Consider the following 71,188-nt stretch of genomic DNA (forward strand, 5'->3'; position numbering starts at 1 on the left):
AGGAACCAAGAGACTCAGAGAAGCTGACCCAGAGTCTGACATTACTAGCTGCTCAATTAAACAATCTAGTAGCACCACCTTCCTCTAAGTTTCTTGTGATGGGAGATAAATCCCTCGTGTTCAAACCACATTCATTTGGGTACTCTGGTACCTGCTGCTGAAGGCACCATATGGGACTTGGGCAAGTTACCTAACCTCTCTGGGCCTCAGTTTCTCTTTGCAGAGTGAGGATGATCATACCTGCCGCATAGGATCGTGGTGAGTATTGAATTAGCTGATGGATATAAAGTATTTAGCGCAGTGCCTTAACTATTACTACCTGCATCAAAACCATGGAGCAGATGCATTTGTCTCGGGAGAGGGTAGAGAGAGGAGAAGGGGAATGAAGCCTAAATAAGGGGACCCAGAACTTAAGGGGAAAGAGGTAGCCAGCAAAAGAATCGGGGAATGATTAGAGAGTTAAGAGGAAAACTTGAAATTTCATTCTACCCACCATAAGTTTTTTCATCTGGAAAACTCCTACTTTTCCTTTAAAGCCCAGTTTACTTATCCCCTTCTCTGTGAAGTCTTCCTGGGCACCTGACCCACAGCCTCACACTCTGAGTTAGTTGTCCTGATGCTCTGGCTCCCAGAGCACACCCTCCTTTTCTTGCACTTGTCATGATTTATTGTAATTTTCTGCTTTTATTGTGATTCCTGCCTCAGACTGCAAATAAACTCCCTGAGAGCAGGGGTGCCCTGACTGGAAATTTTGCTCCTAGTGTGGGGCCTCGTGGCCAGGGGTAATAATACAAGCTAACATTTAATGATTGATTACCCTGTGCCAGGCACTGTGCTAAGTGCTTTGCAAATATTTAATAATTTAATCCTCATGACAACTTTATAAGGTAGGTGCTAATATTAGTCCCATTCTTCAGATGAAGAAATGGAAGGACTAAGAGGTTAAGTAATTTACCCAAGTCATGACTAGTCTATGGCAGAGCTGAGCTGGACGACAAACTCAGGTGGCCTGGCTCCCTAGCCTGTACTGTTAACCGTATGCCACATTGTCTCCCATATGCCATGGGCACTGATAAATGTTTGTTGATTGAAATGATAAGAAGGAGTGTTACCAAAGCCAAAGAAAGAGTTTCAGGGAGTGCATTAGTCAGCTTCAGCTCAGTCATGCTGCAGTGACAAGTAACCCCAAAATATTAACTTACAGAAAAGGGTACATGTCAGTTGCAGGTCAGCTGTGGTTTTGTTATACGTCGGGGATGGTGGCTGAGCAGTCCCTATCGAGAACAATGCTGTTCTCAGGGGAGGGACAAAAGGTATACAGCTGTGTTAGAGATGGCTTGTACTAGTGACAGCTGATAGCGTGAATATCTTCCCAAGTCCATGCTCAGTGATGTCACATCAGTAGCTTGAAATCAGTCATAGTGGGAGCATTTATACTATAGAAATTGGCAAATATTTTTTCCCCTTAGAGAGCCTGTTGTTAAACATTTACCAGCCCAGCACTAAAAAAGGACAATGATGTTGGGTCTTAAAGCTTCTGCCCAGAAATGGCACAGGTCACATGCACTCACATTCTACTTGCCAAAGCAAGTCTCATGGCCATACTGCAGGCAATGAGGACAGGAATATACTTCTCCCACTGGGAGGACCCCAGTAGAAGGAGCAGTGACTATTCATGAACAATAATATAATCTGCCTCGTGAAGGAGTCAGAATGAGGACTGAGAAAAGCTCCTTGGAACTGGCCTCAGAGAGTTTGTCCATTGCCTTTAACAAGGGAGCAGTTTCAGTTAGAGTTTGGGGTGGAGGGTAGATTGAGGTGGGGGAGGTGTGAGTCAAGATTCCACATCCTTGAGGCTGGGCAGGGAAAGGACAGAGGCAGTGGGGAGCTGATAACCTGAGGAGTAGCCAAGTGTAAGGCAAGGTGTCTTCTAGAAAGAGGCAGGCTCTTTATCAGCCTGTCATTTTTAGTATCAACCAATCTCTTTCTGCAACTATGGTTTTTCTACCTTTATGCTTCATGCCGGGGATGACACTAGGTAAGGCAAAGAATGAAAGAAAGAGTGTCATTTGAGGATGCTAAAAGTTGAGGTCCTGGCCTAAGGAAAAAGAAAAACAGAAGAAACAGAATCCGTTCCCCACTGCCAGGACGAAGCATTTTCATAAATATGGGGGACCCTGGGGGTAGGTTGTGTGGGGAGTGGCAATGATAGGATTCCCAGACAGGTACGGGAAATCCTAGAGCAGATGAGGATCTATCACTTTTCTGGGGGCAGGATTGTGGGGTGAGAGGAGGGCAAAGAAAGCATAGGATCTCAGAGTCCCACCCCTGCCCCCAATTCAGGGCAAGACCAGGGACCTGAGACACCCTCATCGGCCCCCTCCTGACCCAGTGTGCTGCAGGGCATCAGAATGTGTAGTTGCCCATTGTGGGTTGGGGAGCGGTGGGCATGGGTGACCAGTGGACTAGAAAAGGCCTTGAGGGGGTTACAAGGAGCTCGCAGTAGGGACCTCTGTGGACTGATGACTGGAAAGCAAATGGGGACAAGGACAGCCCTGCATGCCCTCTTAGGAGGAGCCTAGTGTGGTGGTGAGCTGCCGCCACTGCTATTTTAACAGGCTCACAGTCCCTTATCTAAAACCAGATGTGATTCAGAACTTGGAGTTCTTTGGGACTTTAGACAAAGGTGACACGGGGCACAGCAGTGCGTGATGTAACACTGTTAGTGTGGTCCGGGCAGCCCCATGTAATGAAATACATTAATATTTCTTCAGTAAAATGTATGGGATGCCTAAAGATTACAGAGTCTCATATCCTTCAAACCAGACTGTCTTTCAGGTCAGATTTTGCTGTCAAGTTACTTTTGGTGCCAAATTTTCAAAGTCTTTCCTAGAGCAGTCCTGGAAGTCGGCCTGACTCCTTCCTTTCCCTCCTCCCCCTCCCCCAGATCCAAGTGGTCGGCAAGTTGCATCTGTCCTATCTCCTTAACACCTCTTGTGTCTGTCTCCTTCCTTTCATCTCTCCTTCTACCTCCTGGCTCAGGCCACCTTCCCCTCTCACCAGGATTATTGCAGCTACCCCCCTGGCTGACCTCCTACAACCTCCAGTTTCTCTCCCATATTGCCCTCAGAGGAGCTGCTCTAGAATGCAAACTTTTGGCCTGGCTGGGGTGTTCCATCAGAAGAGTGAAATGATTAATGAAAAATACCAGCAGAACTAAAGAATGTCAACTTTTCTTTAATGGCCCTGGGTATGGAAACATCTGTTTTTTGTTTTAAGTCTTTACTGAATTTGTTACAATATTGCCTCCGTTTTTTGTTTTTGGTTTTTTTGGCGGAGAGGCATGTGGGATTCCAGCTCCCCGACCAGGGATTGAACCCGAACCCCCTGCATTGGAAGGTGAAGTCTTAACCACTGGACTGCCAGGGAAGTCCCTGGAAATATCTGTTTGGAGTCCACTAAGCAGGAGACGACTTGCATGTTCCCAGACAGAGGTACAGGTAGCTCAGGACTCCCAAAGTTCCACATTAAGATGTAAGCTGCAGTTGCTGCACAGAAAGAGGGTTCTTCTAGGTGTGAGAAGCTCCCATCTCCCATTCTCAGGAGTCTGGTTCCCTCCTGGCTCCTCCTGACTGCTCAGGCAGGAGCTGGTTATGTGCCTACCTGGTATAAGCAACTGGTACAAAACACACATCTCCCACCTGCCAGACTGCACCCCTTCTTCTGTGCCCTTCTGGGTCTCCATAACCTCTCCTGACCTGGCACCACTTCCCAATCTCTGCAGCATGCTTGCTGTCCCTTTGCCACCCAAACCACAATGCTGAGATGTGGTTGTCTAAAGAACTGGCTAAGCCCAAGAGACCTAAACAAGCAAAGCCTTTCAGCTCACAGTGTTTTGAGGTCACTGTGGCCAAATGCTAATTTCCATAAACGCTGCAAGCCTCCCAAGAAAAGGCTTATGTTGTTAACAGCAACAAATACATGCTTTGGGGGGAATGCTGCACATTGGACACTGCCTGTGAGGAAACCCTTGTGGAATTAGCCAGAAGTTCTATTGGAAAATGATGACACAGAGCAGAGGGCACTGGGTGAGAAGTACTCCTAGAACAACAATTATTGAGCACCTATTATTTCTGGCGGTCAGAACTCTGTGGTCCCTGTGTCAGGGGCCTCAGGTGATGGTGGACACAGACAAGAGAGCGAGCACAGGATGGTAGTACAGTGTGATAAATGAGGTGGCTTGGCTAATTTAGTCATTCATTCATCTGATGCGTACTTATTGCGCTCTCCTGATATGCTAAGGACTGGGCATTTAGTGTAGACCAGGCAGGGATTCTCACTGCCCTGCTGAAGTTTATAGTCTACCAGACATGAGAGATATACACAATGTACTAAGGAAGCATTTAGTAGAGGTGAATAAACTAATCTGGGATGGGGATGGGGGTTCTGGGATAACTTTACAAAGGACATGACTCCAGAACTGAGTCCTGAAGGATGAGCAGGAAGGAGGCAGCAAAGAAGAAGCAGGAAGGGTGTTCCAGGCAGAGGGAACTGTTTAAGCAAAGGCCTCGAAGCATGAATCAGCTTAGTGCATTTGGTAAGTGCAAGTAGTTTGGTATGACTAAAACACAGAGTTTAAACTAAAGAGGGGCAAGAGGTAAGGTGAGAAGCTAGTCTGACAGGCACTATTTAATCTCAAAGGGTCCTGAGTTCTGGGTTCACTTGCTTGGACTTAGCCTGAAGATAGTAGGAGATACTGGAAGAGTTTTGAGTTGGAGTGTTTATTAGTTAGGAAACAGGCTCAGCTACTATAACAAAGACTCCAAAATAACAATGGCTTAAACAAGATAGAAGTTTGCTTGTCACTTATGTAAAAACCCGGGTAGGTAAGCCAGAGTGGGCGTGGTGGCTCCACAATCCTCATGGACCCTGGCTCCTTCCCGCCCATTGCCCGGGCATCCTTTAATGTACAGCTTCCTTCTAGTGGTCCAAGAGGGCGGCTCCAGCTCCTACCATCACATCTGCATTTCAGCCAGCAGGGAAGAGTAAAGGGGCTGTGGAAGACACACCCCTTCCCTTGAAAGGCATAACCTAGAACTTTCACACATCACTGTCATTCACATTGCTCCATCCAGAATGTAGTCACATGGCCACCACTGGCAGCCAGGGTGCTGGGAAACATAGTTTTTATTCTGGACAGACATGTGCTTATCTAAAATGTAGAGGCTCTGTTACTAAAGGAAGGATGGATGCTGGGGAAAAACTAGCTGTCTTCAACAGGGAGTGTTAATCCTATTTGCCATTTGGAAAGGTGTCTCATGGGTGGAGAATGGACTAGATGGTAAGAGGTCAGAGCCAAGTGTATAATCCAAATGGTAGCTACTGAGGCTTGAACCAAGGCAGACATCTGGGGTGTGGGAGGTGGACAAAAAAGGCCTAGGGGATATTTGGAAGTTGAATGGACAGGATCTGGTGACCAGTTGACTATACTTTTAATTTACTGTACTTAAGATAGTACTGTGCCTAGCACAGTGCCTGGCACACAGTAAGTGCTTATGAGTGAATGAATATATGAGGTGAAAGGGGAGTGAATGAGTGAGTGAATGAATGAGGTGAAATAGGAGGAGTCAAGAACAACAGTAATAATAATGGCTTCAGGAACTAGTTTGAGGAATATCAATACTTAAAGGTAAATATCAAACAGTTTAAAAAATAACATACCAGTTGTAATCTGTCACTCCCCCTTTCCTGATGGGCACTCCGCCCCCCCACCGTGATGTCTCCAGCTGGCTCCAAAACTTTCAGTCATTTTTAGTTTTTAGTGCAGTTTCTCTCTCTCTCTCTCTTTTTTCCCTCTTTTTTTTGGCTGCCCCTCATGGCATGCGGGATCCCAGTCCTCCAACCAGGGATCGAACCCGCGCCCCCTGCAGTGGAAGCGTGCAGTCCTAACCACTGGAGCGCCAGGGAATTTCCTAGTTTTTAGTGCAGTCTCTTGTTTGGGGGCATTAACTTGGTTTTTCCTTTTTCAAAGGTCAATCTCTGTTGGATTCAAAGTCGCAGCAGGCAGGACTGGTGGCGGGAGAGGAGATGGGCGTGCTGTGTTCTCTCTTCCTCCCTGCCCTCCGGTGGAGGAACAAGAAGGAAAAAAAGACTTGTTTCCTTTGGTGCCCCCAGCTGGCCCTGGCTGACCCCTCCGTGACTGCTTATAGCCAAGCCATGCTGCTAAAGGGCTCTGTGTCAAACAGCTTTCTCTGCCGGCAGCCTCGGGCTTCCGCCTCACGGCTCACCTCGTAGCCCCCGCCGGCCTGCTGCCCGCGGAGCTTCTACCCTCTGCAGCCCCAATCCCGGGGCCCGTGGACATGCGCAGAATCAGTCTTTCTTCCTCTTCTTGCCCAGTTGCCACCCGGTCACCTCCTTGGCCTTGTCTCTCCAGTGCCCTTTCCCTTATCTCGGTAGCACCAGGGCGGGTCGGCAGGTGCGGGGCTGAGCTGACAACTACGGGGAATGAGCGGTGAGACGCCCTCTGGTGGCACTCCGAAACGGATGAATAATTCCCTTGGCTCTGTTCTCATTATCTACCACTGTGTAATAAAGCACCCCAAACTTCACGGCATAAGCAATCAGCCCTTGATCATGCTCATGGATTCTGTGGGTCAGGAATTTAACAGGGCACCTGGGGTGCGGGGGGAAATGCTTGGGCTCTGCTTGCTATAGGCAGCCTCCAAGATGATTCCCAATGACCCCTGCCTCTGGGTCCGCAGACCCTTGTGTAGTCCCCTCCCACTTTGCATCAGGTTGGTCTGTGTGCCCAATAGCATATGGCAGAAGTGATATATGTCACTTTGGAATCTAGGTTATAAAAGATACTGTGGTTTCTGCCTCTCTCTCTTTTAAATTAATTAATTAAATTTATTTTTTATTTTTAGCCGCGTTGGGTCTTCGTTGCTGTGCGCCGGCTTTCTCTAGTTGCGTCGAGCGGGGGCTACTCTTCGTTGCGGTGCGCGGACTTCTCATTGCGGTGGCTTCTCTTGTTGCGGAGCACAGGCTCCAGGTGCACAGGCTTCAGTAGCTGTGGCTTGCCGGCTCTAGAGCTCAGGATCAATAGTTGTGCCACATGGGCTTAGTTGCTCCGCGGCATGTGGAATCTTCCCGGACCAGGGCTCGAATCCGTGTCCCCCGCATTGGCAGGCAGATTCTTAACCACTGCGCCACCGCCAGGGAAGTCTCTCCCTCTCTCCCTCTCTCCCTCTCTCCCTCTCTCCCTCTCTCCCTCTCTCCCTCTCTCCCTCTCTCCCTCTCTCCCTCTCTCCCTCTCTCCCTCCCCCCTCTCTCTCCCTCCCCCCCCTCTCTCCCTCCCTCCTCCCCTCCCTCCCTCCCTTTCTCTCTCTTTTTAAAAAATTTTGATTGACCTTTTCCCAGATTTAAAAATCTCAAGTGAAAATCATACTATTTCCCCCAATGAATTATAATACAGAGCATTTCCCAGCACATCCCAATAAGGCCAACAGAAATTACTTTGAACTTGGCACACTCTTCTCCCTGGGGAAACCTGGTAATAGTGTTGAAAACACTCTGAGGCTCGGCCTCTCTTTTGGATCACTCACTCTGGGGGAAGCCAGCTGCCACGTTATGACGACACTCATATATGGAGAGGCCCATCTGGAGAGGAACTGAGGCCTCCGGCTAGCCCCAGAGGAAGACTTAGATGACTGCAGTCCTAGGCAGACCGCTTGACTGCAACTTCATGAGAGACCCTGAGTCAGAGCCGCCCAGAGGGGCTGCTCTCGGATTCCTAACTGTCAGAAACTGTGTGAGATGATAAATGTTTGTTGTTTTAAGCTGTTACACTTTGGGGGTAATTTGTTATACAGTGATAGATAACTAATACATTGCTCCATGATGTCTGGGCCCTTAGCTGGGAAGACTCAAATAGCTGTGGGCTGGAATCACGTGAAGGCTGCTTCATTCACGGGCTGGTGCCTGAGCTGGGATGACTTGAAGGCTCAGCTGGCATTGTCACCTGGAGGGCCGACCTGTGGTCTGTCCAAATGGCTTGGCTTCTCACAACAAAGTAGCTGGGCTCCGAGAGGGAATGTCTCAAGAGGGAGAGTCTACAGAGTGAGTTTTCCAAGAGACTATGGAAGAAGTTGCAAGGTTCTTTTTGGCCTCGTCTCAGAAGTCACATGGGTCACCTTCTGCTGCATTCTGTTGTTACAAGTGAGTCACCAAGACCAGCCCACATTCAAGGGGAGGGGATGTGGCTGGCCCTCCTGATGGAGGAGTGATCAGATTACACTGCAGAAGACCAAGTGGGACAACGGATACTATGGTGGCCATAGTTGGACATAGCAGCCCGAGAGGAAACAATCCATCGATCCCTGCTCTGCCCCTCAGGGAGAGAGAGACACAGCCTGTGTCCTGTGAATAGTGCTGGCTCTGCTTAAAAGGCGCTTCCTACCGAGCCCTGAGGGGAGCCAGCAATCCTCTGAGCTTGGAAGGTGGAGTACTTCCAGCCTTTTGTTCTCATCTCTGGATTCTGGTGTTAATTCTATCTTTCTGGATAAACAGAGAAGGTCCCACCTGGCACCTTGTCCCACCAAGTTGCACTACCCTTTCTTTGCCAGCCACTGCAATTAGCATTTTTAAAAAATATTCATTTATTTGTTTATTTGGCTGCACAGGGTCTTAGTTGCGGCATGCAGGATCTTTTTTTTTTTTTTTTACTTGAGTCATGTGGGATCTAGTTCCTTGACCAGGGATCGAACCCCGGCCCGCTGCATTGGGAGCATGGAGTCTTAGCCCCTGGACCACCAGGGAAGTCCCTGCACTTAGCATTTTGCCTCAGTCTACCCCACACTCATCCTACTAGCTATGACCGCATTTTACAGAGGAGGGATTCATCTGGCCAAGGTCATGTAGCTGGAGGGTGGTAAGCAGGGACTTAGTACCCTGACCCCTAAGTCCCTGCTCTAGGGACCCTGGGATTCCAAAAAGCTTACTGGGTGTTGGAGCCTTAGCCCTGGTCTCCTCAGGGCCCTGCCAAGGATGAGGCAGGTGTGCGCAGTGTGAGACGGAAGGGTTGCCGGGAGGTGTTCAGAGAGACTTGGCTTCAAACCCCTGCCTGAGGGTGGGGGCTAGTTGTCAGGTGCACTGTTTGGATGAAAAGGGAGGAAAAGAGAGAAGGAGAATCGGCTTTTACTTTCTTCTTGGGCCTGTCCTCAGCCAGTGAGCTTTTTAGTGGCCAGAGGTGACAGCCCTGGCCTAAGACCCCTCTGTGTTTGTTGGACAAGAAGCCCCTCTCTGTCCTGGAACCTCTGGGTGGAGATCCTTCTGAGCTCATGGGGCCTGTGGATTCTGGGTCTTGGAGTGATTTCTGGCCTCGGTGAACAGGTCTCCCGCCAGTGTCCAGCCTGCCCTACCCCGCCACTTTGCTCCCTGCCAACCCCTACTTCCCATTATGCCCCACTTCCAAGTCCCCGGATGTGACAGTTCCCCGCACTTACTGCCTGCCAGGCTCATGTTGGGGACCCAAAGATAAATGAGATACAGCTTCTGTCCTTGGGCAGGTCAGAGTCCAGTAGAAGGAGAAACATGCAGAGTTAACTGGCAGATGTCAGGTGTCAACTGAAAAACAAAGCACACCCTAAAAATTGAGAATTATGTTTTATTCAGTGGACATACTGAGGACTAAAGCCCAGGAGACAGCCTCTCAGACAGCCCTGAGGGACTGTTTTGAAGAGGTAAGGGAGGAGACAAGATATATAGGAGTTTTGAAAAAAAAAAAACCCAGGTAGTCAGAATGTCAAAAGATTACTATTCTTTTTTTTTTTTTTTTAATATCTATTTATTTATTTGGCTGTGCCGGGTCTTAGTTGCAGCATGCGGGATCTAGTTACCTGACCGGGGATCGAACCCCGGCACGCTGCATTGGGAGCATGGAGTCTTAGCCCCTGGACCACCAGGGAAGTCCCAAGATTACTGTTAATTAAAGAAAAACCAGACATCTCAAGTTAATGAATTTAACACTTTTCTCTGCATGGGAAGAGGCAAGAGTCTGGGCTTATTGGCATCATCCTCGTGATATGCCTCTTAGCTATCTAGGGCCAGGATCCTGTTTTTCTCCATCCTGAATCCCCTCAGGGTACGTGGTTGGGGCAGTTGTAGTGGCCGATGGCTTGATGGCCACAACATCCTTTGTTTATTGGAATGGCAGGTGACATTCTTTGTCCACACAGTTTGCAGGGCACACTGAAAAAGGGTAAGACTCATACCGAGGTGAGAGTGCTTCACTCAGCAATAAAAAGGAACGAAATATTGATACACACAACAGGGATGCGTCGCACAATCATGTGGAACACAAGAAGCCAGACACAGAGTACAGACTGCCCGATTCCATGTCATGAAGTTCTAGACCAGACACAACTGTGGATTATGTGTTGATAGAAATAAGATCAGCAGTTGCTTGCGAGGAGGAGGGATCGACTGGGAAGAGGCATGGGGTGATGGCTGTTCTGAGGAATGTTCTGAGGACGAGGAATGAGGGTGAGGGGCAATGTGCGGTGATGGAAATGTTTTACACCTTGATAGGAGTGTGAGTTTCATGAGAATATTCGATTGTTAAAACTGATCAAACCTAAGACCTGTGAGTTTCATTATATGGAAATTATACCTGTGAGGAGCAGCCTTCAAAATAGCTCTTAGTGACCCCCACCTTGGGTATGCACACAACCTGCCACATTGTAGCAGGTTGGTCTGTGTGGCGAATAGAATATGGCAGAAATGATGGCGTGCCACTTTTGAGATTAGATTACAAAGTATGCTAAGATTCTGTTTGGGGCTCTGTCCCTATAATCACTTCATCTGCCAAGTGTTGAGCTTCCCTGTGGAGAAATGCACAAGGCAAGGAACCAGAGCTTCCTGGCTCTGTGAGTGGATCTTTCAGCCTTGGTTAAAGCCTTCAGATATCCGCAGCCTTGGCTGACCACAAACTCATGAAAGACCCTGAGCCAGGCCACCTAGCTAGGCTGCCTCCTGATTCCTGACCCTCAGAAACTGTGTGAAATAATAAATGCTTGTTGTTTGAAACCATTATGTTTTGGGAGTTTTTTGTTTTGCAGCTGTAAATGACAAATACGATATTTTGATACACTAAGCGTGGGGAAAACATCTTCTAAGGGCGCCTGACCCAGATGGCTTTCCCAGAGACCTTCAAGTGCTTGCTGTGACTCAGACTTCTGGGCTCCATCTCCACGATGGGGAAATGAGAGGGCTGAGCTCTGTCTAGACGTCAGGAACTGGCGTCTCCGAAATAGCCACAGCCTCCACCCATGCCCACAGCAGGAGCCAGCTGCACACAGCGCCCAGACCCACACATGCAGAGCAGAGAGGACTCCAGAAATGCTCCCCCCACCCCGCCGATGTGCACCTACCTGCAGGAATCCACTCGGGGCTCAGAAGCTAATAACAGCTACAATTTTTAGAACACTTCCTATGTGTCAGGTGATGTGCAAAGCATTTTGTGTGCATCTTTTAACTTACTCTTCCCAACAACCATCTGAAGAAGATATTACTAAACCTATTTTACAGTGGAGAAAACGTCATATTGTCAGGGTCATAGAGCTACTAGGGTGTGGCAGCTTTAGATTTAACTCCAGATCTGTCTAGTTCCCAAACTGGGAGGCGGGAAAGCAGCAGCCCCCGACCTGAAAATATTTTTCTCATCTATTGCCTGTAAGAACAAGCCGCACATTCTTCCATCAGACAAAAGGGCACAATCTCAACCCAGATTCCCCAGGGCAATGATGTCAAGAGACTGCGGAGGATATCTGAGTCACCAAGAGTCTCAGAGGTCATGGGAGTCACAGAGGAGGGAATGGAGACCCAGAGAGGAAAGTGACTTTTCCAAGGGCTCCTGCCCAGTGCTCTTTTTTTAAAAAAAATAAATTTATTTTATTTATTTATTTTGGCTGCGATGGGTCTTTGTTGCTGCCCTCAGGCTTTCTCTAGTTGTGGCGAGCGGGAGCTAGTCTTCGTTGCGGTGCCCGGGCTTCTCACTGAGGTGGCTTCTCTTGTTGTGGAGCACGGGCTCTAGGCGCGTGGGCTTCAGTAGTTGTAGCACGTGGGCTCAGTAGTTGTGGCACACAGGCCCTAGAGCACAGGCTCAGTAGTTGTGGTGCACAGGCTTAGTCGCTCTGCGGCATGTGGGATCTTCCCGGACCAGGGCTTGAACCCGTGTCCCCTGCATTGGCAGGCAGATTCTTAACCACTGCACCACCAGGGAAACCCGCTGCCCAGTGCTCTTTGCACCAAACTGCCCTGTCCCTGCCACACAGGAGGGGAATGGTTGCCACATGGGGGAAGCACATTGGGGTAAAGGGTAGCTTTGGGGTGGGGGAAGGAGAGAAAAAGAGAAGCCAAGGTAACAACAACAAAATGGAGATGTCATAATTTTGTCTTGGATCATCCCCACCGTGGCTAGGGTCTACATTAACCAGCATCACAGATGGACTCATTGAAAGCCTAGGCAGCCCCTGAGGACATCACAGAAAAGCTCCAAGAACAGGGCCTGGCCCGTGGCAGCACCTGATGAAAAGCACTGCGCCATCATTTGCTGTGACCCTGAGTCGCCTCATTCACTCATTCAATAAATATTTATCGACTATCTGCTTTGGGCTAAGTTCTGTTTTAGGAGCTTGGGATATTTCAGTGAACACGAGATCCTTGCCATTATGAAGCTTGAAGTACACAGATTTAATATATAAATTCTAAAGTATATTCTAGAAAGTGAAAGGTGTGTAAAAGAAGAAAAAGTAAGGAGGGGTAAGAGGACCAAGAGTGACAACAGTGTGTGTGGAGGGGGTGGGGTGAAATCTTTAAAAGGGTGATCAGGGAGGCCTCCTTGAGAAGGCTTCATCTGAACTTTCAAAAACGTGAAGAGGGTGAGGGTGTGCCACACCCAGAGTGGACCATCTGGATATCGGGAGGAAACGCGTTCCAGGCGGAATACACCCTGATGTATTTGGAGTGAAGGGGAATCATGTCTGCAACTTAAGACAGTTCCAAGAAAATAAATTATATGGATAGATAGAAATAGATATATAATATGTATGTGTGTATTTACATATGTAAATATAGTTGTATTTAGAGAAAAAGAATGATAAAGCAGTGTTAAAATGTTAACATTTGGGGAATCTGGGTGAAGAGGATATACAATTTTTAGAAATTTTCTGTATGAAATTCCAAAATAAAATATTTTTTTAAAAAGATTTATATTATTTAAAGAGGAAAAAAAAAGCATTCCAGGCAGAGGGAGCAGCTTGTGCAAAGATCCTTAGATGAGGGCTTCCCTGGTGGCGCAGTGGTTGAGAGTCCGCCTGCCGATGCAGGGGACGTGGGTTCGTGCCCCGGTCCAGGAAGATCCCACATGCCGCGGAGTGGCTGGGCCCGTGGGCCATGGCTGCTGAGCCTGCGCGTCCGGAGCCTGTGCTGCGCAACGGGAGAGGCCACAACAGTGAGAGGCCCGTGTACAGCAAGAAAACAAACAAACAAACAAACAAACAAACAAACAAGACCCTTAGATGAGAGGGTGCCCGGTTTGTGAAGGAGACACTCAGGGCACTGGCAAAGGAGATACAGATGGAACCCAGCTTATGATGGTTCGACTTACAGTTTTTCAACTTTACGGTGGTGTGAAAGCGATACACATTCAGTAGCAACGGTACTTTGAATTTTGATCTTTTCCCAGGCTCTCAATGCGCGGTACAATACTCTCTTGTGATGCTGGGCAGTGGCAGCTGCAGCTCCAGGTCAGCCACGCGGTCCCCAGGGTAAACCATACATACACTTACAGCCATTCTGTACCCACACAATCATTCTGTTTTTCACTGTCAGTACAGTGTTCAATAAATTGCATGAGGTATTCAACACTTGTGTTAGATGGTTTTGCCCAACTGTAGGCTAATGTCAGTGTTCTGAGCATGTTAAAGTAGGCTGGGCTAAACTATGATGTTTGGTGGGTTGGGTGTATTAAATGCATTTTCAGCTTATGATATTTTCAACTTATGATGGGTTTATTGGAATGTAACACATCCTAAGTTGAGGAAGAGCTGTAAAGGGAATGCATCGGTGTTTATTACTTGCCTAGAATGCCTCCTCATTCTTCAGGTAACAACACCCACTTTTCCTTTGAGGAACTTCCCCTTCCCCACTCTCCTTCCGTACTCATCCCATCTCCCAGCTTGGCTGGAGATGCAGGTCCGGCCGATCAGAGAAGTGCACATCAAGCAACAGGGCCAAGGAGACAGAGTCCCGGGGTCCAGGGCTGGCGGATGTGGTGAGAGCCAGCCTGAGGAGGAAGCCAACTCCATGGAAGGCCCAGCTGAGACCTGAAGCAAAGTCAGAGTCTGAACTTTTATCCCTTGGTGGCTTAGTTACATGAGGCAACAAATTCCCTTTTTGCTTGAGCCAGTTTGAGTTGGATTTTCTCTTACTCGCAACAAAAAACGTGTTGACTGATCCCAAGTGTTAGGGTCAGCCTCTCTGAGGAATGGACATTTAGGCAGAGACCTGAAGGATGAGCAGCCGTTGGTCGGATGAAGAGGCAGGGAAAGCATTCCAGGAAGAGGGACCGGCAAATGCAAAGACCCCAGGAAAGGAAAGGGCAGTGAAGGTTTGAGGAGCTGCAGAAAGGTCCAGATGGTGGTGGCAGGTAGAGTGAGGAACCTGGAACTTGGTCCCTGATGGAGGGTCTCACAGGTTTTGTTAAGGATCTGGGATGTTCTCCCAAGAGCCATGGGAAGCCATTGCAGAGCTTAAAATGGGGATTGACTTAACTTGCGTTTGGCATTGTTTGCATTTTAATAAGAACACCGGTGGCAGTGTGGGACTAGATTGGCAGGAGGTAAAAGTAATGAAGGGGGATCCCTTAGAAAATTATTGCAGACCTCCAGGCTAGAGATGATGACAATTTAGAGTGGGGCTATGGCTCTACAGAGATTGGTTGGATTTTGTGGTGCTAGGCCCCAAAGATGCCCCCAATGAACCGTGCCTCCCAATAGTCATGCCTTGTGTAGTCTCATCCCACATTGAATCTGGGACAGCTCTGTGACCCACTTTGACCAGTAGAATGCAGAGGAAGTGACACTGTGCCTTTCAAAGGCAGGAGGTCTGGTGTCCATGCTATAGAGGACTCTGCTATGTGGTCTCTGTGAAGGGGTTTAGCCAAAGGACACAGGGCCTCTCACGGACACCAGGCAGGGCAGGAACCCTCAGAGACAGAGGCAAACACTCTCTGCCTCCCTCTGGAGAAGATTCTGCTGACCCTGGCTCTGACCTGTCACCTGACCACAGTCTCTGTGTCTCTGGTCAGTTAACTGGAGGCATATGGACGCTGTGTGGTTCTATTGGCAGTGGGGCAAGGGAGCAGGATCCCTGAGGTACAGACATGGCTGCCTGTCTCTACTCCACCCTAGGGTGAGTGAGCAGTTTTCAAAGGGAGAACATGACACTACAGCAGTTTAGAAAGAGGCCCAGCTTGGGGCAGGCTTCCATGACTCAGTGCTCAGCACACTGGCTCTGCCCCCGTGAAATCCCATGGGGTTGGAATGGAATTCCACCACCCATCCCCTCATACTGCATGGACTCTCTTCCTGAGCCTCTGCCTCCTGCTGGGTGTTCCTCAGCTCAGGTCCCAGAACCTCCCTGTGGGGCTGCTTCTCCCATCCTGTCCCAGCAGTATCACTCTGACACATTTCTGAATTTTCTCCTCTGGGCCCCTGCACCCCCAGCTCAGGGTCATAATACTAGCAGCTACTACTTAGAATACATTTACTAATGTTATGTGCCAGGCACTAGGCAAGAGCTTCTACATGCCCATGAATTCCTTACACCAATTCTAGGAAGTAGGTACTCTTATTATGTCCATTTTACAGATGAATAAAGTGAGGCTCACACAAGATAAGTAACTTTGCCAAGGTCACACAGCCGGTGAGTGTGGCCCCAGAAGATGGAGTAAAGCTTATATACCCATGAAATTTGTTCTCTTGTTATCTAGAAACTGTACAGCCATTCGGCTAGCCCAGGTTGGTTTTTGCCCCGCCCTACTTCCCTGCCAGAGAGGGGATGGGGGTAAGAGGCTGACGCCCTTTTTCAAGGGTACACAGCTTTGACCTCTTTACCTGCTGTGCTTCAAGTTCGTTTAGGGCAAGGGTTCTCAAAGTGGGGTTCCTGGGCCAGAGCATCAGCATCACCTGGGAACTTGTCAGAATGCATATTCTCAGGCCCACCCAGACTTACTGAATCAGAAACTCTAGGGTGGGGTCCAGAAATCTGTCATTTAGCAAGCCTTCCAGGTGCTCCTGATGCACACTCATTTGAGAATCATTGGAGAATGCAGAAGATCAACACGCTTTTCCATTCTATGCCCAGGTGGCTCTGGCGACAGCAGCTGGCCAAGGTGAGAATTTTCATTCGAGTATTTTTTATTTTTTTATTCGATTGTTGTTGTTGTTGTTTTCTCAACACATTTGTCAGAGATGCCTCAGGGTTGGCGAGAGAGAGTGTGTGAATTCCTTAATTGTCGCACCTTATTATTGTTTTTTCACATATGTGTTCCGCCTAAAAGAGAGTGAAAATAAACATAAAGAAATCCCAAGTACCAAATGCAGGATCTTAGCATCCTGTCTGTCTAGGGAAGGGGTGCAACTGTAATTCCACACTCAGTCGACACACTCAAGCTTTGCCTTCTTGGTGCCCGGTCCCGGGCTGGGCTCTGAGGCACAGACTGGGCCTCTGTCCTGCCTGCTTCTGTGTCAGGGGACACAGACACCTCACTAATAACTAGAATTGGGGGGTTCCAAGGGCTGTGGTTCAGGGTCTGCTCCAACACGACTCTGGACTGCAGCATTTCAAGTTCCTCACCAGCGCACAGCCCTGAGTTTGGGTCTAGGCTCTACCACCTACCAGCTGTGTGACCTTGGGCAAATCACTCAGCCTCCCTGGGCCTCAGGTTCTTCCACTGTGAGACGAGAGTAATAATTCCCACCTTGCAGGCTTGCTGTGAGGATGGAGGAAATGTATGTAGCGTAATGGTGCCACTCACTAGCTGTGTAACCTTGAGCAGGTGTGTTAGTCTCTCTACCTTGCTTCCTGCTCTGTAATACCAATAGCACGAACTTCATAGGGTTGTTGTGAGGTTAAAGGTTATATAAATCAAGGCTGCAGAATAGTAAATACTCTGGCAATGTTAGCTGCTCTTGTTATTATTAAGCACACAATACAGTGCCCGGAGCACAGTAGATGCTTAGTAAATGGTGGCTGCTGTTAGTGCTTAGTTTCCATCTTAATGTGAAGACAGGTCTGACCTAACAGTGCCTAATGCTGCTTTCAGCTTCTGGTTTCTGGTTACTTCAGGGTCTCCATCTCACTGATGCCTTCAGGGAGTTTGCAGTGCTGACTTGGGGTTGGTGCCTTTTCTGCCAATCCATCTTGTGTCTGACTCTGAATTCCAGCCTCTCTCAGGTCTTCCTGCTGTTTGCACTTGGCTTGATCTTGAGGTAGGAGGTAGATGGGCTCCAGGCTAGACATTTACAACTGGCCTCCTGTTCACACTACCTGGGATGAGAAGAAGATGGGCTCCAGGCTAGACATTCATTACCAGCCCCCTGTTTACAGTTCCTGAAGCAAGAGACAAACGGGCTCCAGGACTACGTATTTATGACCAGACTCGTGTCCATATTTCAAGATCTGCACCTCGATATAAAACCAGCCACAGAAATAGGGTAAATAACCAGACGGGACATTTTTATGGCAGGGACAGAGTGGGACTAAACCCTGTTAAAAGATCAATAGGTCATACATTTCCCACCCTTGGGCCAAGGGAAACATTGCACATGCGCAGAAAGGCTCCTTGGGGGTCAAAAAGGAGGGGCCACCACCCCATAACATGTGACGCTAAGGCCATCCCATAGGCCTCTGGGCTGTAATCCATCTTGGAAAAAAGCTGTGCACACATGTTAGAGAGGGTCCTAAGGCAGGTCAGGTGTGGAAAACGAAACCAGATAATTGGCCAAAGGTAAACAAAGACCCGGAAGATCTGCCCTATATAAAAGACTTCACTGCCTCCTTACTGCACTCCTCCTCATTAGGGAGGACGCCCACACCCTTGCTCTCCGGGTGTGCATCTCTGCCTTGCTTCTGTCGTAACTAAACAAACTGTGCTCTCCCACTTGTTGTTGCGCTATGTGTCTAATGATAAACTTTGTACCTGTTTTTACAGTTTTTGCCTCCGTGAGAAATGCATTTTTCACTGGGTGCAAGAGCCATGAGGTGTGGTAGCTAGGATTCCTGGTTTCCCTCCAGGCTACCCAGGTTCAATTCCTGGGCAGGGAATTAAGATCTTGCTTCATGCCACCACTCACTGCTGCCTCTCTGAGATCAATCTCAGCATTCTTTGTTCTGGAGTCATGCCCTCTTCCTGGGACCCATCTCACAAGCATAATGTCAGTCAGACGTTAAGTTAAGTCCCAGCTCTGTTACTCACTAGACAAAGGATTTAATCACAATTTTCTCATCTGTAAAATGGGACTAATGATGCCTATCTTGCAGGGTTGTCTAAAGATTAATTGCAATCATGCATTCAGCATGATGCCTGTCATACAGTGGGTGGTCAAAAAATGTTTGTTTACTTCTCTGTCACCTCTCCCTATGGAGTAAATCCCATAATCCTTCTGAACTGGTTTCTTTACTTTCTTCTTTACTATTTTGACTTTATTGGGGGTGGGAGGAAGCAACAATGTACCAGACTAAAGACATCTTCCTGTCTCCTTTGCAGCTAGGTGGCGCCATGTATCTATGTTTTGGCCAATGATATGAAAGGAAGTATTGGGTGCTGGTATGGTGTGAATTGTGTCCCCCCAAAAGATGAGTTGAGTTCTAACCCCCAGTATCACACAATATGACTCTATTTGGAAATAAGGTCTTTATGCCAGTAATCTAGTTAAAATGAGGTCATTCGGGTGGGCCCTAATCCAATACGACTGAAGTCCTTATTAAAAGGGGTAATTTGGTCACAGAGACTGACATGTATACATAGAAGATGATGTGAAGACACAGGGAGAAGAAGATGGCCCTGTGACCGGAATGATACAAGCTAAGGAATGTCAAGGATTGCCAGTGGACACCAGAAGCTAGAAGGGGCAAGGAAGGATTCTCCCCTAGAATTATCAGAGAGAGCATGGCACTGCCAACACCTTGATTTTGGAATTCTAGCCTCCAGCACTGTGAGACAATATATTATTTTAAGCCACCCAGTGTTTGGTACTTTGTTATGGCAACCCTGGGAAATTAACACGTGTGGAATCTGGGGGTGGCTGCTTTCTCCTCCCTGGAACGTGCAGGGTTGGTGTTTAAAATATTTAGGAATCAGTATGAAGATGGGCACTGATCAATCAGAAAGGACACTGGCCGTGAACAATTTTTCTGGTCACACTTGTGTGTACTGGTTAAATATTAGCCCTAAGAATGTGGCTGGAGCTCTTGCAGCCATTTTGGACCATGAGGCTAGAAGCCAGTCAGTGAGGATGGCAGAGTTGAAAGAGAGGAGGCACCTTGGTTCCTGATGACCTTGTGGAGCTGCCATACCAGATTTGGACAGCCTCCCTCCAGTGTTATACTACATACATAGCAGAGTAAACCTGTTTGTTTATGGCTCTATTACTTTTGACTTTTCTGTTTTCCTCAGCCAAACCTAAATTTAACAGATATCCAATCTTACAAAGTACTGTGAAGCCCAAATAAATGATGAACAGGAAAGTATTTTACAAACTCTCCAGTTCTATGCACACGTAAGGCATTTTTGTTATTGCAGTGTTTGTGACTAGACTTATGATTAATTTAAGAATAGATTGGGGCTTCCCTGGTGGCACAGTGGTTGAGAGTCTGCCTGCTTATGCAGGGGACACGGTTCGTGCCCCGGTCCGGGAAGATCCCACATGCCGTGGAGCGGCTGGGCCCGTGAGCCATGGCCACTGAGTCTGTGCGTCCGGAGCCTGTGCTCCGCAACGGGAGAGGCCACAACAGTGAGAGGCCCGCGTAACGCAAAAAAAAAAAAAAGAATAGGTTGAAATTGACAGATATGATCCTGGTCAAAGATCAAAGACTCTTTGTCCTGCTTCAGCAACATGTTTTTGAGGGCTCTGCATGGCATCCATCGATAACAGTGGCATGAGAGACCAGCAGCAGAGGGGCCACCAGACTTTGGGCTGGATGCCAACAGGATGACTTTTTTTGAGCTGGGGCCTGAATGCTCAGCTACTGGTTGGCAGTTAAGCATGAAGGTTAAGGGTCAGGCCAGATGGGTTTAAATCTGAGCTCCACCCTTACTTGCTGTGTGACTCTGGATAAGGTACTGAACTTCTCTGAATCTCAGATTCCTTATCTGTAAAATGGGGATAATTATAGCCCTATGACATAGGGTTGTCATGGAGTTTCAGTGACATCACATACCCAGTAGGGAAAAAGATAAATCAACAGCTTATTTGTATCCAGTCCAGGAGACAGATTTTTCTGCTCTGACTACCAACCCTTGACAAATTACAAATGGACAGATTGGATTATGGTTTGTTTCTTTTTACCTTTAGCGATTCATTCAGTTAGCATACTGAATGTGCCTACTATGTACCAGGTAATGAAAAGAGCTAGTGAGGCAGACTTAGACCATGGCATCCAAATAAAGGCAGCTCAAAGAATGACTTAAAGAAAAGTATAGCCAGTTTGTTTGGGTGCCTCTCCCATCCTCTTACTATCATCTTTTCTTGAGGGCTCCCTTTGAGGTTTCTGCCATGGCCATCCTTATCTACCCCCTCCCATTCAGTAGATGCTTATTCTTAGGAGGACTTCAGTCATTAATTCACACTATGGTGCAAATGACTACAGATCTCTCAAAGAATGGATCTCAAATGACGCCTCCTGTGAAGGTGACTGCCTACTGAAAGTCTGTTCCTAGCATAGAAAGCAAGAGTGTTCAAGGCAGAAGAGCCCAGAGAAATCATTCAGTCTGAGCCCTCTCAGTTCACAGGTGGAAATCAGGCCAGGCAGATGTGACCCTGGTCTCCGCAGGATGATCCAACAAAGGACTTCCAGCAGTTATGTGGCCAGGCTGGGTGGGGAGCAGAAAATGGCTCTTGCAGACTCCATGGTCACTGCTCTATACCATCTGTGTGCTGAAGATGCTTTGATTAGGTTGTGCAGGGTGCCCTAGGGAGATACTGATGCAGAACAAGAAGTGCCTCTGGCTTTCAAGAAGCCTACAGCCTGACAGGGGATATGAGCACATATGTAAGGCCAAAAGCTCTTTGGTCCCACTGATTTGAAATGCTGCCTTCATTGTGACCAAATTCTCCAATATGCACAAGACTGTTCTAAACTCTGTTCTGTTCTAGCACTGTCTTTTCCTGCACCAGCACCATGATGCTTTAAAGACCATAGCTTTATAAAATATCTTGATGTATTGTAGAAGACGTCCTCTTCTTTTTCAAGAATGTCTTGGCTGTTCTTGTACAATTACTGTTTCAGATGAACTTTTGTATTAGCTTTTGAGTAGCATAGATATTGAATCTTCCTCAGCACTCTTTTTAAAAAAAAAAATAAATAAATTTATTTATTTATTTTTGGCTGCGTTGGGTCTTCGTTGCTGCGTGAGGTGTTTCTCTAGTTGCGGCGAGCAGGGGCTACTCTTCGTTGTGGTGCACAGGCTTCTCATTGGGTGGCTTCTCTTGTTGCAGAGCATGGGCTCTAGGCACGTGGCCTTCAGTAGTTGTGGCATGCGGACTGAGTAGTTGTGGCATGCGGGCATACTTGCTCAGCGGTATGGGATCTTCCGGGACCAGGGCTCGAACCCATGTCCCCTGCATTGGCAGGTGGATTCTTAACCACTGCGCCACCAGAGAAGTCCCAGCACTCTTGTTTATGCCAGGCCCTGGGTGTTCTGAGGAGCCAGGCACTCAGTTGCTGCCCTTGGGAGCTCACAGACTAGCTGGGAAGTGTAACCAAACAAGACGTGTAAAGCAACAACAGGAATCTCAAGCTACGGGTAACAAAAGCCAAAAGAGTGAGGAGTCCACACAAATGTAAGTGCTGTGAGTTCCATTGTTCCTCTGGCTAGGGAAGTCATGGGAAGCTCAACAGGGGAGATGACATACTGGACTTTGATGAATGTGCAGGAGCAGGAGTTCAATAGGTATAAAAGAGAAGAAACGCTTTGAGTTGAGGAAGTCAGAGAACGCTTCTTGGAGAGGGAGACATTTTATTTGAGAGGTAAGAGTTTGCCAGATCCAGAAGATGGGATGAAGGGAGGGATTGCCCTGAGCTGGGAAAGCCACAAGAAGGATCTTTGAAGACATTTCATCTGGGTTTTGAGTTGGAGGATGCTGGAAGAGGCAATTAAATAAAAATGATTTTATTAGAAAAGTAAAACAAGGAGATGACATTTGACCTGGGCTTCCCGGGATGAGTGGGCAATTCACCAGATCAGAGAGGAGAGGCACCGTCGAGCTGAGGTAGTCACAGAAAAGGCTTCCCAGAGCAAATAAAAAACCTCCTGGCTTCCTGCCCACTCTCCAAGATCTAATATCCAGGAGCTAAGCGTCCCACCGCGTAGACGCTTGGGGTTCTGAGCTAGCAGGCCTGCAGTTGAGATTTCCCAGCGTAGGGTAGCGGCAGAGGGGTCTCTGTAGGACTGAGGATCACGTTTGCGGAGCCGGCTAGCAGGGTTGAATGCTTTATGTCGGAATCGACCAATGGGATGGTGGCACCCAGTTGCCAGGGCTACGGAGGGGGGGCCGAGCGGAGGAGGGGCCTGAGCGCCAGGGGCGGGGTCTGGGGGGCCTATATAAGTGAGCGCCGGGCGAAAGGTGGGGCGTGGCGTCGGTGGCTGCTGGGCGGGAGGGCGGCAGGCCGCGGCGCCCAAGCCGGAGGAAGCTAGCGAGCGGAGGCGCGGAGGTGCCGTTTCACTCGCTGGGGGGACCTATGGGTCGAAGCCGTGTAAATGCGTTTTAAGGCGAGTGCGGGGGAGAGGCTTGGGGAGCCTCGGGAGCGGGCGTTCTTGGCTCCAGTGCTGACCTGCTCCCTGGCCCCTCTTGTCTCCTCTCAGCAGGGGCCTCGGCTCCGCGGCTGCCACTCCTCCGCGGGGTGCTGCACAAGTTTCGAGGTCACCGGCGACCCCCCCTAGCAGCGTGCCTGACTCTGGCCCCGCGAAGGAGCACGGGGCTTGGTAAGGGGGTTTGGGGGGGGCGGGACCTCGGCCCTGCACTCAGGAGGGCTCACCCGGACAGAACCTCAGCCTTCAGTTCTTGCCCGGGAGCCCTCGGCCATCACCCACCACGTGGAGCCCCCACGCACGCTTACCGTCCTAGCACGTCAGGACCAGCCCGGCCCCTCTTTACAAACGGTTAAACTGAGGCTCCGAGAGGGGACGGGGCGTACCCAGGGTCACGCAGCAGAGAGCGGTCTCGAACCTCAGCTCTCAGGCTGAGACTCCTTGGTGGGACCACCTGCAGCCACTTTAGGTGGGCGTGGTCAGGATGGGGGCGGTCACCTGGAAACTTCCCCACTCGGCTTTCCTGCTCTTTCTCTCTCATTCTTTCCCTTTAAACCCAAACCCTAATTTCAGAACTGGAAAGGATCTCCAAAACAATGCATCCATTTTACAGATGGGGAAACTGAGGCTCGGAGAGGCAGTGACGTCTAGGCAGATAATGCCTTGTCCCAGTCCAGGATTCCTGATCGTCCTTCTCCTTCACTCCTCCCAGTGAACCTAAGCTCCCCAGGCTTGTGCTGGGGGCAGGGTGTGACAGGAGTGGGCGCCCTGGCCTGGGGAGGTGAGGGGTGCAGCTGACGCCAGCCCCCCAGTGGCCCCCTCACTCTCCTCCAGCAGTGTGTTGCATACTTTCTAAGGCGCCGGAGGCAGCGGCAGCTCCATCCAGCCCATCGGCTCCTCCTCGGCATGGCTGGCTGCCTGAGTGAAGCGGACTTCGTGATGGTGGAGGAGGGCTTCAGCACCCGAGACCTGCTGGAGCAGCTCACTCTGGGGGCCTCACAGGCCACCACGGTGAGGGCCTGGGAGTGGGGATGGGTCTTCTGTTCTCCCAGCAGGCTCAGCTGCCTCCTAGGGCCCACATCTGATTCTTTCACTTATTTGGTATTCATTCCTTTCTGTTTGTGAGAGACGTCTCATTTTTTCTCCAAATTCCTGGTCCTTGCCCCCATACCTGCCCCTCCTGTGTTCCCTGCCTTCATGAACAACACTACCATCATCTACGCAGGGCTCTAGGTCAGAAACCTGGGAGTCCTCACTGCCCCTCCCACACCTGGGCACCCCCAAACTCTGTGAATGCAGCCTCCTTGAATTACCCTTCAGTACGTTCTTCTGAGACCTCACCGTGAAGTTTAGGCCTCATCTCTCTAAAACTCCCTAACCTTTTCCCTGCCTCATCCCACCCCTTCCAACTCTATCACAGCCCTGCTCAAAATCAGAATTCTTGGGCAGTTTCCCACTCCCTACAGGGTCCAGGCCCCTCTGCCTTCACAGCCCCTTCCTGGCTTTTCCCACGGTGTGTATTATGCTCCATCAGAGCTGAGCTACTCTGCTCGCATTTCCCGAGGATTCCATGGGCTCCATCATCACTCCTTTGCCCAGGCTGTTCCCTCTTCCCTTCTCCCAGCCTCTCTTGCCTCTTACCTATTTCTGCTCATTACTTATTACTCATCCGTGTCACCTTTTCCTGATTGCCCCAGGCAGGTTTTATACTTTCCTTCTCCATGGCCCCCTCTGCATTTTGTAGAAACTCCTGCTTAGCATTGATTGAATGGGCTTGTAATTGCTTAAGGGGTTCTTTTGCAGGCCCAAGCATACTTAGCATACTTGCATAGGTATGCTTGGTCAGACACCAGGGGGGCATCAGTAAAAAAGTGTTGCATAAAAGGGAAACTGAGTCCCAGAAAAGGTTTAATTAATGTGGTCTCACCAATGGCCTCATATGTGTTCAACCCTCAGTAAACAGCTGTCCTCAGGCATGGGTTGCAGTAGCAGTGGGACTACTTCAAGTCTTCTTTGAACACCTAAATGCGAAAGGCAGTGGCTGTAGGCTGTGGGTCTTCAAGGAATTTATCTTTTTTTCTGGAGAAAACAGTTGTCTATATACACAGAGTTCTGATATTTTGGAAGCATGTGCAAAACGCAGTGGGAGCATTAAAGGCGGAGTTGCCTTATTGGTTTGGGGGAAGGTGGCATTTCAGCTGGAACTTGAAGGTGGATTAGGAACTTGCCAGATACATGTGGGGGAAGGATATTCTGTATGGAGGACATGGTGGGAATAAAGGCTGGGAGGTGGAAAATGATCTAGGATAGAGCTGGAGTTTGAGCTGAAGTGAGGGAAGGGACTGGAGCTGGATCACAGAGCCTCGAATGTCCTGTAGGCTTGGGGATCCCCAGAGAATATTAGAGCAGGGTACTTGGGAGGACCGTGAATGGCACGCACTAGGAGGAAGCTGGGTGGGGTCTCATATTCACCCTTCTTGTTGTGCAGGAAGAGGTCGCTGCCTTCTTTGTGGCCGACCTGGGAGCTGTAGTGCGAAAGCACTTCTGCTTTCTGAAGTGCCTGCCGCGAGTCCGACCCTTTTACGCTGTCAAGTGCAACAACAGCCCGGGTGTGCTGAAGGTCCTGGCCGAGCTAGGACTGGGCTTCAGCTGTGCCAACAAGGTGAGCCCCTGCCCCCCACCTGCACACTGACCTACTGAACACCCACATGGCCCGGCTGCAGCTGCTGTGGGTGGACCTGGGGAAGCAGGAGTGACCTGTAATTGGCCCCTGCCCTCTGGGAAGGGCCACCACATGCAAGGGGTGTAAGGGATGAGGGTGGAATTTGCCAGCCTTGAAGTTCCACATTGGAACCACGTGTGACCCTGGGTAGGTGGGTCACCTTTTTAATGGAGATTTTCAAACTTCTTGGCATAGAGCTATATGTGATATTCTTCTAATTAAAACAAAACAAAAACACCATTTTATCATTGGTTTTATTTTTTTCTTTTATAATATTAATAACGTGTGACTGTACATTTTCTTAACTAATCCTTATAGAATTTTGTTGTTCCCAGTTCTGCTACCTTTCTGATTTGATTAATGCTGTTGTCTTAATTCCCTCCTGCTCTCTTTAGATTTGTTTATTACTGTCATTCTCTATTCATTGAACTCTTGCAGACACTAAACAGTGTGCTAGACACTGTTCTAGGTAGGGCTGGCAATACAGTGTTGAGTAAAACAGACTCTGTTGTCCTTGAGTTGAATGCACGGCTTATCTATTTCCATTCTGTTCTTACTTGATAAGTCTTTTAGCTATAAAGGTTCCTCAGAGTACAGCTTTGGACATAGTTATTCATTCAGCAACATTTATTGAGCACCTACTGGGGGGTCAAGTACTTTTCTAGGTGGGGATTTAGCAAGTGAACAAAACAAAAAAAGTCCCTTCGTGGAGCTTGCTTTCTAAAGAACAAACAAGTGAAACAGTGAAAGTCTATGGTATTTTAGATGGTAAATGCTGTGGAGAAAATTAAAGAGGGAAAGGGAAGTAGGGAAGAGACATGGATGTCGGGAAAGAGGATTGTACTTTTAGATGGTTTGGCCAGGGAAAGCGTCACTGAAATTTGAACACAGATCTGAAGGAAGCAAAAGATCCAAGCCAGGTGGATAACCAGGGGAAGAGCATTCCAGGAAGAGGGACCAGCAAGTGCAAAGGTCCTGAGGTGGGAGCAAGCCTGTGGGCATTGGTTTGTGATATTGTTATTACAGTTATTTAAAAATGTTTAGTAATGATTGTTTTGAGGGGGAATCCCTTTTAAACCCTGGTCAGCAATATAGCTGGGTGTTGTGCGTAGGATTCTAGAAAGGGATCTGGAGGAGACAGGAGGAGAGCTCATCTGGGTAGGAGGCTGGAGGGATTCCAGGTGGGAGAGAGGTGCACACCATGGTGGACGGTTGGAACGAGCAGGTTCACCTTTATCAGAGACGCATGTTAGTGTCCTTATTGGTAGGTGAGTCTCCCTGATGTCACCCGTGAAGCCCCTTTGCATCAGCTCTTGTTTTGCACACCTGGTTTCATGCATGCCCCACATAAAGCCCCATGGAGTGCCTAGGAGAAGAGATTGCCATTTTGCAGTTGAGGAACTGGGGGTCAGCTTCACACAGCTTGCTGGTAGCAGAGCCAAGATTGCCCCCTGCAGCATGCCGGGTCTCTGCTCTGACCGAGGAGGAAGGGGACCCTTTTCCATAACCCTTGGTCTAGGGGTGAAGAACAGGACCCAACCTCACTGACTAGAGTCCTCTGCTTCCGGAAACCCAGAGGTGGGGCCCTGTGCTGGCCCTCAAGCCTCAGGACTGGCCTCCAAAGGGCAGAGTTGTGGGGTGTAGGGCTTGAAGTCGGGGGGGCGGACGTTTGCTGAGGGCTCCTGTTGTGTCATGTGCTTCGCCAAGCGTATTCTGTACATGATCTCATTTGACTCTTGAAACAACCCTGTGAGGTAATTATTATCACCGTGATTTTGACAACATCCCCATGAGGAAGCAGTTAGTGTATGAGGCAAGGAGGCACAGAGGTTTGAGGGATGCCCTGGGAAGGGGCCGCTTGAGTATGGCAAGGGGTCTCTGACTTTATCACTGCTGTCTTTGCCAAGATCCCTGGGGAGGGGATGGCAGAGCTGAGACCCCACCCGGTAGGTGGGATCATGTGGCCCTTGGGTGCATTTCCTGAGAGGTGGCACAGCTTTTCTTGGAAGGCCAAGGCTGCCCTCTTCTGGTTGGTTGGAGCTGGTGGCCACGCTGTACAGCACCATGCTTTGGCGGCCACTGACCTAGGGTCAGGCATGAGCTGGGGCTCGGTGTACAGATATGCATCAGACAGGCTCCAGGGTCAAGAGCACCAGCCACGCCTTACACGGGGCTCTGGTCCACCCACCCACCTTCCCAACGACCTTATGTCATCTCTCTTACCCCATCCCTTGCCCTCTCTGGCTGTCTCCCTCAGCATCCTCCCATCTTAAAGTGCCTTCTCTGGACACCACATCGTCCCCCAGCCCAATCCCTCGCTCCCTCTTCGTGGCCAAACTGAGTTGTCTACACTTGCCTGTCTGCAGTCACTTGTCTCTTTCCCTTAGCACCCAGTCCTTAAGCCACTGCTTCCCGACCTCCACTCATCATTCCAAGGAATCTCCTCTTGCCAACGTCCCCAGCAATCTCCAGGATCCAGTGAGCACTTTATTCTAGACATTCATTTTGAATTATTCGAATAATATGTTGATTCATCTGCAAAAAAAAAAGTAGAATGTCAGCTTTATGTCTCCAGAGATAATCAACATTCTGAGTTTGGTGGCCACATGGTATTTGAAAAATACTTACAAATATGATCCATAGGAAACCTACAAAATATCTTGTGATTTTGTAACAAAATATAAGATGTTCATGTGGTAGGTGTTGTGCCACATAGCTTTATTTTTATTTTTTAAAATAAATTTATTTATTTATTTATTTATTTATTGGCTGCGTTTGGTATTCATTGCTGCGCGTGGGCTTTCTCTAGTTGTGGCGAGTGGGGCTACTCTTTGTTGCGGTGCGCGGGCTTCTCCTTGGGGTGGCTTCTCTTGTTGCGGAGCACGAGCTCTAGGAGCACAGGCTTCAGTAGTTGTGTTGCGTGGGCTGTAGAGCGCACGCTCAGTAGTTGTGATGCACTGCATGGGCTTAGTTGCTCCACGGCATGTGGGATCTTCCCAGACCAGGGCTCGAACCCGTGTCCCTTGTACTGGCAGGTGGATTCTTAACCACTGCGCCACCAGGGAAGTCCCTTACAGTAGCTTTAAGCTCAGCAGATTTTGGAGATGTGTCCATGTTGATGCTTTTAGACCTTGTAGGGGACACTCCTTGGTCCTCCTAGCTTTTGATCTCACCATGAAAAAGTGTGTGTGTGTGTGTGTGTGTGTGTGTGTGTGTGTGTGGTGGGAACACTTAAAGTGAGATCTACCCTCACAAATTTTTAAGTGTTTAATAAGGAATTGTTAAGTATAGGCAACATGTTGTACAGCACATCTCTAGAACTGATTCCTCTTGCAGAACTGACACTTTATACCCATTGAGTAGTGACTCCCCATTTGAAACATTCTTTTTTTTTTAGTATTTTTTAAATTTTTTAAAAATTTTTATTTATTTTATTTTTGGCTGTGTTGGATCTTTGTTGCTGTGTACGGGCTTTCTCCAGTTGCAGAGAGCGGGGGCTACTCTTCGTTGCGGTGTGCGGGCTTCTCATTGTGGTGGCTTCTCTTGTTGTGGAGCACGGGCTCTAGGCACTCAGGCTCAGTAGTTGTGGTGCACGGGCTTAGTTGCTCTGCAGCATGTGGGATCTTCCCAGACCAGGGCTTGAACCCGTGTCCCCTGCATTGGCAGGCGGATTCTTAACCACTGCGCCACCAGGGAAGCCCTAAATTTAGTTTTTAAATTTATTTTTTATTGAAGTATAGTTGAATTACAATTTTGTGTTAATTACTGTTGAACAGCAAAGTGACTCAGTTATACATAATATATATTCTTTTTCATATTCTTTTCCATTATGTTTTATCACAAGATACTGAATAGAGTTCCTGTGCTATACAGCAGGACCTTGTTTATCCATTCTATATATACCAGTTTCCATCTGCTAATCCCAAACTTCCAATCCATCCCTCTCCCACCCCCCTCCCCCTTGGCAACCACCAGTCTATTCTCTATGTCCCTGATTCTATTTCTGTTTCATAGATAGGTTCATTTGTGTCATATTTTAGATTCCACATGTAAGTGATTATCATATGGCATTTGTCGTTCTCTTTCTGACTTACTTCACTTGGTATGATAATCTCTAGTTGCATCCGTTGAAACACATTCTTTTTTTTTTTTTTTTTTTTTTTTTCGGTACGCGGGCCTCTCACTGTTGTGGCCTCTCCCGTTGCAGAGCACAGGCTCTGGACGTGCAGGCTCAGTGGCCGTGTCTCACGGGCCCAGCTGCTCCGTGGCATGTGGGATCTTCCCGGACCCGGGCACGAACCCATGTCCCGTGCATCGGCAGGCGGACTCTCAACCACTGCACCACCAGGGAAGCCCTGAAACACATTCTTTTTAAAAACACAGGCCTAGCCTAGGATATTGTGGGTTGGGTTCCAGACCACTACAGTAAAGTGAAGATCACAATAAAGTGAGTCACACAATTTTTTTGGTTTCCCGGCACATATAAAAGTTATGCTTACACTATACTGTAGTCTATTAAGTGTGCAATAGCATTATGTCTAAAAAAATACTTGAAGTAAAATGTACATACCTTAAGTAAAAAATATTTTCTTGCTAAAAAAAGCTGACCATCATCTGAGCCATCAGCGAGTCGTAATCATTTTGCTGGTGGAGGGTCTTGCCTCCATGTTGATGGCTGCCGACTGCTCAGGGCGGTGGTTGCTGAAGTGTGGGGTGGCAGTTTCTTAAGAGAAGACTCTTCTTTCACTTGAATACCTAGAGGTCATTGTAGGGTTATTAACTGGCCTAATTTCGATATGGTTGGGTTGTTGTATGTCAGGGAATAGGGAGGCCCAAAGAGCGGGAGGGAGATGGGGAATGGCTGAGGGGTGGAGCAGTCAGAACAGACATTTATCCATTAAGTTCACGGTATGGGCATATGGGCGTGGTTCGTGGCACCCCAAAACAACGACAATAGTAACATCAAAGATCACTCATCACAGATCACCAAAACAAATACAGTAACACTGAAAACATCTGAAATATCACAAGAATTACCAAAATGTGACACAGAGACATGAAGTGAGCAAACACTGCTGGAAAAATGGTGCCAATAGACTTGCTTGATGCAGGGTTGCCACAAACCTTCAATTTGTAAACATCGCAATATCTGCAAAGCACAAGAGAGTGAGGCGAAATAAAATGAGGTATGCTTGTACGCAACAACACGTGCTCTTGGTTTTAAAGACTTTAGAAACATATCCAGTGAAAGTGGACGCTGCTGGGAGCCTGCTTCACCCTCCTGGGGTGCCTCTGACAGTGGAGAGGTCTCCTTCTGCACAGATGTGAATTGCAAGACAGGGTTTGCTTTGACAGGAATGGCATAAGAACCTCTGCGTTGTTCTCTCTTCTGGGGACGCCCTCTCCTCCCCTCGGTCCTGTACCGGCTCTTCCTGCTCTCTAGCTGGGAGAGTTCCTCTGGATTCTGGCTCAGGCTCCCTTCTCTTATAAACTCTCTGTCTTCGTAGGGGATTTCATCTCCTCCCATGGCTTCAAATACCCCTAATATGCCACCACCTCCCCTGTTTTGATCTCCAGCCCAGACCCTGTGTATCCAGGTGCTGACTTGTTGCCACAGGATGCCTGGAACCCAGTGTGTTCAAATGCACTCGTGATCTTCCCCTCGAGAGGGGCCCCTGGGTCTGCTGGGCGAGGAGTCCCCCCCCAGACATCTAACCCCACATCCTCACGTGCAGTCCCTCACCAAGCTTGCCAGCCATGCCTACAGATGTCACCACTCCCCTTTCTCTGCAGCCTGTCCTGTTTCCCAGGGAGGTTGTGACTGTCTCCCAGAATTCTCCTAGGCCCTTCCTTGGTCCATTTTCACACGGTAGCCAGAGTGACATGCATTTAGACCTTGCATTCAAAATGCCCATCTGATCATGTCCTTTTCCCTCTTGAGACCCCTCAAACTGTTTCCCACCACTGGCAGGGTCAGATATAAATCACATCAGCCTTCTTGGTCTCCCTGTTGGCTCTGCCTGCATCCCTCCAAGCTCATCGTCCCCCACCGTGGGCACCCTGCCCAGGCCACCCCAGCGTTCTCTGTTCCTCCCTCAGGCTGAGTACATTCTTGCCTCAGAACCTCTGCACAGGCCACTTCTCCTACCAGAAACATTCTTTCCTTCCCTTTCAGCCTGGCCCAGGCCTCCTATGGGGCTCAGCTTAAATTTCTTTTTTTTTTTTTTAAGTTGAAGTATAGTTGATTTACAGTACTGTGTTAGTTTCAGGTGTACAGCAAAGTGGTTCAGTTATATATGTATATATTATATTCTTTTTTCAATTCTTTTCTATTATAGTTTATTATAAGATACTGAATATAGTTCCCTGTGCTATACAGTAAATCCTTGTTGTTTACCTGTTTTATATGCAGAAGTATGCATCTGTCAATCCCATCCTCCCAGTTTATTCCTCCCTCCCTTCCTTCCCCTTTGGAAGCCATAAGTTTGTTTTCTATTTCTGTGAGTCTGTTTCTGTTTTGTAAATAAACTCATTTGTATCATATTTTAGATTATACATATAAGTGATATCATATGGTATTTGTCTTTCTCTGACTTATTTCACTTAGTATGATAATCTCTAGGTCCATCCACGTTGCTGCAAATGAAAGAATTTCATTTTTTTATGGCTGAGTAATATTCCATTGTGTGTGTGTGTTTGTGTATATATATATACACCACATCTTCTTTATCCATTCATCTGTTGATAGACACTTAGGTTGCTTCCATGTCTTGGCTATTGTAATGGTGCTGCTATGAACATTGGGGTACATGTATCTTTTCAAATTAGAGCTTTTGTCCTTTCCAGATATATGCCCAGGAGTGAGATTGCTAGATCATATGGTGACTCTATTTCCAGTTTGTTAAGGAACCTCCATACTGTTTTCCATAGTGGCTGCACCAATTTACATTCCCACCAGCAGTGTAGGAGGGTTCCGTTTTCTCCACACCTCCTCCTCAGCTTAAATTTCTGACCTTCAGAAAACTGTCTGTCACCCCCTCACATCCAGGTTTCCCCATCCCACATTCTCTAGTATCCCGTACTTTTTCTCCATGGCTCTTATCCATTTGTAATCCTATTATTATTCAGTGTTCATTCATTCCTCCCCTTCTTTCCCATCTGCCTGAAACCTCCACAGGGTCAGAGACCCTGTCTGCTTTACTCACCACTTGTTTTCATTAGCACCTGTCTCAAAGCCTGGCAACTCAGTAGATGCTCGAGATACACTTGCCAATTCAACATCAAGGTGTCTTCTCCACTGAAGTGCTGTGGTTAAGAGCTGGTGTGCTAAAGTCGGACGGTCCTGGGTTAGAATTATAGCAGTGCCACTTGTAAGCCGTGTGACTTTGGACAAGTCACTTAAGGCCTCTCTGAGCCTCTGTTTCCTGCCTCATAAGATTAATATGGCGATGAAATGAGAGTGTCTATAAAATATTTAATGCAATGGCTGGCATACAGTAATCCTTTAATGAATGACCATCGTTATTATTTAAATAATTTTAATCAAAGCTAAACCACAGGTCCCCAAAGTGTTACCATTGCTGCTTCCTCTCACCTCTTGGGTGAAGCAGGGAGCGAAACCACATTTTCATAACTGCTCAGACGTGGGGTCTTTGGAAGCAAGCTGTGATGACAGCAGTTCCAGCTCTGGAGGTGGACCTTTGTGTCTCCCTCTGCTACTCACTGGCTGTGTCACCAAGGCAAGTGGGTTTCTTTGAACTCAATTTGTCCTCTGTAAAATGTGGCCGATAAATATTTCATAGGATAGTTATAGGCATTGCATGCGATAATGCACATAAATACCTCGTGCTGAAAAGTTGCTACATTAAAATTACAGTCTTGTTACAAACTCGGGATGGCTGAAGATGGCCCTGTGTCTCCTACCGTGCTTCCAAACTGCCACCTTCTTAATCATGGAGGGTCAGGCTTGAATTTGAAAGTTGGTTCTGCCTCCTACTTGCTCCATAGCCTCTCTGAGCATGTTTCCTTCTCTATAGAATGGAGCTAATACCATCTGGTGGCGTATTGTAAGGAGTAAATAAAAGAGTGAGTCTAAAGCAAGGGTTGGAGACTTCCCTGGCGGTCCAGTGGCTAGGACCCTGTGCTTCCACTGCAGGGGGCACAGGTTTGATCCCTGGTCGGGGAGCTAAGATCCCGCAAGGTGTGCGGCGAGGCCAAATAAATAAAAATACATACATACACACATAAATAAGTAAAGCAAGGGTTGGCAAACAATGGATGGTGGGACTTGTAGAGTTTTATTGGACCACAGCCATGCTCATTCACTTATGCATTACCTGTGGCTGCTTTGGTGCTACAAAGACATTTGAGTAGTTGTACAGAAACTATACGGCCCACAAAGCCTGAAATATTTACTCTCTGGCCCTTCATGGAAAAAGTTTGCCAACACCTGATGTAAAGCCTCTCATTCAGTGCCTGCTTGTGGTAGGTGCTCTGTGAGCACGGTTGCTTTCGCCATCATCATCATCATCGTCTGGATCATTAATGCAGCAGTCAGGTGGAGCACCGTTCTGGAAAGGTGAGGAAGAGGAGGCCCTGTGGGCAGAGGGCCTTGCTGGAGCCACCCAGCACCATGCCATGCACAGAGCAGGTGTCTGGATGTTGGATGTCCTGTGTCAAAAACACTATTGGTCTGGTGAACTTTCTAATACATCAAGTGATAGTTTCTAAACATTTAAATCTGCCAGGAAAATGTGTCAGAAACCTGTTTTCAGGGCTACCATGAATCTGTAGAGTGCCTTTGTGTGAATTAGAAAATGTATCCCTTCCTTAAGACACTTAATTGTTGTAAATAAATATACTGATTTTGTTAGGGCAAGATGCTTTACTGTTAGGAAGTCATAATAAACATACAAATCTACCATGTATTCTCTGAACGGGACCCCTCCCTCCCTAGGATTGTGCAGTAAACCACCCACACAGCTGTACATGGCAGCCCTGCCTGTCAGTGGTGAACCAGCGTGCGTACTGATTTTTGTATACCTGTTGTCTAAAAGTGAGGCCCACTTTTTATGGACCTCCCCAGGCACAGCTATGACTTTGCCCCTCATCTGTGCTTCCTTGGCCTCCGTGGGCCCAGCAGGCTCTGGTGCTTCCTCACTACCACCTTTGGGATCCCACAGGCAGAGATGGAGTTGGTCCAGCATATTGGTGTCCCCGCCAGTAAGATCATCTACGCCAACCCCTGTAAGCAAATCGCACACATCAAGTATGCTGCCAAGCATGGCGTCCGACTGCTGAGCTTTGACAACGAGATGGAGCTGGCAAAGGTGGCAAAAAGCCACCCCAGTGCCAAGTAAGCTGAGAAGCACTCATGGGGGAGGCTGGGCTGCGTGTGAGGGCAGAGGGAGTGGGAGGAATGGGGCCGGGGCTGAGGACCCTGCCTTGGACCCGGCCAGAGTCACAGGAGGTTGGGGCAGGCACTCCTGGACTGGACCCAGGATGCAGAGCCTGAGTAGGACAGAGGTAGAAATGATGGATTAGAGGCCAGGCAGAGCAAAGCCCACGGTACTACGGAGGTCAAAGTCACGGCAGAGGAAGTAAGAGGGGGTGGTGGTTTCACAGAGGAGGTGGCATTTAAGGAGGGCCTTGAGGGGTGACCAGCATCTGGGGAGGGCATAAACAGGGTGTCAGAGTGAACTGCGTGAGCAAACGCATGGAGGCCAGAAGCAGCATGGGGCATTTGAGGGATAAGCAGAAATTTGATGTGGCTGGAACATACCATGTGCAAGGGGGGAAGGAGAAGTGAATGATGCTTGTCACAGGGCAGGGACCCCAATGCACGTGGGCTTTGGGAGGGGTCAGGGCTGGACATCTTGCTCAGGCTGTGCCTCTCACCTGGTCACTGGACACCCTGGGGAACCAGGTGGCGGGCCACTCTAGTTCACCCAAAGCAGCTTCCATTTTGTCTGTTTTACATATTGGGGATATCGGGGTTCTCAATAAGACTGTGTTTAAAAAATGGTCCCCCCGATACAAGAGAAGTTGGAAAAGCCTGGCTGGTGTTAAGGCTGATTCGGAGAAGTGGGGCTGCCCAGAGGAGAACTGGTGAGGTTGGGACCAGGGCAGGGGCCCCAGGGAAGGGCCCAGGGACATTGAGGGAATGGATTGGACAGGACTCAGAGGCTGACTGGCTGTGCAGGGAGAGGAAGGGGTCCAGGGGCTTGTGGGGTTGGGTAGCTCTGAGCCATGAGGGTTCACGCCTCTTGACTTAGAGAAGGCTCGGTCGGGGGCGGGGTGGGGGGTGAGGCGTGGCGCCCCCTGCAGAGGTGCCGCGTGTCTCCTCAGGATGGTTCTGTGCATTGCCACCGATGACTCCCACTCCCGGAGCCGCCTGAGCCTCAAGTTCGGAGTGTCGCTGAAATCCTGCAGACAACTGCTTGAAGATGCCAAGAGGAACCACGTAGAGGTGGTGGGTGTGAGGTGAGTGCCCAGAAGCCCCGCCATCACCACCCACGCCCACTGCCCACTGCCTGTTTTCCCAGGACTTAATCAACTCTGTGTGAGACCTCCCTCAGGGTCTCCAAGGAGGGCCTGTTCCTGGGCCTAGAATTCTGCCATTTGAGAGCTTCCTCCCTTTGGAAAGAAGTTTTGGAGTGTCCCACTGCCCCAACCCCACAGTCTGCAGAAGGTCCTGTCCCAGGAGGTTCCAGGAGGGACCTGGCTTTGCAGGAGTTTTCCCAGCCTGAGGCCAGAGGTCATCCTGGCACACCTTGGCTGTGCCTCTTTTCTGGTAGGGGATATGGAAGAAGCAAGAACTATGACCTAACAATATAGCTTTCCTTTGTTTTGGACTTAGGATGGCCAGGCACTCTGCTAAATGCTTCGTGGACACTATCCCATAACTGTGGGATCTTATCCCCACTTTATAGATGGGGAAACTGAAGCACAGCCTGTCAGACTGCTGAGTGAGATGTACATCAGATCTGGCTGAATCTGGGGCCCTAGCCCTCACCCCAGAAGGCTCAGCCCCAGGGGCAGCATGGAGGGATGGGGGGGCGCCAAGTGCCAAGGGACCTTGGATCCAGTCTCCTGTCCACTCCTCACTTGCCACATGGCCCTTGGCAGCCCATTTAACCTGTTATGCCCACAGTCACTACATCTGGAAAATGGGCACAGCATCCAGTGTGCTCGGCCAAGGTTGCTCCTGGCTGGGACTGAGGTGGTGGTACTTGGGCGCCTGTGTGTAAGCCGAGGCTCTTCCTCCCTTCCCAGTTTTCACATTGGCAGTGGCTGTCCTGACCCTCAGGCCTACGCTCGGTCCATCGCAGACGCCCGGCTGGTGTTTGAAATGGGTGCTGAGCTGGGCCACAGGATGCACATCCTGGACCTTGGCGGCGGCTTCCCTGGAGTGGAGGGGGCCAAAGTGAGATTCGAAGAGGTAACCCTGGGATCGCAAGTGTCACACTGGGCTTGGTGGGGGTGGGGGTGGGGATGGGGGCAGGGAGGGTTATAATGATCCCAGGAAGCTCACTGTGAGTGGGTCCCATGTGCTACGTGCTGTGCTTAGTGCTTTACCTGGATTATTTTATTATTAACCCTGTGTTACAGCTGAGCAAACTGAGGCTCGCAGACGTTAACTTCACTTCCTGAGTCCATGGAAGAGCTGGCTGCGCACCCAGCTCTGCCTGACTCCGTCCATGCACCTATTTGAGGCTTAACCAGGCCATATTTGCATAAGTCATAAGGCTTTCTGAGGGTCTGGGTGTGCCCTGTTCACCCTCCGGCGGACTGATGAGAAGTCAAGTGGGCAGGGGAAGGAAAAGCCAACCTTCTGTCCACTCCTAGTCCGTCTGTCTCCTTCCCATCTGGAAGGTGAAATCAGGAAAAACGTGTCGTTGCAATCCCAACTTGAACCACTAGGGGTCGCTTTTTCTTAGTAAGTGCCTGGTCCTGGAATATTCACATCTTGGAACTGAATTTAAGAAAATAATACGTGATGGACACTAAGAATTAGCTTCAAAGATGAGCATTGCAGCATTCTTCATAACAGAAGTCCAGTGGACTTCCTTGGTCCCTATAGCACTCATGGATTGGTTAAATTATGGTATATTCTTATGGTGAAAACATTTACACACATGGGGAGGTCATTCAGCTTATTGAGTGAAACAGTTTATAAAAACATATATACTTATAGCCCTATTGTGTTTATAATAAAAAAATCAGGTTTTTAGGTTTGTATAAAAAGGAATTAAAGGAGCTACTCCAAAAAGTTAACACTGATTAGGTTAATCTGGGTAATAGAATTAGGGGTGACTTTGACCTTCTTTTTCCTTCTCTGTAGTTTCTATTAAAAAAATGTGTTACTTAGCATATTGGTTATTTAGGAAAGAAAAATCCACGTCAGGGCTTCTGGAATCTGAGTACCAAGTCTTAGATTAAGAGTGTCTTTTCCCATTGTAGGGTCATTGAAGGGTGATTTACACAAGTGTGAGGGTCTTGACCCAACTCTGTCTCTGCCTACCTTCTTGTCCAGCTGTCCGTGGTTACCAGCTGGGGTAACCTGAAATCAAAGAAGCTTTCAAGAAATAGACTTGGAGCTGCAGCAAGTCTTCAGCATAAACCCCACATTTCAAACATGTAATTGTCCCCCATCCTCTCAGATTTCTTCTGTGGTCAACTCAGCCTTGGACCTGTACTTCCCGGAGGGCTGTGGTGTGGACATCCTTGCCAAGCTGGGGCGCTACTATGTGACCTCGGCCTTCACCTTGGCAGTCAGCATCATCGCCAAGAAGGAGGTTCTTCTGGAACAGCCTGGCAGGGAGGGTAGGTGCCAGGTGGGCAGCGGAGCCCCATTCTTCCCTAAAGCCAGGGACAGTGGCTGGCTGAGCCGGGTCTGTTTTTAAGGGGTGGGGGAAGCTGGAAAATGGGTCCTTGCTTTAGGGAAGTTTACAATCAAGTATTCTCACCCCAAGACACTCTTTAGCATCTTTTTTTCCCTATGCATGTTTATATTTTATGAAGATTGAGATCAAAGCAACCTTAGGGAGAATAGATGCTTTATTAACCCTATTGTACAAATGAAGAAATTGAGAACCAGAGAGAATACAAGTGAATTGCTTAATTGCTAGTAAGTGGTAAAGCCTGCATTTCACCCCTTGTTTGTCTTCTCTCCAAAGTACAGGCTCTTACTCACCCTACTGCTTCTCACAACATATTGAAAGTAATTAATGACAACTTATATTTGTCTAAGCCCACTTTGTAGACAACAGAATGTAGGCATGGAGAGGTTGAGTCACTAGCCCAAGGTCACACAGCTGATAAGGGGCAGTGCCAGGATTCAAGTACAGGCTGGGCTGACTCAAGGCTCCTCTGTCCACACTGCCAACATCAGCGCTCTTCCCTGACCTTCCAGATAGATCAGTCGTCCCAGCAGCCTCTTGAGTGAGAGGTCTGACTCTGATCTTGGGGCTTTTTTCTCTGCTCTGGGACCCCCAGGCACGAGAGCCTGAGGTCAGTGTGCTCTTCCTCGGAGAGGGGTGGTGGGCTCCAGGTGGAAGGTCTTCTGTGTGTGTGTGTGTAGGGATGGAATTCTTGCCTCCTTTACACATCTGGGGGATTATACTTTCTAGTCCAGCCGGGAGACCTGGCTTCTCATTCCAGCTCATGCGCTGCCCCATCGTGTGCCTCTGAGCAGGTGGCTTAACCTCTTGGGGTCTTGAGTTTGGGTGGGCTGCTCTTCTGCCTTTGCTGGGGCATTGAGGGGCTCAGATGCAGTCGGGGAGTGTGGCCTGGGCAGGGTTGCTCAGCTGCAAGGTGTTTCCAACACAGTAGTGAACCTCCTCTCACAGGAGGAGGCTGGCCACCTCATAGCTGAGGAAGGGGCAGCCCTCTTGCTTCAGTAGCTTGTCCCCTTGCTGAGCCTGCCACAGTTCCAACCCCTCATGTGCTGCTTGTGCTGCCCCGCCCCCTCCCCTCCCTGCAGAGGAAAACGGTTCCGCCCCCAAGACCATCCTGTACCAACTCAGTGAGGGCGAGTATGGAATCTTCAACTCAGTCCTGTTTGACAACACCTGCCCTACCCCCATCCTGCAGAAGGTGAGCCTACCCCACTGGGCCTGTTTTCAATTGGGTGGGTGCATTTAAATAACATTTGTGTGTGTGTATTGTTATCTAATTTAAAAACACTAAAACATTCATTGTGGAAAACAGACAATAGGAATAAAGAACGTTATCATCCATAATTCCACCACAGAGACTCTTTGAACATTAGATTTCTTTTCAATCTTTTAAAAAATGTATTATACTTTTTTCCCATAAAGTTGGGATCATATCAATTTGTAACCTGATTTTTTCCCCACTTAATATGGGGTGTAGCTCTTTGCATGCCATTAACCAATCTTTGACAACACGCCTCTTGATGACTACATAATATTTTAGCCAATCTAACTCTAGTGATTGTCCATTTGGTTTCCTGATTTTGAGCTTTGTGGGTCTATCTTGACATCCATCTCTGATCACTGCTCTGGGATAAATTCCTAGAAGTAAAAATTCATCTTTAATGAGTTTTCCATGTTAACAAGGGAATAGGAATAGACAGAACATTCCTTCTAGCCTCTGCAGAATCCAGCCCAGGGCCTCTGGCAGCTTTAGCGGGCCTTGTTAAGAGGGGAAAGGAAATCAGACGCACTTGTAAGATTTTCGCATCTCCAGGCCTTTGTGTGGTCTTGCTTTGGGAAGGAAACTTAAGTGCCTAACTAGTACCTAGACCATCGTGAGCTTTCAATGTGTTTTTGTTTTTCTTTTCGTTTCCATGCTGACTAGTTTTTCCAGAGGCAATCAGATGTTAGCTCCTCTTTGTAGCTCTTCCTGCCCCTCCTCTACGGCTGGCAGAGGGAGCCCCTCTCTCCTCCAGGCGCCCCTACCCCACCCACGACTTGATGGATATTCATTCCATAGCTGCCTTGTCTGAGTAAGCCTTCCCGACGACGACGTGCTCAGGAATTCAGTTTTCTACGGTGATGCACTAGCATTCCCTGCATTCCTGTGGTCTCCCACATCCTACCACACAGAGGAAGCACCAGGCCTAGGCCAGCCAAGCCCCAGGCTACACAGCAGGCAGCAGCTGCTTCCCAGTTACTCTCCCTTCCAGTCGCCCTCCCAGTCCCGGTTCGCTCCCTTCTTTCTGTTGCAGGCGGTCCCTGGCCCACTCCCCATTCCCTTCATCAGCTCCTCAGACGAGCAGGCAGGGCTGTAGTCCCAGCCCAGCCCCATACCTGCTCCAGGAGCTCTGGCTGACCAGTCTCTAGTTGGTGTTCCTGACTTGGGCACCAGGATGGTACTGACCCTCTCGGTGGTCTGTGCTGCTCCTCCTCTGGTGGGTGCTGAGGTTTCTTCTTCAGGCTGTCAACCGCTTAGGAGTCCTGCCACGTGACCATACCCAGGGTGGGGCCCGCGGTGTTGCCCGCGGTGTGGCCGTGGAGACAGACACCGTGTAGGTGACAGCACACATAGTCAGTTAGCTACAGTTGTGCTGGGAGTGTGTCAGAGGGACCCAGCCTGGCCAGGGGTATCTGCACTTTCTTCCCCAAGGACGGTGCCCCTCACTAGCCAGGATGGCAGCTTTGTACCCTGCTCTTCATGCCCAGGCACTTTGTTTTTGGACCTCAGGGAGAAAAACTCATATTAAACATAATCCTTGGTTCAGGGTTTTCTTCTCATCATTGGAATATGCATGGCTCCTTTTTGTTTCTTTTCTTTTCTTTTTTAAAAATTCAACAAATATTTGAGTACCCTCCACATGCAAGGCATTGTGCCGAGGTCTGCAGAAGACAGCAGGTGAGGAATAATTGCCTGTGTCTTTGAAATACAATCCTGCTGGGCAGAAACACGTGTGTGTGTGTGTGTGTGTGTGTGTGTGTGTGTGTGTGTGTGTGAGAGAGAGAGAGAGAGAGAGAGAGGGAGAGAGAGAGAGGGAGAGAGAGAGAGGAAGAGAGAGAGTAGTACACAAACTACAACAGTGTCATGAGAAAAGTACAAAAACTACAGAACAAATGTTATTGAACTTTTTTCAAAAATATTTTAGTAGTTGTCACTAAAAGATAAGGACTTAAAAAAAGAACACAGTAACATCACCAAACTAACAAATGAGCAGTTCCATAGTATCCCCTGTCGTCTAGTTAGTGTTCAGATCTCCCCTCATAAATGGTTTATATAGTTGATTTTACAGGTGAGAAAACTGAGGCATAGGGTGGTGAAGCAACTGACTCAAAACTCACACAGTTGATAAAGGAATAAACTGTAGACCGTTGGGGGTAGAGTTCCTGTCTTATTCATCTTTGATTACCTGTCTGCTGCCAAAGAACAAGCTCTTGACTATTGATACTTTCCTATAAAATGATGGCCTCTCTATAAAATCACCGCCTCCTTGTAAAATGTCGCCACTGTTGGGCATTTGGGCATTGCTAATTTTTGTTTATTCTTATTCATGTTTCTATGAGTACTCCCTCTGCCTAGAATGCTCTTTGTTAGTCTCTTTGTATGCTGGCTCAATGCACATGCTTAAAGTATATTCCCTTTTAAAAACTATTTTCTTTTCTTTTTTTATACATCTTTATTGGAGTATAATTGCTTCACAATGCTGTGTTAGTTTCTGTTGTACAATAAAGTGAATCAGCCATATGCATACATATATCCCCATATCCCCTCCCCCTTGAGCTTCCCTCCCACTCTCCCTATCCCACCCCTCTAGGTCGTTGCAAAGCACTGAGCTGATCTTCCTGTGCTATGCGGCTGCTTCCCACTAGCCATCCATTTAACACTTGGTAGTGTATATATGTCTATGCTTCTCTCACTTTGCCCCAGCTTCCCCCTCCCCCACCCCCGTCTCTGGAATAGGACTACCGGGTAAAATGATTTGAGCATTTTTATGCCTCTTGATACATATTGTCAGATTGTTTTCCTCAAAGCTTGGACCAATACTTATTGTTACCATTTGTACCATTTCACAATAAGCTCACCAGCATTATGTGCTGTGACCATTTTCTTTTTATTTAAAAAATTAAAAAAGTTTTTGGCTGTGTTGGGTCTTTGTTGCCGTGCGGGCTTTCTCTAGTTGCAGCGAGCGGGGGCTGCTCTTCGTTGCGGTGCCCAGGCTTCTCATTGCAGTGGCTTCTCTTGTTGTGGAGCACGGGCTCTAGGCGCGCAGGCTTCAGTAGTTGCAGCACTTGGGCTCAGTAGTTGCAGCGCGTGGGCTCTAGGGCACGCGGGCTTCAGTAGTTGTGGCGCGTGGGCTCGGTAGCTGTGGCTTGTGGGCTCTAGAGCGCAGGCTCAGTAGTTGTTGTGCACGGACTTGGTTGCTTCATGGCATGTGAGATCTTCCCGGACCAGGGATCGAACCCGAGTCCCCTGCATTGGCAGGCGGATTCTTAAGCACTGCGCCACCAGGGAAGTCCATGACCTTTTTCTTGTTGGCTAATTTATCTGAAATGGTATACCTCAATATTTCTTTCATTCTTGTTTCTTTGACAAGGATAAAACTTTTTGTTTTTGGTTTATTTTATTTCCTTTGATGTCAATGTCTTTTTTTTTTTAAGTGATCCTTTTTTTAAAAAATAAATAAGTTTATCTATTTACTTTTGGCTGTGTTGGGTCTTCCTTGCTGCGTGGGCTTTCTCTAGTTGCGGCGAGCGGGGAGTACTCTTGGTTGCGGCGTGTGAGCTTCTCATTGTGGTGGCTTCTTTTGTTGCAGAGCGTGGGCTCTAGGCACGCAGGCTTCAGTAGTTGTGGTACACGGGCTCAGTAGTTGTGGCTTGCAGGCTCTAGAGCGCAGGCTCAGTAGTTGTGGCACACGGACTTAGTTGCTCCGTGGCATGTGGGAGCTTCCCAGACCAGGGATTGAACCCATGTCCCCTGCATTGGCAGGCGGATTCTTAACCACTGCACCACCAGGGAAGTCCCATCAATGTATTTTTATATTCTCTGTTCGCCTAATTTGGGAGGTCTTAAATTTTTTTTTTCTTGCAAATGAAGATGAGCCTGCATATGCATGTGTGTATGTATTTAATATAATATTTGATACATATATTTTTTCTTAATCTGATGGTTTATTATTTTAGTTTTGTGATTCTTTGTTATTCTTTCATAGAAGTTTCAACACACTATCATATATCTTAACTAAGTGTGCTGCAATTAATAGTAAGGAAATTTGTCTCTAACTGCTCTGCGGTTTATAGATTACCATATATATGGTGTATATATATATAACAAATAGAACATTTATTGGAGAAAAATTTAGCACAAACAGTAAAATAAAATAACCCACTAATCCCACCATTCAGAGACAACTATTGTTAAAATTTACTTTCATTCCTGTTTTTTTAAGTGTCATAGTGCACATTGTTTTTAACTTAAAAAAAATTATATACTATGAGATATGGTTTTCTTTACTGATATGTTAGATGGACTCTTTATTTATAAACATTTTAAATGTTCACTGAGTGGTCTAAAACGACATATATTTAGGGTATAAAGATGCAATTCAATAAATGGGTATTAGCACTTCATAAATGCAAGGTATAGTTAGGTGTGGGGAGGTACCCGGAGGGGGCGAGTACCATGGGGGCTTTACGAGAACCTTGGGAAGCAAAATTCACGGTACAAGCTCTAGTTGCCCCACTCTGTACAGAGACACCCCCTCCCTTGAAAAGATTGGGCTTTCTTACTTGTCATTGTATTTTATTCTAATTATTTATGGTTTAAAAAGTGTGAATCCGTATGGAATATATTGCAGTAGTATTTGTCAGGTCTGAATCTGGTTAGTTCTTGCCTTAACAATTCTTAAGTAATGATTTCTAACCCTTTTTTATTTCTGCTTTGCCATACTGTACATTAATTTCATTTTTTTTCAATGATCTCTAGTTTTTATCCCATTCTTTTGACAACAGCTTTGTGCTATGTTTAGAAAACTGGTAGGGTGCCTTCTATCTCCAGCAATGTGGTAGACTAGATACCCCAAACAGCCTCCCCACTGACAATAAAGAAAACTGTGTCCTGACTTAAGAGATAGCAGGGAATCTTCAGAGGTCAAAAAATAAGTGAAAGTAGGAATCTCCATTTCACTTAGAGTAAATGCCAGTCAACTCACCAGCCTGAGGGATCCTTTTTAAATGTAAGTCAAATCATGTCTCTTTTCTACCTAAAACCCTTCTTTGGCTCCTGTCTCACTCCATATTAAAGCCAGAGCCCTTACAGTAGCTCCCGCAGCCCTTTGTGATCTGACCCTGTTTCCTCTCTGACCACCTCCCCCACCCTCTTCGCCTTGCTCACCCCACTCTAATCATATCAGCCTCCTTGCAGTTCCTTGAACTCACCCAGCATGTTCCTGCCTCAGCATCTTTGCACCAGCTTTCCCCTCTGCCTGGATCACTTTTCTAGGTACCACACTGGTTCACTCCTCACCTCCTTTAGGTCCTTGCCCTAAAGGAGGCCTACCCTGACACCTTACACCTTATTTAATATTACACCTGTACCCCTCACCTGGTCTTTTGTTTTTTAATTACTTTGTAAAACAGTATATAGCTTCTTTATTTTGTTTTCCTCCCTCCTGCTAGACTATAAACTCCATGAGGACAAGGATCTTTGTCTATTTTGTTCACTAGTGTGTCCCAAGCACATACAACAGTGACTGTTCAAATATGCGTTAAGTGAATTAATTAATCCAGAGAGAAAACCTAACTCTGAAACTGGCTTTCTCTCTGGGAGGTGTATACTGAATCCTTTTAGCACTGATCTTCAGTTTTCATAGTTGTGTGTGTTCCTAGGGACTAGTCAAGATAGAGAATATGATAGGACCCCTCACATAAAGCTGGGAACCCTGAAAAAGTACATAATCATTAGTGTAAGAGAATATTAGGAAAAACTCCCACAGAGGAGGACAGCAAGAAAACTTGTCTGTTTTGATCTTATTAGTAGTTGGAAGAGAGCAAAAAAATGAGAATTTGAAACCACAAGCCGGCCTTTTCTTGGGTTTGTTGCCCAAATTCATATTAACTGTGTGGTCTGAAAAACATCAAGCCTAGAATTCATTTTATCTTGCAGAAGCAAACACAAATTCTCTCTGGAGGAGGAGTTCTCAACCTAGGCTTTTAAAAATTCTCACAGATAAATTTCCAAGGTACATGCGATCACAATAAAAAATCACAAAACACAAAGAAACAAGTCACCATGAGGGGGAACCAGCAGAAGCAATAGACAGCAGATTCAAACCTGCAATTACTACATGTACTGGAATTATCTGATGCTAAAAATAAAAATATTTACAATATTTAAAGAAATAAAAATTGAAAATATGACCCAAAAGTAAGCAAATATAAAAACATGAACTAGCAGATTTTTAAAAGAACTAAATAGAACTTCTAGAAATGAAATATATGAAAATTGAACTTATGCACTGGGTAAGAAAGATATTAGAGACAGTTGAAGAGAGAATTAGGGAATGGGAAGATAGAGCTGAAGAAACTGTGCAAATGTAGCACAAAGAGACAGAGATAGGAAAGAAAATAAGAAAGGCAAAGGAAGTGGTAGATAGAATGAGAAGGCATAATGTCTAATCATAGTTTCAGGAAGAGGTTGTATCAGGATACAGAAATGAGACAAGTAATTTGAACAGGGGAATTTTAATATAAAGAATTGCTAACTTTAAAGATGGTTAATTACTAAAAAGGATAAAAGCAGTTACTACCCCTGGTAAGGGAGAGTGAAAAAGGAAGAAACTTAGAGGAGGGCTTCTCCCTCCATGGCTGAGATTGAAACCTTTAAAGAGAGACTGTGGCTGTTACAAGGATGTGCAGCCTACCAGTGGCAAAGAAACTTTCAGAGGGTTCCCAACACAACTGCATCACAGAAGCAGCCTGCTGCGGAGTGGAGGGAAGCTTGTTGGACTGTGCAGGCCAAAGTTGAACTGTGGGGGCCACTGAAGTGAATGCAACCAGACCCTCATACCCTGAACCAGAGGTGGCCACACAGAAAACATCAGGCTAAAAGGAGGAAAGTCCTTTCTTCCTGATCTGTTCTTGCAGTGTCTTTCCAGCAACTTCTATTGACAAAGCCTAACATAGAGGTGGATAGTAAAGAAGAAATGTCTTACTCCAGCATCACAAACCAGGGCAAAGAAGGGTGGATTTGGAGCTGAGAGGCAAAATAAATAAATTAAAATTTAAAAAATTAATAGCTGGCAGAGAGTTAATAAAATGTAAGAGAGGAACACTTATTCTTAGATTTGGGAAATCCAACAAATTCCAAGTATGTTACCTAAAAATAAATCCATACCTAGACAACATATTAGTGAAACAATACCAAAGACAAGGAGAAGATCATAAAACTAGTGAGAGAAATGAGACAGATAGAAGAATACCTGTAGAAGAATGTTAATTAGACTTACAGCTTATTTTTCTCCTGTAACAATGGAAGGCAGAAGATAGTGGAATAGCAGCTTCAACCTATCAACCTAGAATTTTATATCCAGCAAAATTGTTTTTCAAGAATGAGTATGAAACAAAGGCATTTTCCGACAAGCAAATACTGAGAGATAGATCTTCACTAAAGGAAATTCTAAAGGATATATTTCAGACATAAGGAAAATTATCCAGATGGATGGTCTGAGTTGCAGGAAGGAATGATGAGCAAAGGTAGGTAAATATGCGGGTATATTTAAAGGATCACTGACTGGCACCAGCATCACCACCAACAACAATTATGTGACTAGAACAAGACCCTGAAGTTTATTTTACTCTTATGCAACTGTCTGGATGCAGGCAATTCAGAGCTGGTATAGTGGTTTCATATTCACATGGAACCATATGGCTTTCAGCTGTACCTGTTTCTAGGTGTTGCCCCCATCTTGGTAGGTGCATTTTGAAGCTCCAGCCATTATAGGAAATAAGAGAAGTCTCTCTGCCAGTTGTCTTTCAAGGAAATTTCCTGAAAGTACTTATGCTTTTATCTTATGGCCATAACTACCTGCAAGGGAAGTTGAGAAATATAGTCTTTATTCTGGGTGGACATGTGCCCAGCAAACATTGAAGATTGGAATTGCTGGGGGTAGGCAACTAGCAGTCTCTGTCACAAACAAGATAGACTAAAACACTGGATAGCAATAGAATGTAAGTTGGGAGGTAGAGTGACCAAGCTGGTCTTCTAAGATTTTGAATTGTTTGAGCAGAAGGTAAAGATATCGATTAATTTTAGATTTTATGTTAGGTATGCATGTTAAAATGTAAATGTCTACAGTAACCACTAAAATAATAGAAGTTTATTAAAATAGTTTGGTTTGGAGAGTGGCATAAAAACATAGACCAGCAAAACATAGTTGACAGCACAAAAAAGATCCACATATATCTGGAAACTTGATTTGACAGCACTTGCAAAGCATATCGTTAGGAATTGTTTAATATATGATGCTAGACCACCTGATTGTCCATATGCAAAAAATGAAACTGGATCCCTATCTTACACCATACATATATATAAATTGCAGAGACCAATACAGGAGAGTATCTGTTTGGCCTTGAAATAGGAAAAAACAGTGAAGAATATCTTTAAAACCAAAAAGGAAGACTGATGTTTGTCTACATTAAAATGGAGAGCTTCTGCTCATCTGTTAGTGAAAGGAAGGAGGCAATCATAAAGTGGGAGAAAAATACTGAAACACATATAATTGATAAGGGATTAGTAGAGAGAATATATGAAGGATTCTTAAAAAGGAAACAGAGACAAATAAGAATCTTATGAAAATAAGGGGAAAAAAGTGAAGCAGAAAGCAATAGAAATAGGGGCAAAAGACTTTAACAGGCAGTTCACAGAAGAGGAAAGCCAAATAGAAAATGCAAAGGTGCTCAACCTCATTGGTAATCAAGAAAATGCAAAGTAAAAGGAAAACAAGATACATCTTCTACCAACTAGGTTAGAAAAAAATGTAAAGCATGACAATATCAAGTGTTGGTGGCATATAGAGAGTTGGATCTCTTAGATACTGCTAGGTGGAGTTGGTATTTCTACTTTGGGAAACAAGTTGGCATTATTTAGGTAAAGTTAGACATGTGTACACTCTCCCAGCAAGTTCCTAGGTATATATTGCATAGAAACTCTGGGTATGTGTATTTGAAGAGATGTCAGAATGTTCACAGGAGCAATTTCTATAATACAAAACGTTGGAAACAACCTTAATGTTGTCTTGATGCTGGGCAATAATCAAATAAATTACAGTGTATTCCATACAATGAATTCTATGCAGCTTATTGTGAATTATATCTACATGCATCAGTTGGATGAATCTTGGGAATGTAAGTTTCAAATAAACAAAAAAGCAAGTTGCAGAGATTACATACCCTATATTTCCAATCATATACATTTTAAAAAGTGCAAAATCAAATTCTAAATTGTTTAGGGTTAGGTATACTCATGGAAAAAAGTAAAGCAAAAGAATAATGAAAACAAAATTCTGGATATGTGGGTCTGAGTCCTGGCTCTGCCATATAGTAGCTGAGTAACATTAGGCAAATTACTTAACCTCTCTGGGCCCTGTTTCTCTCGTTTCTTCATCTGGAAAATGAGGGGGCTTAACTTTAATTACTAAGGTTGCTTCTAGTTCTGAAATGAAGCCATTCTAGTGTATCTCCATTAAGTTAGAGTTGGCTCCTTATTTTAAATAGTTGTGGGGTTTAGTTTTGTCTGTAGTTTTAATCAAGAAGGGATGCTATAGGCTATTGAATGCCATGTTGACATGTATTGGGAAAATTTAATTTGAATTGTAGATCTATATTTTCCATATTATGATGAAGCCAGTGATTGCCTTGCTCATATCATCCCTGCCTTCCATTTAGAGACAAATTAGCTGATCATTGAAAGTGATTCTTTGAATATGAGTGTGGATTTGATTAGCTAGGGATTCATTTTGGATTTTTGCCTATATGTTCACGAGTGAGATTTTGATCATAGGCTTTTATTCTGTTTCCTCTTTTTCCTTTTTGTGTGCAGCCCTTGCTCATGCCATTTTTTTCCCTTTGAAAATATTTCTGTATACTTTATGCAGTATAGGAGTTAATTGATTTATTGTTTAAAAGTTGGGGAACTATTTAGGGATTCCATCAAAGCCATGTGCCATTCTAAATGTTTCACCTTGTTTCATCTGTGGGTCTGCTCACCTACTGGGTCTCTTTGAGGAAAGCAGCGATTCAGGTGCAGCTAGGAGGCACCTTGTCTGGGACCACCTGGAGTTCTGCTGCTAACCCCCTCCAGAACCTGAAGCAGGTCATTTCTTCTGAGTTTTCTCATCTGTAACATGGGAATTGCAACTGCCTCCCAGATGAGGTGTGAAGTAGTGGTGGGCATGCTTGGTAAAGTAGGAACCCCCTGCCCTCTCTCTCAGAGGGGGCCCTAGTAGCAGACTGGGCATCTTACATTTTTACAGGTGCCTGTCCATTTCCATTCAGTTTTCCGACTCATAAACAGAGCTGAGACTTACAAGCCTGTCCCCACATGCTTTTGGAACATTTATTTTGCATATTCCTTTTTTGTTTCCTTTTTCTTTTTAAAGGTTTTAAATGATAATTGCATTATTTCCTGTGAAGTTTTAAAATCTTTCTTTTCCACCCATTTTTAATTTATACCACTACTAAGAAGTGAGAGAACTCTGATTATAACTCAAGGGTTCCTTTTTATCTTATTGTGGAAGAATCTTTGGAACCTATTTCCTTAAGGATCCTCATGGATACAATTATATAGCATTTCCTCTCACAATTCTTTAAAGGTTAGCTTATTGTTTTTTTTGTTTTTTTTAAGTTTTTTTAAAATTATTTATTTATTTGGCTGCGTTTGGTCTTCGTTGCTGCGTGTGGGCGAGCAGGGGCTACTCTTTGTTGTGGTGCGTGGGCTTCTCATTGCGGTGGCTTCTCTTGTTGCGGAGCACAGGCTCTAGGCGCGCGGGCTTCAGTAGCTGTGGCATGCGGGCTCAGTAGTTGTGGCTCGCGGGCTTAGTTGCTCTGCGGCATGTGGGATCTTCCCGGACCAGGGCTCAAACCCGTGTCCCCTGCATTGGCAGGTGGATTCTTAACCACTGCACCACCAGGGAAGTCCCTAGCTTATTGTTTTTTAAGAACTGGAGCTAAGGGAAATAATTCAGAGCAACTAAGATGAATTTTACTCATTAACAAGAAGCTTGTGAACAAGCTTGTTAAGTTATATGAACAAGGATGTATTGGTTTATCTCGCTTTCCTAGAATGTGAGCTTCATGAGCACAGGAACTTTGTTTTTTTGTGTGTGTGTTCACTGATGCGTCTGCAGCTCCTAGATCAGAGCCTGGCATATAGTAGGTGCTTAATAAGTACCTACTGAATGAATTAATGAGTATAGGATGGTTCTCATGTTTGATTTTAATAATGTGCATGTTTTTCTTTATTAATGAGACAGTGGCTTATGCATTACCCTTTTGTCAACTATGAGTATTATTTCTGCTTATGGCACCCATGACTCTTCTCAGTCTGACTCATTCCTGCTCCTGGCTGAGGTACTGAAACACCTTTCCTTCATCCTGCATTCGTTTCCTCCGCTGCCTCCTTCTAGACTCTTTGATGGCTTCCATTCGTACCTTCTTTTTCTTTCTTTTTGGCTCTTCCTCTTTCTCATCACTCATGTATTCCCTATTCATTTATTCATTCATTCACTTAAGAAATATTATTGACAAAAGCACCTACAGTATGCCAGACTGCTAGGCTTGGAGGAGATGGGGGTGAACAAGACTGTCATGATCTCTGGACTCATGGAATTTATAGTCTGACAGGGAAGACAGGCCTGGGTGATACATTTCATAAATATCTAATCATAAATCATAGTACGTGCTATGATGACAAAGCTTGGGGAGCCTTAGGAAAGTTTCCATGGGGAAGCTGAGATCTAAAGGAAAATTAGGAATTGGTAGGTTTGGAGCCTCAGGGAGTAGCATGGGGATGGCTGGGGCTGGGGGAAGGGAAGCAGGGTTTACCTGGGGAGCCCAGAGCAGCTGGACTAACTGGAACGAGGGGCTTTCAAGGGCATGATTCAGCCAGGATTCGCTTCTGTCCCTCTTTCAGTCATGACTCCTCCTCTAGGACCTGCCTGGCAGGATCCCTACACTGTGACAAACTGCAGTGATATCTTGGTTGTCCACAAATGGCCTATGTTACAGATTTCTTTCCTGGATTTGGAAGTCACTTAAAAAAAAATAAAAATTTTATGTCATTGTTAGTTGTGTCTTTGGGTAAGTCACTTAACCTCTCAGAACCTTAGTTTCCCTGAAATGGGAGTAATTCTATCTACCCTGTGAGGTCCTCTGTGACCTCTGGCAGGTCACCCTGTGACTGTCTGTGGGAGGCCCGTCTTCCTCACCAGACTGAGAGCCCGAGGGAAGGAGGGAGGGAGGGTCTAACTCACTGGTGTGCTTCTAGCTCCTGTTACCAGGCCTAGCATGGAAGGAGGGGATCGTGGAGGCCTGCATAGAAGAAGGAGCCCCAGGGCTGGGTCCAGAGGACAATCTCTGATTTGAGGGAGGGGGTAGGGCTGCAGAGGGGGGGACCCACCCAGGGTCTGGAAAGTGGCAGACACACCAGTGAAGGCCCAAGCCAGGAGCTGACAGCAACACCAACAATAATAAAGATAGTGCTAACTTACTGGGCCCTTGCCATGTGCCAGACACTGTTCTACATGCTCTACCTGTACTCATTTATCCTTTCAGTAGCCCTGTGAGGTAGGTACTGTTATTATTCCCATTTTACAAATGAGCAAACTGAGGCACAGAGGGATAAAGTATCTTGCCCAAGGTCACACAACTAGCAAGTATTGGAGTCTGGATGTAAGACCAGGCACTGTGGCTTCAGAGTGTAGGAAGCAATGAATGCAGAGAAGTGGGAGGGCCTTAACTGCAGGCTTAGAGGCCCATCAAGTCTTTATTCTATTGGCTGTGGGAGCCATGCAGGCTTCGGAGGGAGGGGGTGCTCAGGCTGTGCACGTATGCCCAGGAAAGCTGACCGTTGTCATCCTTCTCTCCTGCAGAAACCATCCACGGAGCAGCCCCTGTACAGCAGCAGCCTATGGGGCCCAGTGATCGATGGCTGTGACTGCATAGCTGAGGGCCTGTGGCTGCCGCAACTACATGTAGGGGACTGGCTGGTCTTTGAGAACATGGGCGCCTACACCGTGGGCATGGGTTCCCTCCTCGGGGGCACCCAGACCTGCCGCATCACCTATGCCATGTCCCGGGTGGCCTGGTAAGGGGGCCCTGCTGGGAAATGGAGTGGGGGGAGAAGGGAGCAGCCTGGGCAGAAGCAATAAGAGGAACCCCAGGTCTGGGTCCCTGCTCCTGGGTAACCCAATGTGACAAGTAGCTGTTGGCTGCTGATTCCAAGTGAGGCCTGTGCTTGGCTGTGGCCATGAATGAGACTGAGCTTCCCTTGAGGAGCTCAGAGTCCCGTGAGAGACACAGAAGCAGACAGACACTCCTGATAATGCAGTGCTGGAGGGAGGCTTAGAGCCCAGCTCCCAACCCAAGGCCCAGATCTCCCTCCCTGAGGAAGGAAGGATGAAGCCAAAGCCTGGTGGACGAGTGGGAGTTAGGTGGCAGGAGGGGTGGGAAGCGGGTTCCAGGCAGAAGGAACAGGGAGCGAGCATAACTTCAGGAAACTACACGAGGTTGGTCGGGGCTGGAGAAGGAGCAGGGTTGGATCTGGGAAGGGACTTGAAGGAAGTTGAGAGCTGGTTTGAAGCCTGAAAGACCGCTCTGACTACTGGGTGGATTAAGAGAAGATGAGGGCAGATGTAGATAGGGCTGATCACTTGGGTGGCTGCTTTGTGACCCGGGAAAGTCAAAGACTCGCCTGCTCACTGAGCTCGCCCACGGCAGGCCAGCAGTGGGATCCAGTGAGGCCAGATGGAAAGAAAACTAACTCTAACCCTAACCCTAACCCTAACCCTAACCCTAACCCTAAACCGTTGAAACTTTCTGTCAGGCCCTACATTAGGCACCTTTTGACGATTTCCTTTTACCCACACAAACAGAGGTCACTTGCTTGAGGTCACACAGCTGGTCAGTGATGAAGAGGCCCCCTCTTTGGGGGCTGGGGTAGTTGGGAGGGGCTTTTATAATAGGCCCTCAGGAATGAGTGCAGCCTGCGTCCCCAGGGACATGCTGGGTTCCTGAGCCTCTTCCCTGCACCCCCCACCCCCGCCCACCCCCACCGGAACAGTGCTACCAAATGCCAGGCCTGACGGGGCTCAGTATCAAAGTTGCATGTCATTTATCCAGTCAACAAACCTGTTGTTTCTACTCCCTGCAGGGGCACAGGATAGGCTGATGCCACCGTTTTGACATCAGGGGTCTGTTTTGACAAGGCCTAAAAAACAAAAGTAAAAAAACAATAATCACACAGACTTCCTTATCCCATCCTGGCACCGTCACCAGCAAGCACAGTTGGATGAGGCTGCAGGGAGTCAGATGCACTCATTACTTAGGAACACAAAATTTTGATGTATTAAAACGGCCATGTCAAAAAATTCCCCATATTAAAGGGGCCTCATCAAAATGTCCTACTTTAGAGTCTGGCTCTGTGCTGGGTCCTGGGGGGTAAAAGAGCATCTGAGAACGTGGTGAGCCAAGGCGCAGACCTGCATACATAGACCCTGGCATAGAGAGTGCCAAGGTCACTAGGGAGGGAGGGCCAGCAGGCTGGGGAGGGTGGTCAGGGCTGCTTCTCAGGAGGCCTGATGGGTAAGGAGGGCCAGGCAAGCTGACAGGAGGGTAGTCTGGGCCAGGAGGGGTAGGGGCTTCAGAGTCTAGTCCATCCAAAGAATTTTTAGTAGCTCTGGCTGGCTGGAGTGGACTGTGGGGAAGAATAGATCAAGAAGAAGCTTGGAGGCCCAGGTTGGACTTGATCTTGAAGGCAGTAGGGAGCCAGTGAGGGGTTCTAAGAAACTTATCTTTCAAAACCCATTTTGAAAGATAAGGAGACAGAGGCTCAGATAGGGGGTGCTTGGCCCAGAGGACCTCCCACCTGGAAGGGAACAGCCTGACTGGACTCCGCAAAGATACTGACTACTGATTTGCTGCTGAATTGCACATATCGGCAAAGAGGGAGGCCTTCCTGCAGGTGGGGGACTAGAATAGCCTGGAAGTATGAAGGGAGGGAAGGGAAGATGTAGGTGGAAGAGGGAGGGTTTTGTGGGGAAGCAGAACTTGGCAGAAGTAAAGGACAGGCTGTCCTGCTGCCCCTACCCCCAGGCCTCTTGACACTGAACCCAGTGCTCTTTCCCTGTCCTCCTACCTAGCGTCCACCCCTCCTCACCAAGTGTTTACCATGTACCAGCCTGCTGTTGGGGCCACTAGGCAGTGAGTAACTCAGACATATCCCCTGCCCTGCTATAGTTGGAGGAATGTCAGGGAAGCAGGCATTGAACCCTTGTTGCTATGAAGGAGTACACTGGGCTGTGGGACTCAGCGAACGGTTGATGATGCAGGCAGAGGCCGGATGTGCACAGGCCTAGGATGAGACGTGAGCCCAAAAGATGGCTGCTGTGGCTGGCAACCAGGCAGCACTGTTGTGTGTGATGGGAGAGGCTGGCAGGGGCCAGATCTTGTGGGGCCTGAGAGTGGAAGGAAACTGCTGGCGACTCAAGAGCAGGGGTTTGCGTTTTGGGAAGATGAACCTGGGTCAGAATTGTCCAGAGGGGGCAAGAGCAGATCAGGGAGACTGCACTTTCCCGGCTAGAGATGGTGGTCTCAGCGGGAATGGAGAGAAGCAGGTACCTTTGAGGATGCTCAGGAACTAGGCTCAGCAGGGATCTACTGGGTGTGGGAAGAAGACAACGTGTGGCAAGAGCACGAGCCGTTTATTAACGTGGGGATGTAGGAGAAACAGCTTGTAGAGTTTTTGAGGCGAGGCAGATGATTCTTTTAAAGTACTAAGCTTGGGATATGAAGAATGTGGGCACTGAAGTGAGCATTGGGTTGAGTCCTAGTTCTACCACCTTCTAGGGTAGAAGATGTGACCTTGGGCAGGTAACTTCTGAGTCTCAATTTCCTCAGAGTAAAATGGGGTCGATAATGTCACCCTTATAGGGTTTTGGGAGGATACTAGATACTGTAAGCAAAGTGCCTGGCCCAATAGTGGGCACATCAATGAACGTGGGTTCCTCTCCCTTGTGGGGGTAGACTATGGGGGAGAAGGGAGCAGCAGAGGAAGAAGGGGCAGCAGGCCTTCCCCTGCCCCTGCCCCTGGGTTCTGTGGCCCCAGTGGCGCCAGGTCTTCCAGTGCATCGGCTAGCAGTGCCTGGCCTGCGGGCCCCGTGCTGGCTGCCTCCAGGGACCCCCTCTCACTTGCAGGGAAGCCCTGCGAGGGCAGCTGCTGCCTGCAGAACAGGACGAGGACGCCGAGGGCACGTGCAGGCCTCTGTCTTGTGGCTGGGAGATCACAGACACCTTGTGCATGGGCCCTGTCTTCACCCCGGCGAGCATCATGTGAGCGGGGCCCGTCCCCCCGCCCCCGGAGAACCCCAGCGGGGCCGCAGAGACGCCTCTGGGAGCGGAGGGGAAGGTGGCGATCAGGAGCACCCTCTGGCCAGGACTCCGGCGCTCGCTCTGCCGGCCCCACGCTCCCCCTGCAGTGTTTCTGCCCTGTAAATAGGACCAGTCTTGCGCTCCCTGTAGTTCAAGTATGCAACATAAATCCTGTGCCTCCCAGTTGTGTCTGCCTCCTCTGCAGCGCCAGGGGCCTGGTCAGCCAGGTATGGGGGGGTTCTTGGGGTCTCCCTTGGTCTGCTTCCCACCTTTGTAAATATGAAGCGAATAAATATTTAGGTTGTTTAATACGCCAGTGGAACCCGGCGGTTCAGTCCACGAAGCAGCCTGGGTGAGGCCAGGGCCGAGACTTCCCCACCCTACTATGATAACCCCATGCCCTCTGCTTCGGTCCTGACCCACTGCAGTGTGGGCACCTCCCACTGGCACCCAGCTTCTCTAACTCATCTCTCTCGTCTTCACAAGCTTCCATGCCTGGCTTCGTGGGGAAGGGGGAGCTGTCAGGGTCTGGGGTCGGGGTCACGGTTGTCTCTGTGTGGCACCAGGGCTGCAGCTCATGGCTGGTGAGGGGCTTCTGTGTGAACCCAACAGCCAGCTTAAGTCCCGGCCCAAAGTGGGGAAAACTGAATATTTGACACCGCTTTTGGAAATTCATACCAAAGATAAAGAGCAAAGAGGTGGGTCCCCGGGAGGTTCTGAGGAGACCCCGTACCCTTCCTCTCCTTGCAGGTCAGCAAGGCAATCAGAGTAATGCAAATATGTGCTGGTTGGTTTTGCTTATTCAGGCAGTAATTGTTAGAACATGGTTGGCCACAGACTACTGCCACATCCAGTGCCAACGGCTCTGATGCTCACGTCTCCTCAGACACTGGCAGTTCTCTTCAGGACTTCACATTGCTAGGGTCTCAAGCTATGCAACTGGGGTGTGTGAGCCGCTTAGCAAAGGAGTTCAGATTTTAGAGTTCCCCCAGCTGCTACTGGTGACCCTAAAGATTTTTCTTCTGCAATTAAAAAAAAATTGAGATATAATTCACATGCCTTAAAATTCACCCTTTCAAAGTGTAGAATTCGGTGGTTTTTAGTATATTCACAGAGTTTCTGCAACCATCACCACTACCTAATTCTAGAACATGTTAATTACCTCAGTAAGAAACCCCATATCCACTAGCAGTCACTCCCCATTCTCCCCTCCCCCAGCCCTGGCACCCACGAATCTATTTTCCATCTCTGTGGACTTGCCTGGTCTAGACATTTCATTGCGATTGTTTTTATATCTTCACTTGAGCTTCTCACTGGGTAAGCCTAGTATAATGTGTGTTTTTTTTTCCCACACCACCAAGCAATTCTCAGACACCAGCCGGGCGTCCTACAACTCCACTCAATTCTGACACTACCTACCTAAGAGATAGAATCAGATCCCACAGGTTAAGGGCTCAGTCCTACAAATCGAACAACAGAGCACGAGTCTGAACTTAATTCTGCAGGCAGCAGGCAGCCCTAAATGCTTCTGGAACAGAAGCATGACAGGGCCTTTGAGAGGATAATTGAAAGTGTATTCAAAAGGGGCCGAGGAAGACCTAGTGGGCTGGTGGTAGCATGCACTTCACCCTCCTTCACCCCCCAGCCTGTTTAAGGCAGGTCCAGCCAGGGAGCCTGATGGGGGTCCAAGTTGTCATCTCTGTCCACCCCTGCTCAGGAGGGGGATGGTGGCTCTCTGGGTGTTCCCGGGTGTCCCCCGCCCCCACCCCCGGCCACTCATTCTAGCTGTAAAGGGACCATACGGAAGGCAACAGGATGTGAGTTCCCAGTCAACCCTTTGCTCCATTTTAAACCCTCTTCCTGGCACCTAGGGGGTGAGTAGCTAAGCCCGTGTAAACTTAACCTACAAAATTATCTGATACAGGCTCCTAACAGTCAGAGGGATCTTTTTGAAACACGAATCCGATCTTGTCAATCCTCTGCTGAAAATCCTCCGGTGGATTCCTACTGTGATGCCAATGAAAGTTAAATTGCTTGAGATCTCCGTCCACTTTCCAACCTCATCTCCTGCCACTCTTCTCACCATGCACCGGCCTACTGGCCTCTTTTCAGTTCCTCACGTCTACTGAGTTCTTTCCTGCTTCCAGACCTTTGCCCTTGCTGTTCCCTCTGCCTAAATAGCTCTTCTTCCAGCTTCTCCAGGGCTGACTCATCCCTAACTTAAAGGGCTCACGTTAAATGTCACCTTCTCAGAAAGGCCTTTTCTGTACACCCTATTTAAAGTGCCCCCCCCCCAGCTAATTATGTGGAGTCACATTTTACAGAAATTAGATTCTAAAGGCAGTATTGAAGGCAAGAAACACACTGTCAAAGCTGTCACTGAAAATCCCTGCGAAAGCTATCATACTGGAGGCAGTACATCATTCCTCTCTTTGTGTTCCTCTAACACACCAGGCACATTTCCTTATAACCCCAAATAGCTCCATGATCTTTCCCCCTCACACCTTCAGATCTTTGCTCACGTTACCTTCTCAGTGAGGCCCTCCTCACCACGCTCTACTCGCACCCCAGTATCCCATGATCCCCTCCGTAGTCTCACCTTTTACTCCTGCACCCCACAGCTCATCATCTGACATGCATTTTACTTAGACTTAGGCTCTTAAGGGCAGAGATATGTTTGTTTACTGCTGTGTTCCTAGTGCCTAAAGCACTGCCCACAAATATTCAACAAATAAGCTGAACGAACCTTTCAAGTCTCAGCTTGCGTATCTCCCTTTTCTCTTACTCTCTGCCTGGATATTGCACCTCTGTGCTTTCACAGCGTGCTGCATTTACCCGTATTAAAGAACTGTTGATCGCAATGTAATCTTTCTACTCGTCTCCCCGCAAATCTGTTAATTCCACAAAGAGAGGGAATATTTCTCCTACTTGCCAATGTCATCTGGAGCCTGGGTTTGTGCTTAGCACAGAGTAAGTGCTTAGTGTCTTCGAATAAACTAGTCTTGGAGGATGGTGGCGGGGGGTGGGGTTACCCCTGAACCTCGAGGCAGGGGTATCTGACCCCTTCTCCTCAGCTCCTGAACAGCAGCCTAGATCCTGCGAAGGGCAGGCCACTAACTGGAACGAGCTGGGGTCGCTGCAGGCTTCCAGGGTTACACCCAGAAGGGGCATGGGTCCACACACTAGGGAGCCTTAGGTGGGGAGGCATACAGGATGTCTCAAAAGCTCTTTCTGCTCTTCCACTCAGCTGGGTGACCGTGAGGTAGGATTGCCATACAAAATATGGGACGCCCAGTTAAATCTGAATTCAGAAAACGACGGCTACTTTTTCAGTAAACGTATGACCCATGACTATTAGGGGTATCCTTATACTAAAACACTGCTGTTCCCCTGAACTTCAACTTTAACTGGGCGTCCTGCATTTTAGCTGCTAAATCCGGCAACCCTACCCTGCAAGTCCCTGTCTCTCTCTGGGTTCGTTTACCCCATCTGTGCAGTGCGGGTATTCCTGTGACACTTGCCTCAGGGACTCAGGCGGAGCAAACCACCCCAAGGCCGTTCCTCCGCTAAAAGGAGTCGTGTGCGAAGCGCGCTGGTCTCGGGAGAGGTTCTCGCTGGATGAATATGAACAAGCCTCTGTCTCCAAGAGCTCACTTTTCTCATCTGAGCCTCCGAGCCTAACCAGCGTGGAAACGATGCCCTTAAACACCTCCTAACGTAACCTTACACGCTCGGCTTTCAGCCGCTTCAACTACCCGTCACACCCCTGAGTCCCGGCGGACGCGGATTTCCGGCGCCGTGACGTCACTTCCGTGTCAGAGAGCCTCCCAGGCTTCGAGGCCCGTCTTCTGGCGCCCTCTGCTTGAGCGGAGGAGGACTTTACCAAACAGCGAGAAGAGACAGCCGAGTCCGTTGGCTGAAGGACGGACAGACGCTGCCCGCAGCCTCCACCAGTGGAAAATCAAACCTTCGCCGAGCCCGGGCCCCCACGAGCAAGGGGTCCTGTTGGCACGCAGGAGGCAGGCAAGGGGGCTACCGGGCCCCTGCCCGGCTAGAAAGGCCCGCAGTAACACCGGAACTGGGCTTTTGCTCACCAGCTACTTCCGCTTCCCCTTACAAAGTAGGAGCATCCCTGAGTAACGGAGACAGAGCTGTATCGGTATTGGGAGGCTCGTCCCCGGTGTCCTCCCCACTCATCCGTTTCATTCCCTACAGGAGACACCCGATGAATTCACGCAGAAAATCATGGGCTTTGAAAGAATTCTTGCAGGCCAAGGTGTTTCACGTTTTAAAATAATAAAGAGTACTCACTGTGTGCCATGCCCTGCCCTTGACCTTGATTCGCACTTTTTCGTTTGATCCGCACTAACCTGTGACGTGGATATTATGACACAGACTCCGACTCCTCAGTGCCTGTGTTGGAATCCTGGCTCTGCCAGTTATTACCTGTGTTTTTTGTGCCACAGTTTCTGCATCTGTAAAATGGAGTAATACACCTACCGCATATCCTAATTCTAAGGATTAAATAAATTAACATATTTAAAGTGCTCAGAATAGCAGCTGATCTGTGGTCACCATAGGAACCACTAGGTTATTTCCATTTATAAATTAGGAAACTGAGGCTTAGATATGATGTAACTTGTCTAGAATAGATAGTAACTAGTGGAGGCAGGTTGGGAAGCATCTCTGCCTACTCTGGAAGAATCTCTCAGTCATACTCACCCAGCCCTCTTCCTATGGAAGCCTGTGGGGACCAGAATTGCCTTTAGAGCAGCACATGTATTTATTTAGTAGGACACTATTACAAAATGACTGCTCTCTGGGCATTTAATAATGCCAGTTAAGATGGTGAGATTCTATAACTAGTTCTATACATCTCCATTGAAGATGGTGAGGCTGCAAGATCCATCTCCTGCTAAATTTCATTGATCTAAAAATCAGCAGAAACGAACTTCTGAACATGTCGACTTTGAGATCCAAGTGGAGATCATTATAATTTGGTGTGCTAAGTGGTGTGTTAGTGGAAAGCACAGGGTGCCAAGGGAAGTCTGATTAGGGATAGACGTAACTGCCTGCTAGAAGTTAGGATGGACTTGGCAGAAGCAATGGATGGAAGCAGAAACCTTGATGGGTGAGTAGGAGTTGGCCAGGTAGAAAAGTCTGGGGAGGTGGAGGGAAGCATTCCACACCAGGGAAGTGGTGTGTAAAGGGATAGAAGTGTGATAATTCAGAGCTATTTCTTAGGAACTGGAGTACAGGATGGAAGATGAGAATGAAATAGTGATTGAGGAATATTATGAAAGGGTTATGTCCTAGTATGAGCAAGTTAACAGAAGTTTCTGAGAAAGGGAGAGAAGAGATCAGCTTTGCACTTCAGGTGGTTCACTAGGAGGCAGTGATGAGGTTGTGGTAGGCAGGCTCTAAGATGTCCCCAGTGATCCCAAACCATAGTGTTCACATACTGATATGACTCTCTCTCCTTGAGTATGGACTGGGCTTATTGATTCCATTCTAATGAATAGAATATGTTAGAAGTGATGGGTTACCATTTCTGAGATTAGATTACAGAAAAACCGTAACTTCTGTCTTTGGCACCTTCTCTTTCTTGCTCACGTGCTCTTAGGGAAGACATCTGCCATGTTGCAAGCTTCCCTATGGAGAGGTTTAGGTGTCCAGGAACTGATGTTTCTGTCCGCTAGCAAGGACTTGAGGACTTCTAATAGTCACCTAAGTGAGCTTGGAGGTAGATCCTCCTCCAGGTGAGCGTTGGCATGACTGTAGCCCTGGCCAACACTTGGTGGCAGCCATGTGAGAGACCCTGAGCCAGAGGCACCCCTAAGCCATGCCCAGATTCCTGACCCACAGAAACTTTGAGGTAATAAATATTTGTGGTTTTAATTTTTAACAAAAATTTAAGGTAACTTTAATGCAGCGATAGTTAACTAGCTAATAGAGAGGGCTTAGAAGCAAAGAGAAATCAGGGGGGATTAGGAAGGAACACTTGTTCTAGGTCAGGGAAGAGATGATGAGAATCTGGATTGGGGCAGCAGCTGTGGGGGTAAAGAGCAGGGAACGGATTTGAGATAGGTCTGGAAACAAAGGAAAGACATTTGGCAATGGAACTGGATGTGGGAATGATGGAGGAGGCAGAGGAGAGAGCAACACCAGTGTTTGCTAACACGGGGGGTGGTGTTAGCTAGAGTTGCCATCATGCAGACCACTGGGGATGAGTTTAAAAAGTAGCTCCTTGAGATTTCTGGCAACAACAAGATAGATCAACAAGCAGACTCTAGGTTGGACAAAGAGAAGAGTCACTCTGGTCTGGGGAAAAAGTACTGCAGAAAAATAGAATCAAGGGAGTAAGAACTGGAAGGAACTCTCTTCCCTGAATTAGGTTTTCTTGTCAAAGTGTATGGTATACTACTCTCCCCTTCATCCGGTCATTCATTCAGCAAATATGTATTAAGTGCCTTCTCTGTACCAGGCACTGTCCCAGGCACTGGGGATGTAAAAGTGAGCACAAAAGTCTCTGCCTTCATGGCATTCCTATCTTCATTGCAGAAAGAGAAACAAGATTTTTGGCTTCTGGTTCTTGCTCTCTCCAACATTGCTTCTGTCTTAATCTTTGACGATTTCAGTATACACAGAGATGATCCAACATTGTTCTCTCAGTTCCTTGCTTCAGAGATCTTGTCCTCTCTGTACCTCAGGCACTCACTTCATGGTCATACCCTAGACCTTATCATGAATCTAATGCTCTAAACAATACCCCATGTCTTTCCAACTATTCTCCCTCCTGTTCTGACCCCATCAATCCTTCCATGCCAGGAAGTGAAATCTATTAATCCTACATTTTGCATTCTCTCTCTCCCTGTTAATGTCCTCTCCTCCAGTTATATCAGTCAGGATAGGCTAGGTACTGCTGTAGTAACAAATACTCCCAATATTTCAGGCTTATATTTAAGGCTTACATTTTAAGCTTTAATACAACGAAGAAAGATTTATTTCTTTCTTGCACAACTTGAACATCTTGGGTCAACAGAAGGCTCTGCTTTTCATAGTCAGAAACCCAGGGTGATGGAAAAGCCACCATCTCAAATAATGTTGGTCACTATGGGAGAAGGAAAAGAGAACTCTGGAGGGTCATGTTGGCAATTAACTGCTCCATCTAGAATCTGTAATCTGATTGGCCAGAACCAGTCACATGGCCATACCTAGCCTCAAGTGGACCAGAAAGTGCATTTCTACCCAAAGTCCAGAAGCAAGCGGTGGGGTTGGAGAACTTGAATATTTGTGAATAGCACTTAGAGTTTCCCATGCCAGCTGAAATTCCATGGTTAATCTTTATCATCACTCCCTTGCATTCACCCTCTACTTCCTTGCCTCTTTTTCATTTGTTGTATGTGTACTCTCTTAGCAAAACCACAACTCTGGTTAAATATAACTTTCCACCTTCACCCATGAAGCTGAAAGCTCCTCTTAGAGTTGCCAGAAACTTCTCAGGACAGGACCTCCAGCTTACCCTAGATTGGGCCAATATTCCTGTCTTTCATACTTCAGGATTGGAGGTGAGGTGTGGGCAGGAGCATTCAGAGAAGACTTCATTGAGGGAGGAAAGAAACATTTGTGAATTGATCTCCTACTGTGGACCACTGTGTATGCATAACTACCCTGGACTATGCCTTAAAGATTGGGGAGGATTTGCCTCTTTGGTCTCCAGAGAGGAAAGGGGGAAGATATGTGGGATGGAGTGATGGGGAAGAGATACACAAAGATGTGCAGGTGGGAAGTAGATTTAGTGTGTAGGGGCAGCAATGATGATGAGACATGTTGCTCCTGCCTCCTAAGCCTCTCTTGAGTTCAACTGTATCTTAATATTCCTGCTGCTGCTGCCAGTCTATCATCATAATCTTTACCTCTCCTCTCTCTTCAACTCCTCCTAGCCGATCTCCCTAACTCTAGCCTCAATTCCTGTCCAGTCCATTCTTTAAGTGGAAGTTAGAGTGATCTTCCTAAAATTATCTATCCATCTATCTATCTATATCTATCTATCTATATCTATATCTATCTATCTATCTATCTATCTATCTATCTATCTATCTATCTATATCTTATCATGTTACTTCCTGGCTTGAATCTCTTCAGGGGATGCCCACTGCTTTCAGAATGAAGCCAGGACTTCTTAGCAGGTCCTTTGCTGCCTTGAAGGTTCTAATCTGTGCTGTCCATTATGTTAGCCACCAGCCTCATGTGGCTATGGAGTACTCAGAATGTGGCTAGTCTGATTTGAGATATGCCATAAATGTAAAATACACCCCAGATTTCAAAGACATAGTTCAAAGAGAAGAATGTAAACATCTCATTAGCAATTTTAAAATATTGACTATATACTGAAATGATAATATTTGCCTATATTGGGTGAAATAAAATATTATTAAAATTAATTTCACCAATTTCTTTTTTACTTTTTAAAATGTAGCTACTAGAAAATGTAAAAGTATATGTGTGGCTCATATTATACATGTAGTGGACCATGCTGACTGTATACCCCACCGGTTTCATCTCTCTGCACTATGTTAATTTTAGTTAAAGTTTTTTCATTAAAATGAACAGAAACTGAAAGAAATGAAAATTAAAAGTTTGGGGAATTGATTGCAAGGTGCTTCAGAATCAAAGGGATTATTGATAAATGGGTCTGGAAAGGAGCAGGGCAGCTCTAAGGGCCTCAGCAGCAGAGGTTCACAGACCTTGATGTAACTCAGCTCCTTTTCTGGGTCTCACAATCCACATTTCAAATTCCTAGGAAGAGAGAATCTGATTAGATCAGTTTAAATCACGTGTGTCTACTCCTGGATCAATCCACTGTGGCTGAGGAAAGAAGGACTCATTGTGAGCTGACTACTGCACAGTTCCCACCCTCAACCCTCCAGCTACTATGTTCCTAAAAGGCAGTATAAGCGCTCTAACCTCTAGGAGTCAGCAAGCTTTTTCTGTCAAGGGCCAGATAGTAAATGCTTTATGCTTTGTGAGCCATAGCGTCTCTTTGACAACTATTCCACTCTGCTGTGTAGAGCGAAAGCAGTCAGAGACAATATGTAAGTGAATAGACATGATTATATCTCAATAAAACTTTATTTATAAAGCTAGACAGTGGTCCATAGTTTGCCAGCACCTTACCTTGTACTTTCTGTTCCCTCTGCCGGTACTGTCCTTTCCCACCTTCCTTCCAGCAAGCACCTAGTCATCCTTCAGTTGTCAGTTTAGATGCCACTTCTTGGAAACTTTCCTTAACCCTCCTCCCCTGGCTAGTTAGTGGTCTCTTCTTTATGCTCCCCCAGACTCCTGTACCCCATCCAAGCGCTTCTCATACTCTGTTGTCATTGTTCCGTTACGGCCACTAGATTATTAGTCTGGGTGTCATTTGTTGTTATAAACCCAGCACCTGGCATGCCCGGCACATGGTACACACCTGAGTGTCACTGGATGAATGGAAGAAGCCGTGAACCTGTGGCTGGCAGACAGAGCAGATATCCTGAGATCTTAGGGCAGTGGTGAGAATTCTGGGCTTTTGTATTAGCTGCATGAAACCCATTTCCTCACTTTGTTGCTCCTCTGAATCCCAGGGCTCAGGCGGTAGACAGGGAGAGAGGAGGCTCCAGGCCGGGCAGGGGTCCAGGGATCAGGCAATTTCCATGCCATCCAAGCCTTGCCTGTCAGGGGCCTTAGGGCTGTGTTCCCCCTAAGAACCATGTAATAAGCTGAAACACCATGACCTCAGGAAAGCACTGGTGATGGGAGTGTTTAAAAATATGAGAAGTGGAAAGTTCTAAGGACTGCAAGCCTCGGATAATATGATAAGCCACACCCCAACTGGGTGAAAACGGGAGTGCTCTCATCCAGTCCCTGGAGGAGGACTTCCTGCTCCTTGGTCAGGTTCCCTGTGGAGGCCTCACGAGGCAGCGGGCATCGCAGGGAACTAGGGGGGCAGCGTGTGGCCAAGGGTAGCCTTGGTCTCATAGTTAACGAAGGCCACAGTTCCTTGACCTGAGAGTTTGATGAGTAATTTCCAGCAGAACCTGGACAAGGGTACAGGAGACTATGAGGTCCCACACGTGGTTGTGGCCTCTGTGAGGCTTCTTCCAGCTCAGCACATCATCCCTTGTTGCCTCAAAAGTGTAAGGAGAGTTTCTCCTCTTAAGGAAGACAAAGAATAAAGCTGAAATAGAACCTCTCTGTCCTTATGGTCCTTGAGTGACTTACCTGGGACCCTCATGTGGATGGCAGGCTGGGGTGGGTGACCCGAGACCACCGACGGCAGGTCTTCCATAAGATGCAGCTTATGACCAGCAGAGCGGACGAGGAGACCAGGGTTGGGATGATGATCACTGCAGCCTGCAAGCCACCCACGTCTGGCCGAAGGGATGGAGGCGTCAGGGCAGTGGTAGTAGACTGCTCCCCGGGGGCAGACTGTGCCCCTGCCCTCAGTAGCTGTGACCCACACAATACTGGGCTCCCAGGTCTGGAGGAGGCATGGTACAGAGCAAGAACAGGCTTGGAGGCAAAGATTGAGTGACCTGAGACAAGTAGCCAAAAGTACTTTTCCCCAGTGTTTGGCACTTGTTTCTTGGTACGTGTTTGTGGACTAAAAGGGAGAGAAGGGATGCTAATAACACCAGGTGCTTCATGTACCTTGACTTATACAGGTTGGCAAGATGCTATTCCCATTTACCAGATGGAGAAGGTGAGATGCAGGGGCTGCCCCTTTGCCTCATATTCAACCCTTAACCACATGACCTCATTTCCAGACTCCTATCCCTAGCACATGCTGTTCCCTCTTCCTGGAACACTTTCTCCAGCTGTTACTCATGCTGCAGGTTTCAGCTTCTGTGGTACCTCCTGCAGCAGGCCCCTCTTCTCTGAGTTCCTGCACCTCCCCTATTGTTCCAGCCCAGCCCTCCGCACGTGTGCTGTGACTGCCTGGTCACTGATGGCTCTTTGCTGGAGACCTGAGATGCACCTGTCCTTGCTCATCTCAGTGCTAGCACATCGTAGGCACTCAGTAGGGATTTGTTAGGTAAGTGATTGAATGGGAGAGTGAGGGAGTGGAGAGGACAGTGGGACTCTCTAGGAGGAGAGCGGGGATGGGGCTCCTCTGGCCCAGCCCTCCCCCACCCACAGGTAATGCTACCTTTTCTCCTTGGGGACCTGCCCAAAGTCAACACTTCCTGGATGGAGCTGGGGGAGGGTGGACCCAGGCTGGGCTGAACAAACATGGCCTTCCCCACCTGACTGCCCCACCCCCAATCAGTTCTGGGCATTTGACTCCAGTCCAAGGGCTGTTTCTCGTTCACTAGCTTCCCTCTGTGAAAACTGGTCAGTGCTATGTAGGAGGTGAGGGTGGGCTGGGAGGCACAAAGCCTGGATTCACCTAGCTCTGCCATGAACATGCTGTGTGACCTTGAGGAATTCACCTCCCCTCTCTGGCCTCAGTTTCCTCAAATGTAGCTGGGGAAGAATGATCCCTACACACATCACAGTGGTATGGGTATGGGAGGATAATAACAAGTATGGGTTTGGGAGTCATACCGCCCTGGGTTCAAATCTGAGCTTTACCACTTAATTGGAAAATCATCTTAACTCTCTGGACTTAGTGTTCTCATCTGTAAAATGGGAATAAAATGGCACCTCCTCTCAGGCTTGTTGTAAGGATTAAACGAGATGACAGCTAATAATATGCATTCTGTTAATGATCCCTCAAGGTCTGGCGTACAATTAGATTTAACAAATCATAAGGGTGTTGGAGGCTTCAGGGGCTGTTCAGGGGCTTGGAGAGAAAAGAGAGCATTTGGAAACATGGGTTCGAACTGGGTTACAGAATTTCAGAGCTGGGAATGTGACTTAGGAACCTTCTGGTATGTCAGTGAGGAGACTGAGACCCACCCCTAAACTTCCCCCAGAGTGGAGGAGTCTTGTCCAAGATCACACTTAATTCCACACTATTTGGCTGGTAAATTCCTGGGGCAGAGCATGGGCTTGGGTTGGGAAATTGGGTATTTGCTTTGGAAAACTTTCAAGTGGCTCAGCTCCTTCCCCCATCCTCCCCCCACCTCCATCTGCCCCTGTTCCTCCCCCAACCTGGTCAGTATGCAGGAAAGCTGGCTGAAGAGCTGGCTGAAGTGCAACGGCAAGTGGCACTCCTCCCCTCACCCCCCACTTGATTCCAGAGGCCCTTCTCCACCTCAAGGTCAGGATCACCCAAGTCCCCTACCCCCCAGGATTGGAGGATCCAAGGGTCCAGGAAAGCAGCCGAGGAAAGGGCAAGGCAGGTATCTACTTACTGCACTGGTGGGCAGCAGTGGAGAAGTTACAGGGGGGCTCTGAGCCCATCAGTGAGGTGTTGGGGCCTTCGCTCAGGAGGGGTGGAGGCAGCAGGTGCTCAAGGCCTTCCTGGGCCTTCCCTTCCTGAAAGTAGGGGCAGGCCAAGTTTACACCCTGGAGCAACAGGTTCTGGCCCACTGTTGTAGCAGGCTCCCTACTCAGAATAGGGCTTAGAAAGAGCAGGCTTCTAGGCGGGCCCTCAAGGTCAAACAACCTGACTGTATTAAACTGATGCTGTAGAAGACTATTTAACAGCATGGAAAAAAAATAAGTGGAGAAAAAAATAGGCTATGGAACAATAGGAGAGTGTGTTCGATTTTGGTAAATAATATGCACATGGAAAATAAAAACTGCAGACCTTATCACCCAAACGCTAGCTGTTCAGAGTGGTTATCTCTGAACAGTGGTTGATGGGTAATATTTACTCTGTGTGTCTTGACTGTATTTTCCAAATTTTCTACGATGAACATGTTATAAGAAAAAAATTTACTTAGGAAAGCAACACGTTTCAAATGAGCAAGGCTTTTGACCAACAAATTCTATTTGTAGGAATTTACAGAACTCATAGGAAATAAAGAGTGAACATATTTTTGTAAAAGAAAATTCTATTTTTGTTTATGCATAAGGAAGAATGCCTGGAAGGACCTGCACCAAACTGTAAACAGCTGTTGACTCCTGGGAGTGGGATGAGGGGACTTTCTGTTTTATGGTCTTACGTCTATTTGAATTTTTTGCAATAAGCAGAAGTTATTTTATAATTGAAAAAAAAAAGACAAACAATCAAACAATGTCCCTAGTCTTTGCCGGCTCTTCCTGGTTCTTTCTGTGCACAATCTGGCTGGGGGTGGTCAGTGTGCTCACCCTGGGCATCTTTAGGGAGGAGCCATCCCTGGTCTCTAAGCTCTCTCCCAACTTGGAGATGGAGTGCCTTTCATGATTCCAGCTTGGGCACTAACAAGTTCCAGCCAGCAAATATTTTCTGAGACACTCTCTGCACCATGTCCCCGGGGAACATGATCCCTGCTTCGGGATGCTCATGGTCTAGTGGTAGTGGAAGACCCAAAGTGCTACAAGGGTCCAGAGCATTGAGTTCTGCCGGATCTGAACACCAGGGCAGCTTCACCTTGAATGGGACGTGAAGGATGAGTAAGATTTCAACAGGAAGGGAAAGGAGGGCAAGGGCATTCTAGGAGGCGGATGGGTATTACAAAAGTGGAGGTGTTAAGGACCAGAATCTGCGTAACATTTTCCATTTGGGATCCTAACATTCTGAGTGCTCTGATTCTAACATTATATGCACCATTTTTTTTCTCCTCCACCGTGAGACCCCCAAAACAGAAAGGCAGTTGTTGTGTCACCATTAGCCTGCTGGGTATTGGTGAGGGGGAATGAGGGCTGAAAGCTTGGCCAAGAGTAGGACTTGGATCGGTTCGGTGCATGGGAGCCACGGTCATTTCTGGCTGGGTCTCTGTCCACACAGTAACAGCTGCTGTGGTGCTGCCTATGTGGAGTCGTAAGAGTTCTCCTCTGCCTTCCTATCCCTACTATTATCTTTCTCCCACCTGCTTGGTGTGGTGCCTGAAATCTCACCACTAGCTACTCTTTAAGAGAGGTTTCTGGGACTTCCCTGGAGGCGCAGTGGTTAAGAATCCACCTGCCAATGCAGGGGACACGGGTTGGAGCCCTGGTCCAGGAAGATCCCACATGCCGCAGAGCAACTAAGCCCGTGAGCCACAACTACTGAGCCTGCGCTCTAGAGCCCGCGAGCCACAACTACTGAGCCTGTGTGCCACAACTACTGAAGCCCGCACCTAGAGCCCACGCTCCACAACAAGAGAAGATACCACAATGAGAAGCCTGCGTGCTGCAATGAAGAGCAGCCCCCGTTCACTGCAACTAGAGAAAGCCCGCACACAGCAACAGACCCAATGCAGCCATAAATAAATAAATAAATTTATTTATTTATTTATATTTAAAAAAAAGGTTTCTCTTATAGTGCATGGGTCAGGGAGGGAGGCATTGCAAACCATAAGTCAGTTACCCCGAGGAACACAGGAGGGTAAGTTTTGTTGGAGGAACGAAAGGGATGGAGGAATGCATTCCAGAAGTGTGACAGAGGGAGGCCCTTAAAGAAGAAGGGGTGGTGGTGAAGGGGGTGGGCACTGCTGGACAAACTCCATGAGGCTGCCTCAAGTTAGAACCTTAGAACCGGGGGCTGCCCCATAGCCCAGGGCCACCCACCTCTCTTTTTGAACCAACAAGGAGTGGGCACCCATAAGGTGGCGGTGCCAGGAGCTGTCCAGGGTCACTGGTGAGTCAGGCACCAAGTCAGGGCCCCCTCCCAATTTAGCAGGTTTGCCCAGATCTCAACCCTCAGTCTGCATCTGTGGGACGCACACACCTGCAGCTGGTCTCTGC

General features: G+C 47.6%; 1 protein-coding gene across 11 annotated transcripts; it reads left to right on the forward strand.

The window, feature by feature from the left end:
* Positions 1–22,910: 22,910 nt before the first annotated feature.
* On the forward strand, positions 22,911–56,575 carry AZIN2 (antizyme inhibitor 2). Of its 11 annotated transcripts, XM_067725358.1 has the most exons (12): positions 22,911–23,053; positions 23,147–23,561; positions 23,706–23,840; positions 23,950–24,103; positions 25,581–25,754; positions 34,997–35,169; positions 36,141–36,296; positions 37,089–37,254; positions 38,477–38,639; positions 39,799–39,911; positions 52,897–53,111; positions 56,219–56,575. In XM_067725358.1, exons 4-12 carry the CDS (start codon positions 23,999–24,001, stop codon positions 56,355–56,357), a joined length of 1,404 nt encoding a protein of 467 aa, XP_067581459.1. In that variant the 5' UTR covers positions 22,911–23,053; positions 23,147–23,561; positions 23,706–23,840; positions 23,950–23,998; the 3' UTR covers positions 56,358–56,575. The 11 variants fall into 11 exon arrangements, with proteins under 11 accessions (XP_067581459.1, XP_067581455.1, XP_067581454.1 ...); XM_067725354.1 differs by having other exon boundaries at positions 23,666–24,103; XM_067725353.1 differs by having other exon boundaries at positions 23,706–24,103.
* Positions 56,576–71,188: the final 14,613 nt, after the last annotated feature.

The sequence above is a fragment of the Pseudorca crassidens genome, chromosome 2 (assembly GCF_039906515.1).
Source record: "Pseudorca crassidens isolate mPseCra1 chromosome 2, mPseCra1.hap1, whole genome shotgun sequence".
NCBI lineage: Eukaryota > Metazoa > Chordata > Mammalia > Artiodactyla > Delphinidae > Pseudorca > Pseudorca crassidens.

Bases quoted from the DNA above. Each gene is read 5' to 3' on its own strand.
- AZIN2 (XM_067725354.1), top strand. From the start codon at position 23,999: ATGGCTGGCTGCCTGAGTGAAGCGGACTTCGTGATGGTGGAGGAGGGC. The intron at 24,104-25,580 runs GTGAGGGCCTGG...CTTGTTGTGCAG, and splicing joins GGGCCTCACAGGCCACCACG to GAAGAGGTCGCTGCCTTCTT. The intron at 37,255-38,476 runs GTAACCCTGGGA...CCATCCTCTCAG, and splicing joins CCAAAGTGAGATTCGAAGAG to ATTTCTTCTGTGGTCAACTC.